The sequence below is a fragment of the Dromaius novaehollandiae genome, chromosome 1, assembly GCF_036370855.1.
Source record: "Dromaius novaehollandiae isolate bDroNov1 chromosome 1, bDroNov1.hap1, whole genome shotgun sequence".
In the NCBI taxonomy this organism is placed as follows: domain Eukaryota; kingdom Metazoa; phylum Chordata; class Aves; order Casuariiformes; family Dromaiidae; genus Dromaius; species Dromaius novaehollandiae.
This window is the reverse complement of record NC_088098.1, coordinates 42,938,065-43,010,153: the sequence shown is the minus strand read 5'-3', so window position 1 is coordinate 43,010,153 and position 72,089 is coordinate 42,938,065. Positions and strand designations below refer to the sequence as shown.

Here is a 72,089-nt window from a genome sequence, read left to right as displayed (position 1 = left end):
TATATACCAAAATATGCCAGAGGAATGTACAACTTCATTGCTTGTTTCAGACGGTTTTATTTCAGATTCATTTGGCACAGATCCTCATCCCTACAGCTTTCAGGAAGACTTTCTTCTACTCCACAGGAAAAAAAAATAATACTAACTCCAGTTAATAATAAAATAATAAGTGATGAAGTTTATATTCAGTTTAACAAGAGGCAGGAAACAAATCAGTCCTGCATACTTGCAAGTTATGACAACATTTTAAAGTTGAGTTTTGTGTAGCCAGAGGACATACCATTTGTGACTCACAACTGGGAAGCTGGCATGATATCATTGTTCCTGATTATGTACAACAGACATAATGTTTTCTAATATATGCCCTAAAAACCAACATTATCTGCTCACTCAAGCCAGGCAAATAAAAGCAAGCAAATATATCAATTAAATAGTCGAGTGACAATAAAAGCGAGGAAAATCTGTGACCTGCTTTTAAGTCATACAAGAACGCACTCACACCGACGTGGAAAGTGTATAACATTGCTACTGTACAAAATGAGCAAGGCACTATCTCATTCTGAAGCCTTTCTTAGGAGCGTGGTCTTTCCAGGCTCCATGTAGTCATGGGTAGGAAGAGGATCTTCCAGAGGAAGATTCAGCACTCCAAAGTAGACCCCACCATCTGCCTCGCTCTCACCTTTGACCACATTATTAACTTTGCCTGATCTCCTGACCATAGCATTTCACCAGGTGATTCCTGCAGCAAACCCATATTGTGCCTAGTGACAGCATGTTTCTGTTAAAACACCCAGGCTTATTCTTCACAAACCAGCAATCCCAAGAATTGTGAATGTTGGTGGACCTAACAGATGGATACGCATCTTTCTCTCCATATATCTTTATGCATGTATTTTTGTATGGAGAAGACACACATTAGCTCCAGTAAATTAGTAAATTGGTAGATTATTAGATTGTTAACCCATTTGTTTTCAGTGAGCTTTGAATTTGAGTCACAGGTATTTTATTTTATACAGAAGCATTTCACAACAATCCCTACTTATTCAATGACTTAATATCATCACAGATAGCTCATCATTTTCAAAGATATTACATTTTTAAATGCATTTGTGGAATAATAATCTTTCTTTTGTATGTACTCTCAGAATTTTTTTTTACCAGGCCCCATATTATGAGTTCAGATTTATTAAGGTTCCTTTTGTTTTTTCCCTTTACCTACTAATTTGTGCAAAAACTACAGTTAAATTTTTCACATTAGGACTTCTGCTCATAACAAGTATCATCCTTTGGCTGGTATGTTGTAGTAAGAGCTATCTATTTTTTCTTCCAAGAAAACAAACTTCTGAGTTTGGATTTCATGGTGATGCATCTATATTCATTTATACAGTTTTTCTAAGCAGTTAACAGATTCTGTTTGCAGGAATTCTGTGATTTATAATCCTATTTCTCACATCATAGAAGATGGCATAGAAAAGATTACAGTGTATATTTTCATATGAAAGATAGAATTATATATATATAAAGATAGAAAAGAAGATATCTTTATATGAAAGATAAAATTCTAAAGAAGAAACCAAACATCACATCTGCTAAACCACTGTAGAAAATAATATCTTTTTTTATCATTAACTTTCTAAATAAACAAACAAACCAAGTCTGCAACCACCTTCCCTTCCTTTTCCTCCATTTTAGTTTTTAACTGAGAAGGCCAGACCCTCAAATGCTGTATTGTAATTCTAGCAAAATTCAAACTGCACGAACTGAGAAGCTGTCCTAGTGAATTTATGAGACAGATCAATTACACTTTTAAATAAAAGGTTTAATTCTTCTTTAAGGACATAAATATTTTCTGTCAACAGGTACAGAAAGTAATTAGGCTGAAATAATGAGAGATACTCAAATAATCTAAGATTTTTAAAGTTTTGTCTTGAAATTTTTATTTTTACCAGTTGTCTTTTTTTTTGTATTAAATTTCTGTAATTGTGTTACTTAATGTAGCATTATCAGTATCTAAGTAGCTTGAGATAAGGAAAATGATTAGAGAAATTCAAATGACTGGGTGATTCACTCTATTTGTGAAAATGCCCAAATGAACACACAATTTCTATTGACTTAAAAACTGAAGCATAAGACCTTCCATTTGTACAACAGCGTGAATACACGTATGCATTGTATTTGAAGAACTAGACTTTCTGAACTAAACCACCTCTCTCAGCATAGCTCTCTCTTCACTATTCTGCTAAATGCTGAATTGAGCGCTGTAAGCCATCATTTGTACTGATGTTCCAGCAAGTGCTATACTTGTCATTCATATGTATATTCTTCCGCTGGCTGCCAAAACGACACAAAAATACATTGCCAGCATGAAGTCAGTAACAAAAAAAAAAAAAAAACCCACACATTAATGAGTATAATTTTTATAGCATAGCAAGGAGCTCTGTTCTCTATTCATTTTTTGCCAGCTTTTCACAAATTCATCAAAAGCCTTTGGAAATGCATAAATCTCTGCAAAACAGCTGGAAAAATACTCAAATTAATTTAGTAGCAGCTATCAATTCTATTTGATATGGCTGAATGTCCGTACCCCTCTGACAATGTGAATAAACAGTTTCCATAATCAAGGAAAAATATTTGGTTGTGTGCAATTTGTTTACTTTCACAGGTAAAAGAATGATGATACAGTTTGCATACTTTCTCAGTGGGATCCTTTAGGAAATAAACAATATGTTTTCATTTTTTAATAACAAAATCCATCCTTTTCATTAATTAAACAATGGTATCGGCGCTACAGAATAGATAAGGTTTGTTTTGCAGGGTTTTGTGGTCCCCATTTGTCATGTCCATGTAAGACCATTGCATTTTAAAGATAAGAGACAAGGAAAATCAGCTACGTGAACAGCTTTCTAAATGGTGCTTTCATTTGAGTCCAGCATTAATTATCTCTTTGTGAGTACATACAATAGATTCTTTACTTCGGACCTACTATTTTTTTGTGAACAAACTGTGTATTTGTGTACAAAGTTTTCTGTTTGTTAATTCATATACTTCACCTAAACAAAGATATCACACTTGCCAAACTTTTCCAGCATCTAACTGAGGTGCTAGATGCTGAAGTCTGAAATGCAGTTGGTTCCGTGTACTGATTTTCTTAGAGACTGGGGGCACTTTTAGCCCCTGGCCAGTCTGACGCGCACTCCCAGGGACCATGATGGTCTGCCCCGAGGCGTCTGTCCCTGCGGTGCACATTCCTTCCTGCTTCTCTTATGCCGGGGAGCATCTCCTGCTAGTTTATACCTGCAGCAAATTAGAGTTTTTGTTCACATAGGCACATTGCCAAGGGTGGGGAGACTCTTCATTGTGACTTACCATGGAAATTTTCTTGTTGACTTCACTAAGCACACGGTCGACCCCTACTTTTGTAGCCCAGAACCTGGTAAGATAGGCAATACCATACAGACAGGATTCAACTCTCAGTCTACTCCGTAGTGATTTCAGTTTGACCGCGTAACCCCCCACAGTGCCCTTGGGTATATGGGAGAGTCCAAGGTAAATCAACAGCTCTACGAAAAAAGCCATCAAACCCAGAACCGCAAACCCTCGTCTCGCATACCAACGCCTACGAATTGCACCAACACCTGCGCAAACTGCATTTAAGATTTGCTTTTGAGTCACAAGCTCTGTGTAGCTGAGTATCTATTACTTTAAAGTTTTATTGTTAAACTGCATTGTTAGAATGATTCTTCAAAGCCTGGGTATAATTTCATAAAAAAGTTTCACTGAAGTAATATAAAACTCTTGAGATATAATTTGTCTAGAAGTAAAGGGAAACCAAATCAGAGTGCTCTGTAAAAAAAAAAATCCTTCAAGAATTTTAGTGTAAACATTAAATATCTTAATTTCTGTACATAGAAAAGTTTTTATTGTATTTTCAAGTAAATACTAGTTACTGTTTTTTCACATTTATAAACATATATTCAGAAAAATTTATTTTAAGCAAGGTTTCTGACTAACTTGAATAATTTCCTTTATATAATATAAGTAGCCTTTATATAATATAAGTTGCCTTTTATAAAATATTCAGACTAACTACATACAGAATTCAAAAGAATTACCAGCCAATTTTTCCATGACCTATTTGCTGATATTTTTAAATCAGCATTCGTACATAGTCTTGTAGTAAAAGATGTCACTCTAATCTCATCTTTTTTTTAACCGTTGCTCTCACATATATATTCTTATAAAATGGATTTAGTCAGAGCATACTTAGCCTGAATCCCAAGGTGATGTCAAAATGTTTCTATGGTAGTGAGACTATGAGACTAGTTTAGGGACTTGGTATCTGAAAGCCATGCCTTAAGGTGCATGGGTGGGAATGGAATTTTTTCAGCTACCTAGAAGTTAAGTGTCTGCACTAAGCTAGACTTCTGTCTCTTTTTTAGCTGATGGACAAAACAGGTATCCACGGGGCAATTTATCCCATCCCACAAGAGGTATGCAAGTTGCAATAATGTTAGGCTGGTTGACTCTATGGTAGATAAATCCTGCCTTTAAAGTAACTGTGACACACCCATGCCTTAGACAATTTCTATATAAAAAGACTGAAAAAAGCATCCAATTTTCAAGTGTGAGCCAGTGTTTGATGTTTGGAGTAATTTTTAATGCTGTTAGTCCAAACTAGATCTTAAAGACATCATTGTAAAATAGAATTTGGTTTAAAAATTTAAAAATGCTAATTAATATTAAGCAAGAGATATAATTTTAAAAGATTAACTATTGGATGTGGTTTATTGTAACTCACAAAACGGAATACAAACTCCTAAAAGCAGCAGATTTTTAAAATAAATACTACATACTTTCCAGTGTTTATAACTTCTACTCATGTGTCTGTAGTTGAAATGAACGCATCAAACATTTTCTAGTGTGTTATTGATTATATATTTTCCCTTGAGATGACATGATGCTAACCCGTGTGTTAAAGGAATAACGTACTGTCTCTCAGAATAAAATAAATAAATAAATAAACACAAGCATAAAATAGGCTTTTAAAACTATGTGCTATAAGCCTTAGCTTGCGTGTAACTTCACCATCAACCTTTCTTAATGGAAAAATGAGTAATTAAGTAGAGTTATGGTGTGCTTCGTGAGTAAATACTTCTAAATTAATCAGCATTATTACTTAATAATATTTACAGAATAACTCTTTGACAACAAAATAGTTAAAATAGATAAGTATAGTAAAATAGTAAAAATAGATAAAATACAACATATAGAACCTATATGTGTGCATCAAACTTATTTCAAGCTTTCTAGGAATTTAGAGAAGAGTTGCCTGAAAACAAACTTCATTTACAATATTGTTCTTGCAAGACAATGAAAATAATGAGATAAATATAAAACAATCAAAATCCAACCTTTGGATAAATATACTGGTTTTGATTTTATTTATCCATGATTTGTCCACTGGATTTGATTTAATTTTTGATTAATTACTATAAATGCAAAGCAGTATTTTATGAGTTGTGGTTTTACAATGGCCATTGTGAATAACCTTATCTGAAGCACAGATAAACTGAAAGACAAAAAGACTAAAATACTTGTTCATCGGCTGCATAGAAAAGTGATAAAGCCAACGGTAGTACAAAAGGGTTAGAACATACTTTTTAAAATTTTTAATAGTGCCTTAGAAGAACCGGGAATTTGCTGGAAACTGCTAAATAGCTTTTTAGATCCATAGCAGTAACATATCCCCATTTCTACTGAAGAAAGAGGAGATGGCAAAGAAAAGGAAGCTTGTCTCACTAGTAAAAATTAAGAAAGAGGAGAGACAATCAAAAAGCAGATGTGAAGCAAAGACAGGATGATATATTAGGAAATACGAGAAAGACAACAAGACAGAATGATCTGTAGATGGGGACAGAACAGATGGGAAAGAGTCTGATATTCTCTATAACCTCAAAAGAATCAGGTCTTTGTGGTTAGAAATTCCAAGTTAAAATGAATAAAGGGGCATGCCCATCAAGCAGACTCAGGCCTAATAGAGATCTAAGATATTGACTGTAGGCTGAAACAGATTCAAGCAGAGAAAAATCACTGACTGTTCTTCATGCCTGGCTAAATGACCCCCCCAATTTCCACTGGAAAACACGAATAACTAGCAGGCGGCAGTAACGTTCACTGAAATGGAAAGTCAATGAACACAAGAGCTCTGCTAGTCTAGCAGCTCCCATAGTAGGAGTCTGACCACGAATGGATTTGGGGCGGTTTTGAGTGAGATAGCAAGCCTCACTTTGGTTATTTAGATTAGTATTTGGTGTTACAAATCCTGCAGAAGTGGAGCCCACAAGTAGTGTTTTTTGGAAATCCAGATCTAAATAATGAGGCTCAACAGAAGATTTAAGGGAGATGTCCAACTGTTGGGAGGCATTTACAGAAAAAGGGCCCTTCTGAACAGATGAAGTCTGTTCTACCTAAGCATGCAAGTAAGGCCAGGTATTCAAGATCAAAGCAAAGAATAGTATTCTAGGAAAAAGAAAATATGAGCAGTGATGACAACAGAACAGAGACAAGACCAGAAGTCAGGAATATGAAGCAGTTAGAGGAAAACTGCCTAATTCAGCTAGGAAATTGGATCAATTCAGAGAAAATAAATAATATATCTTTTCATTAATGCAAAAGCCTCTGACAGTAAAATGAAAGAATTAAAACGACTGGTGTAAGGTGTATGGAACAAAAACAAAGTTAAAGATGATGTGTAGTATTCTGGAACCTGCAGCTGAAAGCTTTAATTAAATAAGAACTGAGCATGAATAAGGGACTTCGGAGGGACTTTTTGTTTTGTGATAGTGTCATGGTTCCACTATAAGCCCTCAGGATAAGATGTTGATAAGAACGAAAAAAAAAATAGTGTTACTGGTAAGATAAATACTACTAAAGCCTGTGTCTTACAGATAGGAGCTACAGAGAGTTTGGAGAAGAAACAATATAGCAGTTATTCCTGAGCATGACATATGATAGATTTATTTTACAACTAATCAGTGAAGCAAAAATAGATGATGCTATATTAACTTGTTTTAGGAAGCAGTTGAAGTCATTACAGGAAAAAAAACAGCTAAAGAAGGAGTTACGGAAAATCACGTTAGGTGGTCACTAGTTAGTTCAACTGAATAAGCAGGATGGTTAAGAAAGTCTGTGACTAATGTTTTTTAAATTTAGAGGAACCAAAGAAATTAGGGAAACTTATTAGATAATCTTGTGGACTTACATAATGAAGAAGCATAGACTTTATTTAAGTAAAATATGCAAGAACTATGAGATTTTGCTTAAGTCTTCAACAAAATTGATAGTATAACTCTCGGTGGCAAAGGCAGTTTGGCTAATGAGAATGATTAAAATGGAGGAAAACTCAAAATTAAAACTAAAATTTCTGCATAGTTGGAGGCAGTTCAGGGAGAAAAAAACCCACATTATTTCCATCCCAGAATACTGAAAGTACTCTCCATGAAATTAAACATGTTTTAGTTTTTATTAATCTATTGATTAATTTAAAAAAAAATGTATCAAGTCAAGGATTGCAGATATGACTGGCAATATATTTATTTAGGTAAGGACAAACAGTGACCTATTAATTTGACTTAAATCATATACAGATTTTTCAACCACATTTGAAAGAAAAAATAGTTGAGGGAAATAAAAATCAGGGAAGTTCAATATACGTTTAATACAGATAATTCATGCATATTAGCTTCATTTTATCTTGGAGAAACTAGTTTTTTTTCTTTTTACTATAGTAAATTTTGTCTGAAATGTATTAAGCATTTGATATAAAAGAGAAAATCACTGCTGACACTGAAACAGGAAATTTGTATGACTTGTGACGTAAAGAATAGCTATAAAAAAGATGAAAGAGAAGTTGTAATGAAACGACAACTTTTGTCATTACAAGTTATGAAGGAATTTCTTCAAAGATCAGTCTAGGTACTTTTACATTATTTACTAGTTTCATTAATGTCCTATGCTGCTGATGAAGATTGCCGTTAACACAAAACTAGTTTGCTTTGAAGTAAGAGCAACAGATTCAAATGTCACCCAAAAGGAGATAAGCAATCTTAAGGACAAAATAATGTAACAGAATAAAATTTAAAAATTCAAAATGCAAAAGTCATGCATTTGGGGACTAGTAAGAATTTTTTTTTGCTCCATTTGGATGCTTATTTTGAAAATGTGATCACAAGAGTTCAGAATACCTGGAGTACAGATAGGAAGTCTATAGCTACTGTTTGGATCTCATCCAGAACTGGTGAACGACACTGCTTGTGCAAATAAGGATGCACAAGAAAGGATGGTTTAAACTGGAACAGTGGCACAAAAGGGCTACTGCAATGATCAAGGGACAAAAAAATCATTTAAAAGATTAAATAAAGGGTATGCCAAGACTGTGTAATGAACTTGTCACAGTGATGACATGCGCTAGCTCCCGTGCCAAACACACTAGGACTGTTCAGTCTGGCTAAGAGATAGATATGTTAAATGCCTATACAGTTATGAGTTGAATAAAGAGGTTCATTATCTCTTCTGGTTCAAGAAATACAGAATATTATACGAGACTAACCAGAAGCAAGTTCATAAACAAAAGTAGGTGGCTCTTCACACAATATAGTAATACTGCAAAACCATTGTTGCAAGATATTGTAGATGCTTTGTCTTTCACAGGGACATAATTTATTACCTCAGGTGCACCACTTCACTACTACAATATTGTAGTAAACTGTCTTAAGTCTGCTGCTTTTAAGATTCAAGCTAACATCCCTTCAGGATATGGATGACTAAAATTCATGTATGTAGCCTTATACTATCTTTAATTTCTCTACAAGACCTCAGTTTATACACCCTGCCAAAACAAAGAGAGAGAGAGAGGGATAGCATTGTTCTGCATAAATACATAATGATACATAAAATACAGAGACAGAAAACTGTTTAAGAACTTTTTGGCACAAGCACAATTACAATGAATAGGCTGTGATTGGATGTTTGAAGAAGGTCTCTAACTATCACAGGAGAGAAGGTCTGGACCAGTTTTCCAATAATATGTGGTGGTAAAATCTAAGGAGTTCTAAGACTGAACATGACAAATTTACAGATAAGTTTATCCAAGTAAATTGATTGTGATATTATGGAACTCAATTTGCTAATGCAAGTTGTCTCATCCAGTTCCTTACTCCTATGAATGAAACACATATTTTGGTCCTCATTCTCTGACCTTAATTGACTGAGCCAATAACTAAATTTTAATTCCATGAATATCCTGTAAGATTACTTTTCCTCAGATTTGTTTTAGATTATCGGCTTTTAAGTAATCAATCAAAATGCACTTGCATTTCAACTGATTGCTTGTGTCTTTTGACAGGAGGGTCAAGTGGTAGCTGATGCTTAATGCATACTGCTTAAGGGATACAGAGTTCGCAGAAATAGCCTCTTACATGGCATACTTTTCAGTAAATAACATTCAGGAATAAAAAAGTAATTTGCATCTTTGCCTATTTGTAACTGAATATGAATTAACAAGTGTAAGACATAGGAAAAATCTACCACAGACACCATACTCATGCCCTGTTATTATGCTGTGAGTAGAGAATTGTGATTGTTTCTGAGGCCAGTTATCACTGATAGGATTACAGAGACGCCGAAGCTTTGTGTTTGCTCATGCCAGTCCTGAAATTAAGAAATATGTTTGGATTTTCTCAGCCCAGAAGCCTGTGCTCTGATGTCCTAAGTTGAAATATATTTTCAAATTCTGCAATAGCACTGGTTTGCTTTGAAATCACACTCAGACACCCAACACAACCCACAGACATTTTAATTTTTTTCCTTAAATCAGTTTTCCTCATGAATCGTAAAGATAAACATGAGCTTGGCCCATGCTATTGATAATCCTAGAATTTTAGAGTACATTCTGGTGGGATTTGGATTTCATTCTGGCTTACCCCATAATGAAAACCATTATCTAAAACCAATGCACAGTAAAAATGTATGTTTAAAATAGTCTACCTAGTCCAAACATAAGGAACAATTCTGGGTATTTTGTCCCATTTCAGGCAGGAATTAAACAAAAAGACTATTCAGAACTGAGTCCTCAGTACAATATCCAAACGTGGTACATAGTGTGGTTCCACAAAAAATTATAATTTTCTTTATGGGGGGTTTCTACATTCTTTTAAAAAATCTTTCTGCCATTTATTGCTTTAGCAGTTTATTGTTTTCAAGACAATTCATGAGCATCATTATGCTCAGCTGCATATTGGCTTAAAATGTGATACTTATGTACCTACAGCCTAACACTTAATAATAATGCTTTATATTAACTGCATTTTGACTGTACTAAAACTGAGTATATGACAAGGTGAAAGCATTAGACTTTTATCTGAACATTTAATTTTGTAAATACTGTGTTACAACACAGATCTGCACAAGCTTCTGGTGCAAAGGAAGTATTTCAATAAACTGTCTCTTTTCTTTCAAAATAATTATTGTCTTGCTTTAATAAAGCCCAGCCCTAATAATGACACCCAAGACTATGACAGAAGCTGCCATCTTTCTTCTTTCATTTTCTTGAGCAGAGGACTTATTCTTTTTCCATGTCCTTGATTGCCATGTTAGAACACTCTGCACAAATGTGCATTTACTTGCCTAAATACATTTAAAATCTCTTGTGGATGGCTTGAAATCGAACATATTATGCTATTTATTCATTGCTGTCCCCCAAATTAATTTATCATTGATTCCATCTATGAATCCGTCTTTTGGGGATTTCTGCAGCTAAATCCTCTTCTTTTGTCTGAATATTACGTTCAGTTATTCACATGGTATTCTGAATGACTGCAATTGAAATAATAGTCCCTAGCTGTTGCATTCTATCATCAAAGTATTAATTTATTTAAAATATATGTATTCCCAACAATTTTCTGCAAAATGTGTCATCTCAGATACAACACATCATGAGAGGAAACTATTTTTAACTTATGCATAGTTTTGATTTGCTAGTCTTTTTCTTCTAGTCTCAGTGAGTTTTGGGAATCAGAAAGTATTTCCCCTTGGTATGATTTTATTGCAATCTAGCAAATGCATTGGTCCTGGATTTAAATGGAGCATATAATTCCTAAGATTTTCATAATGTCATTCACAGATATAAATAGCACATGAAATCAGTCCTTAGGAAGCAATACTTCCTGTATTATTTTCAAAAACAAAATTCATATGTTTATGGCTCAGCTTACACTTTACATGATACTTTGTATCTAGCTGAACAATGTTTTTGATGCTATTCCCTCTGTGAATGAAATACAATACTTATTTAATTTACTCAGCTGAAGAAATGATTGTCAATATACAGTTCCATTAATTATTCTTACACCTTCACGTTATGTCAGTGAAAACTAAATTTTAAGTACATACTTAAAAAAATAACTAACCTAACTCTTAACTTCTTGTGTTCCTGGAACTGAATAGTTTAATTTATTTATATACACCCAAGCCTAGTAATGCATTTGGATTTGCCAGAACAGCATGCCTTCTGAAATGTCTCCTGTACACGAAAAGAACAAGTTGATCCTGTATGAATTCATGTCCAAAGGTGCAAGGAAAAACCTGCTTCAGAATCCTGACCAGAGGCCACCTACTAGAAAGCTAAGAACAGCTAGCATGATTCCGCAATAAGAAGTTATGATTGATGGATGACTTGTCAGTGGTTCTGTATTGTTCAACTTCAGTTCTTACACCATCTTTATCACAAAACTTTACACACAACTTTATCACAAAAACAGTGGCAATAGATGATTTACACAAAACGTTTGCATCATGTCATTTTTGTTATCCTTCTGCTACTGTTAGAGACAATGTATTTTGACTTCCACGAATAGATCACAAAAGTCTTTAACCAAGCAGGCTTATATTTAAAATAAAAAATGTAATTTCTGAAATGGTAATCATAAGTGATTTAGAATCACTGGATCACAAGGCTTTATGAAAAATATGTAAAAAACAGGAGTGATACCTCCTTGAAAACTGCACTTAACTCTCCAATATGTAATATGACAAAGAATTCATGTTTTATCTTTGCCTAAGAATCTATTTCAGTGTTTTGCAACTGTGGCCAATATTTAGCATGTCTATTTTATTTTTCTAGTTGCTGTATAATTGCTGGAGGATTTCTTTGTTCCTAGCCTTATTTTCAACCCACTAGACCACACTATTTTTAAAACCTTTTTAAAATTTGATTTGTATAGTATGACAGAAATTGTAGTTATTATATCTGTTGTTATATCTTCAAGAAAAGAATGTGACTTCCATTTTTCTAAGTAGCTGCTAGCTTTCTACATTGCTGTCATCAAAGAGTTTGGGTGGTATCTTTCTACATTGTCTACGTGCAGGAGAATGGCTCCATTGTCAGAAATATCTCTTCATTTTCCACATTTTCACAAGTAGCGTAATCATCTGTGTCAGATATAACTGCTAAAACAGAACTTAAAGTTGCATATATTATTTTAAAGACTTTATAGGAGTCTTCTGCTTGGTTTGGATGCTAACCTAAGATAATGACGTGTTTTATCTGTAATGGATCATGTGGTGCTCTGAGCATCTGTGATTTGCACTCTCATCCAATATTCTCTTCTATCAGTCAATATGATGCCATCGTTTCAGATTTGAAATATTCATGATAGGTTTTTGTTTGTTTGTTTGCTCTTCCAATAGGTGAAAGAAGGGCACATTTAGTCTGGCCAGATTTCTGAGAAAGTGCACAGTTTCTAGGAAAACATTTCTAATGTTATTCTCTACTAGAAGGTGGTAGGCAGTGAGTTTCTAAGTTAGTTTGCTCAGGCACTGAAGTTACCATCAAATCCAGCTGCCTCTGAGACCAGCACCAAGGAGCTAATAGCCTGAGTTGCCTGAATACTTGTGAGGCAGAGCCTGCAGGCAGAACTTAACCTTTATGATGTTCCTTTACCAGCCTGATACGGATAGCAATGACGGCAGATATCACATCATCCACCCTCTCTATCTCGCTTTCTTATAGTCATGTGGCAAATATATACACCACAAAAGACAAGGGCTGAGAGATAATTAGCATTATAATTCTAAGCAACAGATAACTGCCATGACCACTTCCTCTTGCAGTGTTGTTGTAGCATTACAAAAATCCTATGTACAGAAATCCTATGAACCTTCTGTCCAAAAGCAGGGAAACTGAGGTTGAAATATGAGTTTGTTTGCTAATCCTATATACCCTCTGGCCTTGCCACTATGGTTGAATGTGCCAATGATATGTCAGAGGATTTTTCAGTTGCTTTTTTCCTTTAGATCCCCTGAATACAAATTAGTAGCTAGAATCTCTGGGTACAATTATAAAAACATTTCAGTCATCTTCTCAATGCACCCTTAAATATTGCAATGAAGTTATACAGAGTAACAGACAATCGACCACCTGACAACATGGACGTGTCCTTTGATGAAGCCAGCAAAGAGTAGCAAAACTCTTACATCTTTTGATGTCTTTCTTTGAAAATATTTAGAGATGAAAATGTGAAGAGCTGAAGTATAGCAACACTTTAAGGATTCCAGCATCACTGCAACACATAGGAGCAACTGCTGTAGCTTATGACTGCTCACAGCAGTTAGCAAAAACTTGACAGAACATCTGCTAGGTGACTATTGCCTGAACACTGCTTAGAATTGCAGTGGCTTCTCACCTGACCTAGATCTGTTGACGTGTTGTTTGTAGCTCATCATTTGTAAAAGAACCACACCAAAGTCTACAACCATCTTTGCAGATCCCGTAAAAATGCTTAGCAATGCAATTATTGTGCTTGTTTGCTCGTCCAAGGAAATTTGCTCATCTCATCAGATCCTTCCCTGGTGAGAAGCATTATAGGATCAGAATGAGTATCATCCTGTCTGATATATTTTCATCTTTAGAAGTATAAGTCAAGTTAGATGACAAACCAAAGATTATTCGCTCCCTTCTAGGCAGCAGTACCTATTGATGCAGTAATGTGATCACCATAATTCGGACATGTTTTAATGATCTGCAAAGCTATTTAATTGTCCAAAACTAGAGTTTCACAAGCAGTTGAGGCTTACTGTAGGAATATAATTGCAATCTTGAAGCACACACACAGACAAGTTATGAGCAGATTTGAAGAGCGAGCAGAGGGGAGCTAAAAAATTAGTTTGGAGGTCAAGTTGCACTGGGCAAATTAAATGCTGAACCCAAAACTGTAAATGACAAAGCAAGGTGGAAAATCCAGCAATTTGCTATTTTGACAGTGTGCTATCAAATGATGCTGTCTAGAATAAGGCATTGACAAGTTATATTAACAAAGTTAAGCATATTTTTTGTTCAGCTTCTAACAGTTTGGAAGTAACACAGCATCAGATTTCAGGCTGAATATGATCCTTAGGATAATCAACTTGCTGTGTAAGTACAAAACTCTAGACTTGCTATTGATAACATACTTCACTTCCTGATGGGTTTTGCATGTAGCATCTGCATGTGTACCGGATCACAGTTTAAAACACATAACGATAAAGTATTAGTGTAAACTAGTCTAACAGAGATTTAAGTCATCATGGTACAGCTGTAGCTGTCTACTTCACTCTAGTGACAAGAATGCATTCCTAACTTTCACCTATTGCTGACTAGCATACCATCAAACTAATGAATACAAATAGTTTAGGGCAGAGGAGGTTTTTAAAGAGCACGACAGAGTATTAAATATAATTGTAGTTATTCAATAGTTAGAAAATGTATGAAAGTACTTTTGAATGAATGAGTGACTTTTTTCGTAAGTGCTTACTTCCAACAAAACTATAGAAAAGTGTATTTAAAATAGAAATGCCACAGAGGTGACTGTATACACAGAAGTGTAAGGTATTAAAAGAAAAATAAAGCCTAAAATTGACATAAAATGCCAATTTTATAAAATTGGCATAAGTACCTAAAAAAATCTTCCAAATAATGCACACTTATTTTCTCTACTTGTGAATTTTTCATCTAAAGTCTTCATAAAGTAGAGATTTTGTACAGGAGTTTCTCAGCTTTGCTGCAAGATAGTGTTACTCATGTTGGCATTTCTTGCTTTCCACTCTGTTTGCTTCTAACTGAACTGTCCTCAAATCTCCTGAGTCACACAGCCAGATACATTAACAGGCTGACCAGCAAATGAGGCACTCTCTCTGTATGTAGAGGCTCATAACTCAGATTAAAGAATGATAATAAGCTTTCCTGCAACACAGCTCAAGCTTAAAAAGGCTAATTGCAACCTTTTTTCCAGCAAATACATTGGTTTCTTGTGTAAAAAAAAAAAAAAAAAAAAAACCCAAAGAATTAGTAAGCTGGTTTTGTATCATATTTTTGTCATTTCCACCCAGAAGCACAGAATAAAAATCCTTTTGCTTCTAAAGTTCTGAAGATGGAAATATTTGCCCTTTGAAGAGTAAACCAAAGTGGAATTTAAGGATGGTTGTTTATAGTTCCAATAAACCTATTAAAAAAGATTACACAGATCATTTACAAGAACTGGAGTAAAAATACACCATTTACAAGAGCTGCAGTAAAAAATTCCATCTATTCAGAATGGAGATTGCTAGTTTGTAGAAAGTCTGAAGGAGAGTAAAATAACGCTACTGAATGCTTACCAAGGTGATTTTTTGAACTGCTTCTTTTACAATATTGGTATTTGAGGAACTGTAATTGCTGCAGAAAAGCGTAAATATCCGATCATATGCTGGTGGACATTAAAAACTGAATTATAATTTTCTCATGGTAAAATTAGCAGCATAATATTATTGGGGACATGATTACAGATCTAAGCTCATCATTAACTGTACAAAAGGATGTAGAAATGACCTCTTTCTCTCTCAGTTAACTACACAGTCACGTAATAACATTATCTTTATTAGTTAATTTAGTAATAAAAATATAACTCATGATATGGCAATAGAATAAAGTAAATTCTACTTTTCCTTTGTACTTAGTACATAAAAGCTTAGTTCACAGAAACAAACTAAAATGCAAGACATGAGGCAAACTCCATATTTTTAGATGTCTTGTTCATTTTTACTGATTTTCAAATAACATTCGAGAACTAGACGTAAAATCTATTGTTTACATAACTTTTTAGAAATAACACTTAACATATAGTGGAAATCATTACTCAAGAATACTAGCAACAATAATGAGAAATACACAATACTATGACAAATTATTTTTGATAATGAAGTAAAAATATGAACGTAGGTTTGCACCCCAGCTTTCTCAGTAAAACATTGCTCTCTGAAATATGAAGGAAATGCAAATCAGCTAGGGAGATTAATTTTATCAATCTTTGAAGAAAAATCTCTCATTGATTCATGCAGTGCAAGAAAGTCATATGTTTTTATTTCACCTGTGTTAAGACTGAAGCTGTCGCAGTAATCCTTCACAGACTGAACTTCAAAAAAAGTTCATTCTCCATTTTATCCTACCTATCTTCAACAGAGTAAATATGCTTTTCTGGTCAGACTACCATGCCTTCGAATGGCTTTTCAGTCTTTACGATGACCTTTCCTTTCCAGCCAGAATCTACCTGCTTCTTAAAGGACACAAGCAAACAAAAAAGCTAGCAGAAGACCACAGGTCAGATTTTATGACAGCAAGTTTAAGGGGGGACAGAAGGAGATATGCCCATTTCATGTCTGCGCTGTTTGCGGCGGCAGCCTGAGAGTGGGCAGCAAGGCTTGCGCAGCATCACCAGGGCCTTGGCGGGAGCCTCCTCGCGGCCCCTCCAGGTCTCCCAGCATCTCCGCTTAATCCCTGCGGCCTCGCAGCGTCACCGGCCGCTCTCCCCGCCTCCCATCCCGGTGGCCTGGTGGCCCTGGCCATGCGGGTGTACCCCCACCCGCGCCCGGCCCCCCCATCGCCCCCTCGGGCCCACACTCCTTGCTTCCACTCTTTTTTGGGGGGAAAAAGCCTCATGCTGCTGGCGGCACGCCCGCCGGGGACTGCCTTCCCCTCCGCCCCACACGGCCAGGCCGCGGCGGGGCGGGCGGCGGGGCCCGCGGGCGGGTGGGCAGCGGCCTCCGCCCGCCTTCGCGCTCCGCCAAGCGCCGGCGCCCGCGCTGCGGCGGCGGCAGGCGGCGACGGGGAGGGGGCGGGGGGCGCGCTCCTCCCTGCGTCAGGAGGTGCGGCTGCCCCGGCCCGGCGCTGCCCTGCCCCCGCCGCTCTTATGTCTGTCTTTAAACAGCCGCCGCAGAGAGGGTGGGCACATGTGCCGCCTGCCGACGCCGCCTCGCCCTCTGTGAGCGCCGCGCAGCCCCGAGCCTGGTGCCCGCGCAGAGGTGAGGCGGCGGCGGCGGCGGGGCCGCCGGGCGGGAAGGGGCTGGGGGCGGCTCTCGGCGCGGTGCGGGGTAGTGCGGGGGCGGGGGCGGGGGGGCTGCAGACCCCTCGCCGGCGGGGGCAGAGCTACCGCCGCCGGAGACAATAGCGTGGCCGGCGGGCAGGGCCGCCCATGCGCTTTCCTTCAGCGGTGCTGTGGGGCTGTCTGCGTGCGCCTTTATTTTTTATCTTTTGGCGGGGAATTTGCTTCCTTTTTCCTCGCATGAATGACAGAGAGCTCCGTGAGCCCCCGCGTGTCGCGTGAAACGCCTCAGCCCTGCGTGCGGGGCCGCGGAGGGACGCGGTGAGCCTCGAGGTACGTCTGTGTCCGTGGCGGTGCCCCGGCTTGGGCGGTCGTCGCCGCGGGGGCAGGAGGGTGCAGCCGCCGCCTGCCTCGCCCGCGGCAGCCGGGCGCGATGCTGAGGACGGGCAGGAGCAGCCGCGGCTCTGGGGGAGCCCTGGGGGCAGGGGAGGATGGAGGCAGGCGGTGGGCAGAGCCCTGAGGCGGCGGGAGGCGCCGGCGTCGCCCGCCGCTGGTCCTCCGGCATCCCGCGCCGGCGGGCCCGGGGCCGGGGCACCCCCGCGTCAGCCATGTTTGGGTGGGATGTTAATGAGGACCTTGCCTCAACCTGGGTTTGTTTTCTGCCCCAAATTTTAGTGATCGCAGCCCTCCACGTACTGCAGCGTATCCACAGAGCGACAGCATAGGTTCCTGTCTACAGGCTTCTTCCAGTGACCGATCTTCAATTTCCTTAATAATTCTCTTTTCCTATGTCCACTTTTGGTATTTTTTGTTCATATTTTGCTAGTGCTAGAATGAACCAGAAGTCCTGCAGTGAAATTTAGAATTTCTTTGCAATGCTTTGTTTTTGCTGTGCAGGTAGACGAGATTGTAGAAATATGCCCGTGCTGTCTCACTGACCTGCTAAATGAGAGGCTGAAAAATGATTTCTTCCTTTCCAATAAATCTCACTTTATTTGTAAAAGATGCTGTACTCAAGATCTCGTCCTTATCAGCCATTTTATTTTGTCTGAGTGGTATTGCTATGTAGCAAGCCCACTGTCATAGTATTGATTTCTAAGAGAAGCCTAATTATTTTTAAATAGCATGTCACTGTGAATATATCACTGTATTTACTATAGGATATGGATGTAGATTTCTTCAAATCTCTGCTTCCCCCTCCAAGGAAATTAAAGATTTCTTTGATCTTTTTGATAGCACATACATGTGTGCTGGATGTATTATCCAGACAGTTTTCTCCATTTAATAAAAAATGGTGACAACACCCTAAAATTTTTTTTTATTTAGTAGTGTATTTTCCAGATATACATTATCAATACCCCATTAAAAGGGAACTTTTAAAAAATGCTCAAGTAATGATTGCTTAATTTTGTACTTGACTAGTAGACAAGATTATGATTTACACTTAGAACCCATTAAGATAACATTTTTCTTTTTAGGGCCCAATTTTGAATTTCATCTGCATACAACACTCTCTTGGGCTCAGTTCTGCACTTCAGGTTCAAGAACAAAAAATCCCATTGATTATGATCTATGGATGGAAAAACAAGCTATTTCATAGCTGTTCAGATGTGACACCAATATTGAAATTAAATAAGTGAAACTGCTAAGGCATCCTGAAGCAACTTTTGCAGTATAAGCTGATTCATGTTGACCTTTAGTGCCTTGTCATTCTTACAGTTTTTTTTTTTTCTTACAGGCCAGCAAGTGAAAAAGTAGTAGTGCAGATGAGGACCGTATAGTTTGAACAACTCTGTCAGCTCTTTTTTCTTTGCTGTATATTGCATCAGCCTGTGTGCATGAAATTTTTAAAGTGCTGGATTTATTGGAAAAGAAAAAAGTAGGTTATTCAGAGATATGCACCCACTTCCCTAGCTACTAGCCATGGCACTGACTTTCTCTCATACCAAGGAATAATATTCTTGCTCCAGAAGACAACCAATCTCTTGACTTTGGAAGAACGATTTTGGGTCGTTAGCTCACAAACTGCATGAGTCAACATGGCAATGAATCATAAAAAATGGTAAACACAAACTAAGATACTGGGATTTAGTGTCATCAATCTTATCTATAAGAGATGACAAAGATAATTGAATTGGAGCTTAGCTTCTGAGTATGTATTTTCATGTAAATAACATCACTAGGAAAAGTGAGATTTAAATTTCAATAATCTGTATCTTAAATTTCAGTATTTAAATATATTTCTTACAGTTCTTTCCTTTCTCTTTTTTTCTGGCTTTGATCTTTTAATAATTATGCCACAATCCCATGAATTTTTTACCAGTAGTAGCTTTTCCTTGTGGCTTCTTAAAGATCTCTGAATTCTTAATTGTTTGCAGAAGAACTTTTACATTTCAGCAGGTGGCATCCTGGAACTTCAGCAAGTCCCTTCTTCCCTGAAATTTAATTAAAAGTGAGCTTGCCATTACTCAGGAAACGTTCTCAAAGAATTTAGGAAAAAATGTCACAGATAGTAATGGAACACTAGTATTCTAGTGGGCTGGATGCGCAAAACCTAACACACATGGCATTGCCAAAGAAATATGGTAACTGTCAAGCAATTGCTTAAGGAAATGGCAATAATTGGGCTGAACTTCCCAGAAGCCTGCATTGAAATATGGGTCTTATTTTTCACTCTGAGATTAGGGATTTATTTTTTTTCTGTCATGGGAAAAAGAAAAGAGCAAGGTTGTGTAAGGATGTCTACAACAAGGCTTTGAATCTACTTTGTGGTGCCAATAGTCCATTTCCCACTTTGGAAAAATGGACTTTTGTAGCTGGCAAGTGGAATTATTTTTGTATTTCAAGTGTCAGAAATGTATACTGCAGTGCTAATGATTCATGAAGCTTTTCTTATGACAAAATGGAGATAGAGTGGGAAATTAGAATGGATTATGTCATGAATTTAAATAATCAGAGTTGAGGATATGCAAAATTTCTGCTAGCCTATCTGTGATTAATTCAGGTTTTTTAGTTACATATAAAGACAGATACAGATGTAATCACCTGAATTTTTCCCAAGGACACCTTGATTTTTTTTTTTTTTTTTTTTTTTCCTTTGACCTGTTCAGATGCACAGAGGGCAGAGAGTTAAGGTCTCAGGGCAACTATATGTCTGGTAATATTTGGCTTTCAATGCTTAATTTTGTGACTTAAATAACTTTTCAGTATTTCCTCTGAAGTACTTAAATATACTTTTATATCCTCTCCCAATCCAGAAGATGATAAGCTCTTATGGTAAAATCCTAGTTGTGGTGTGGCTTATCTGGTTAATAAGAAAATGGAGATTCTGTCTCGAGCTGCCAGCAGCTATGCCTCTTGAGCTAGACCAATCCACAGTCAAGTGTATTCTGAACTGCTAGTATTACTTCACTCAGCCTGAGCTAGAAGAGTGATAACTACTGAAGTTAATCCTTCACTAAACTATCTATAAGAAAAGACTGCAGAGCAAGTGATAAGTTTGCGATGTCTGAATAGGAAATTTCAGTAAGCACACCATGTAAATCTGTAAAGTATTTTAGTAAAGTTGACCTGTGAGAAGAAAATACTGAGAAATCCATAGAAGTTGGTGAGAAGATATTCCATGACCAGTAAAGTCTGTAGATACTACATACAATGAAAAAAAAATAACTTTCAAGAACTCTAGGTTGTAACACTCTTTCTATTTCTGTTCAGCCAGTGATTTTAAATCACAGTTAAATTCAATTTTAGTTACATTGTATGATTCTGAGAAAGGAATGTTATTTTTCTTGCCAAACTATATTATTCATCTTATAATTGTAGAAAGTATTCACCAGTAACTAGAATTTAGGGGGACTAATATGACAGAGAAATTGTCTGCATTTGAGACTGTGAAGGTTCTTGATGTAAGATAGAACCAGGAAGAATATTTTGTAGGAACTGGGAACAAATTTCCCAGCTGTAGTAAACAGATGCTGTGTCACCGAAGTCTGCATAACTGCCTGTACTTGCAGCTGTCTGAATTTGATCTTGTGCCTTTAAATAGTTTTGCTATAATCTAAGCACTTTATATGTGAGATGGATAGAGATGCCAGAATCAAAAATATTCACATTTTCTAATACTTTGAAGTCACCTGTAGCCCAAAGAACTGTCACTTTTTACAATTTAATGTAGTGTGTATGTGCCAATTAGCATGTCTCAGGTAACATCATTGAAGAATACAGAGAAATGTAAGTTTTGTTTGTACAGAGTATAGTTATCTTTCATCATGATCAAGTTAGGTACCTCTTGAATCTACATTTATTTCTAACAGGCTATATTAGACCATCTGGGGCAAAATGCTGGATCATGCAGTTTGTGCTGAGGAGCAGCTTAATGGCTGCTCCAACAGATAGATGCATAAAAATGGGCTTGACTAGGCAAGGAGACTATGGTGCATATTCTTATTTCTGCCAAAGAGCACATTACTGCATTGCAGCAGTAATTCAAAGTGTGTTCAACTGAGTACTGTAACGCAGTGTAACTCTTCCTGAAATAATTATCTGTACACAGATTTCACCAGCTATCGCCATTCTTCTCAATCACAATACTCCCATGAAACCCAGTTTGCTCCTGCAGTCCTCTTTCCCTTAGTCGAATGTGATGGCCATTACCTATTGCCTGCTCTCCTGTCAACACCAATGGCTTGATTCCCTTTTCCAGGCTCAAAGCAAGTCCTTTGCTCCTATAATTTTTGTTTTCTTTTTTTCATGTCTGTTGTTCCCATCATTCATTCTTCTGTCTAGCTCCTAGACCAGAATATAATTCACCTTTTGAGATGAATTTTGCAGGTTTTCTTCAAGGTGCGGAAGCTCCTCATCTTTACTCTCGTATATCATTCTCATTCAGAGGTTTCATACAGCCTGAAACCTTTGACATGAATATCAGTCAAGATCTTTTATGTTTGTCTGTAATGGTGAAAATCCTGATTCTGTTCTGTGTCCTCTGCTGAATCATACCGTTTTCTTCGTTTGGAGTCGAGGTGGAGAGTTTGTCAATAGGAGTATAAGATACTAAGCACCTTGTGGGACTGGACTATTAGACTGTGCTATCGCGATTTGCCTTCAAAGCAGAGATTATCTAATGTGAACTTCTTACAGCTTAATACTGTATTCTGCCACCCCCAGAATAACATGCTGATATGTTGAGTGCTTCCTCAGAGAAGAACACTGAGCTCTGAAGAACAGAATGTTTAGCTCCCTTTAAGGGCAGACGTTGAACTTAAAAAGGTACCCATTCTTTCCTTTTTCCTATTTTCATGATGTTATGGTAGCATATTAAGACTTCTGGAAAGTTAGAGGTTCTTTTCTGTTTGGGTTTTTTTGATATTCTTTTATGAAGCCTGCTTTTATGAAGCATATTAATTTTTTTCCGTCTTTGTTTCCCAGCTCAAATGAAGGTAGAAACCATTTTGGTCAAAGAAGATTTGAGAATTACTTGTCATTCATTAAAATCTGAATGTAATAATTTTGTGGTATTTTCTTGTTTTGATCAGGTGTAAAAATAAGATGATAAGAGGAAAAAAAAGGTGCTGTGTTAGAATACACCATGAAAAGATTGGAGGGCTTACTGGATCTATTTCTTTTCAGAGAAGTGTATTCCTTTTTAAAATCAGCAATGTAAAAATAATCTTGTTTTAATTTGTATCAAGAAAGCATTGATAAAGTTCTTCAATACTTAGTTGTATCAGTTGTTACTGTAGCATTGTAGGATGTTTTAAATGTAAAAAGTGGCTACTAATGCTTAGTGGTTATTAATGGCTTTTTATGTACACTATTGCTGTAATTGCAAGAACACGGCAGTTATTCTACTTTCAAATTTGTAAGCAAGTGAGATGTTTTTGTTCATATTTTTCTGTACAGTACCATCACTTTTAATTGTTTATTGATACTGCACAGTTGAAAGTATTTGAAATATGGTGTTGGTCTAGTAAGTGTCTGTATATGGGCAGGTAGATCTGATGGTCTCTAATAGATATGCCTCAAAAGGGAGTCCGATTCATTACCAATGTAAAGGTGAACAGGAGTAGACACTACTGGACAGAACCGTTAAAACTCTTACTAGAGAAAAGGTATGAGAAAGGTTAGAAGTAAAGGATATGCAAAAAAATCTTTCTGAACCTTTTTTTTTTTTTGGTGCTTTAACTAATGAAATTCCTTTGAGTTCTACTACAAATGCACATGGTTTGGTCAAGGGAGACTTTACAATTTCTATCTCCCTGTGCCAGCATTTCTGAATTTGTGCCTGAACCTGAAAAAAAAGTTCTATAGTGAGGCTAGATCTCCTATGGAGCTAATTCAGGTCTGAATTCCCTATTTCAAGAGATTATTATTGCTTAAGCTGCTAATAATGTGGCAGTCCAAGCAAAGTTGCTTTCTTTCTGAATGCTGACACATTAAGACTTGGTTGTTCTTGCATAGGAGAAAACAACAAAATTCCCACTGTCTTCCAAGAAAGAAAGTTTGGGTCGACAGTTTGCTAGACATGTCAGCAAAGACTCACTCTTTTAGGTTTCCAGAAAGAAATACCAGAAAGAACCAGAAAGAAATAAAGATTTTAACATAGCAGGAAAAATGCTAGTAAGACATCACAAAACTCTGGCTAGTCTGTTTAAATTAGTAACTTGTTTCCGAAAAGTTTACGTATGCCAACTCAGATTATTGATTACTACTGTTAATGCAGACATTGTTTTTTTTTTTTTCTAAATATTCTTCTAACTGAACCATTTACTGTTCAGCAATTTCTGTTCTGTTAAATTCTCTCAAACAATAAAAAGAAATTGTCGGGTCAGTTTAAGTTTAGATTTTTTTTAAAGGTGAATTTACATAAGGAAAGGGAAACTATCTTTTTTGCTTTTGGTTGTGGAAAAGTCCAGAGAAAAATTATATTCCTTGTAAACATGATAATTAAAATGTCCTGTCAGTGTTTTCATCTGACACATTACCTCAGTTAAGTTGTGAAAAGGATGAGTGAACCTGCCTAGAGACCAGAATTAAATCAGTTGCTCTAGTACTGTGATCAGATCAAATATAGCAAACTCCTCCCCCCCAATGGCTTTAATAAGACCAAGTTATATTTTAGACATTTTACTGTTAATCCAAGGTGCTGGTAATAGTATAGGATACTTATATTTTCGCATACATGACAAGCTTTAGGACTTGAAGTTTGAAATGATCATAGCAATGGTTGAGTCTACTATGATATCTTATTCTGCAATTCATTAGTAACCCTGGTTGTTTGTCAGCAGATTTGGTGATAATTGTTAGGAGAGACAATCTTATCACTTAATGCTATATTGCTGTACTGGTCTGTAGGAGGTAGCTAGCCATGGACCTGAAATAGTACCTTAACAGAATTTGGTATGGTATTTCCTGCTTATTATTTGATGATAATGAAAAACTAGTCAAGTTCTTTGCTTGACTAGATCCAAATTATTTGGGAACCTAAAATTGCATCTGATTGATGGAAGTGCTAAAGTTCAATATTGTGATACCAAAAAACCTTGTTCAGTGATTCCTGTTTAGCCTAGCTCTGCTTGTTGAGTAACCTTACTAGGTATCTCCCTGTTCATGCTGCATTCCAGAGCGTTCATATCCAGAACTAGCACAGTCTGAATAGTTTGCTTGCCTTCTGTTCCGGTTTGATTTGGTCAAAGAATGGGGCCTTTTCCTGCACAAGTCTCTTAAAGCGCCTTCTAGGAATGCCTAAAACAAAACATCAGATTCCTTGCATAAGTCAGTTGTGACTGCGTTTTTAAATTTGCACCTGACAGTGGTGTCTGATGAGGTAGGACTTTTTGTCTCTTTTAGTTTGTACAGAGAACAATTTGTTAAACCTGGCAGTCAGAGACTACCTGTGGATTTGTGATGTATCCTGAAAGACTTAAGATACATAATCTTTGATGCAATATGGGCAATGATTCATACTCAATTAGAAAACCAGTACTGATAGAACCAAATATTACCACTTCAATCTGCTGAGTATGCCTCCCACATTTTCTCAAGCCCTGCAAGTATTGCAAGCATATACAGCGATGTCCCTATTGATAACATACTGCTGAATGAAAAGGTAATGAAAAGGAAATTAATATGGTACTGTGCTAGAAATAAAAGTATCAAACCCAGTTTAGTCCAAAGTATAGAAATGAAGTGTTTACTGCATGAGAATACAGATAGTATGATGCAATTTCTGTTGGCATTGACTCATCTGTGACAGCTTCAGATTTGCTGTCTTGCAGGTTATTATATCTAAAATACCTCATTAATATGGATATGCCCCTTTAAAACATTATCATAGATACAGATACATGGCATGTACCATTTAGACTGAAAATACTTTTTTTGTTTATTACAGTCAGAAAAGGATTTCAGACTTACAGGCAAAAACTGGTGTGAATTCATTTCTGCCACTGTTCTATCAAATATGTAGAGAAAATTGCATCATTCCAACCTTATACTCCCTGTACTTATTACTAATTACTGAAACTGAGAAGCTGCTCTAATTTACATCACTGGAACAGGAGAAAAAGAAAAGTTTGAAATGTGGCTAAAAGTAGTAGTTGAACTACCAGATGCTGTGGCTGTGGCTGATAGTCCCATAGCTCCCTTAGAACTTCTTAAATGCTTTAATGTATTATTGCTGTTTGTATCCTGATATAACCTAAATATCTTAGTCACAATTAAAAACTACTGAACTATACACTGAGTAGAATAGGACATAGTCCTTTGAAGGGTTTGCAGTCTAAAGGACAAAACAGAGGGGTTAGCAAAACCATTTATTTAGCCCAGAAATACAGGATAAAGTATTACCATTTCTCTCTGTCCAGCTGTTCATTCGGCATATGCTTTTTTTTTTTTTTTTTTAAGAATTGGTGTCAGTCAGTACAAAGCCTGATTCGAGTTCCACCACGTTAAAAGGAAGGTGTGTAGTACCCTGAAACCTTCCAGCATCCACAGTGAGCCATGAAGCAGATCAGAAGCCAGCAAGCTCTACTGTGCTTAAAAAATTGGGCAGCATGCCAGCGCTGGAACTGCTGAGAGGAGACAGTAACAGGAGGGAGGTTGTAACACTAGGGGGAGGGAAAGGGAGAAGGCAGCTGCAGGAGTTGAGGGAAGGAATGAAAAGAGGTAAGAAAGGAGTTGAGTAGGCAACTGGAGTGAAGTTCAACTGCAGAATTCTTGGACATTATTGAACAAGGTAATTGCCTCCTCAAACACAAGCCTGGTGATAGTACTTATGCTGACAGAGGTTTTAGTTCTGTGTCTGCAAATTCTCTTCTTGATAAGCTGTGGACTGTATTCCAGTGGCGTAACTTCTTTCCTTGTGATCTGTCACTGGGCCCTGAGAAACAGCCTTGAGAGGCTTGATCTCTCAGATACTGTGCTAGCATTCCAGTAATGCCTTGCAGTTCTCTGCTATGTGAGAGTTTGCCAGAATAGGATATTCATCCTATGTTTGAGATGTTGCATCAAGTCTATAATCAAAAGCTGAAAATGTTCATGTATCATCTAGTAATTTCTGATTCTCATCAGTTAGGAGTTCTTGATTAAACTCCTTGTGTAAATGTATTCTCTTTGTAGGGTTTTCATGAAGCTTAGCACATAATCTAAATCCCTTTTAAGACTCTTAATTGTGCAGATGGCTTTGCACATTTCAGTTTTGTCCCGTGTGAATAGTGGAGAATTCCTTGAAAAATATTCTTCCTAAAATCTTTCAGTTACCTTCAATATAGCAGCTGCAGGCAAGCCCAACTGTCCTTTTGAATGACTCATTGTGTTAAATAAAAGCATATATTTAAATGTAGGCATTTTTGTGTCTGTACATACATGTTTGAAACAAAAAGCTTTTTAAGTGGATTTGGTTGCAGCTTCTCAGATGTTTTAGATGTGTTTAATTATTCCCCTATTTCCAAGAAACCATTGAAAGCACTAAAGCTCATAAGAAATGAGCATCTCGCCTTTGAAAATATGATTGTGATTGTATATTCCTTGATGAATACAGTACACTAAGTCTGCCTTGCTTTTGGAGTACTAATATGCATCCTACACATCAAAACCTTAATTGCTTTATGAATTTCAGGAAGTGGCCTAAAAAAACTTAAGCTACTCTGTTTAAAGTATTTTAACACAAGCACAGATGTTAAATCAGAAAAAGAATGGAATTGGTCTTCTAAATTTTATGTAAAATACTTGTCCTGTTATGCCTGCTATGAAGAGTCTTGTTTTGCTGCCAAATTAAAATATGAACAATTAGCCTGTCGGTCTGCAGGAAAAGTGAATGAAATGCATTTTACATGTATATTTAAGACCACAAAAGTGGACTTAATTCCTGTGATTTGAAAGTAGTTTAAAATGATAACCTACCTAGATTGCTGGCATCCCTTTCTTTTTTTCCTCCTGTCAAAGCTTAGGGAGAAATGGGTAAACCAAGGCATATGATTTCTAAATTATGTTTCTTATGTATAGTATAACATCTTTTTTTTCCCCCCCCCCACAGGTATTTTCAGTAGAACAAACGTTTAGAAACAGAAGTCCTTACTCTTGATTCCCTGATATCAAGGACTCATCAAGCACCATCTTCAGCCTAGTTCCTCAGTGTTTTGGTTAAGGAGAGGGAGAGTTTTCTTTAACGCTGAATTAAACTTGACCTCCTTACCGTTTTTCACATACTACAAATGCCTAAGAACAGCAAGGCAGTAAAAAGAGACCTAGACGATGAGGTCATTGAATCAGTTAAAGACCTTCTTTCTAATGAAGACTCTACAGATGATGCATTTAAGAAGAGTGAACTTATGGTAGATGATCAGGAAGAAAAAGATGCAGACGTTGAAGAAGGCTCAGATGTAGAAGATGAAAGACCAGCTTGGAACAGCAAACTCCAGTATATTCTGGCACAAGTTGGATTTTCTGTGGGATTGGGGAATGTGTGGCGATTCCCTTATCTGTGTCAGAAAAATGGTGGAGGTAAGTTTTATGATAGTTAATAAGCTTTCTCATTTCAGGGGTAGCACAGATATTCCAGAGTAAAACATGCTCCAGCATGTCAGATTTTTCTTTTAATTTCTGCCAGAGCCTCTGAGGGAAAAAAAAAAACAAAAACAAAAACATATCCTCTTTATTTTAAGAGACAAATCTGATAAAGGAAGTAGCGGATTCTTCCACTAAGCTTTCTTTTCCACATATTTCAGGGTAGAAAATTACAGTTCTTGATATGAACCTATCTGGTCAAGCAAAACTCTGTTAGTTCTTTATTGAGGGTTTGCATTATTTAGAACCTGATTATTGTTGCACAAAAGTGTTCTTGGACAAAAAACCAAGGCATTGAAATAAGCATAAAATAAATGTACATCCATTTTAAAGGCCAAAATAGTTTAACTGATGTTAAGCTTCAAACTTTTGAGTTTTATTGGCCTTCAAGCTTCTAGAATGTTTGAACGTGATTTGTTAATGAATAATTTAAATGATAAAGTTTTATATAAAGGGAATACATCTGTATGGTAACGATATTGTGCTGTCATACAGTTACTTTATTTTTCCTGAATAACAAGTTATCTTTCACTTAAAATAATGACATAAAGGTATTTATTTGTTATCTGTCTATCTATGGTCTTGAATGCAGAATGAAGTATGAGACTGAAGGCCTTCCTTCTTCTATCAATGCAGACTTAGTGTATTATTCTATACTCTACTGTGCTGTAATACAGTACATTATGGTACATCCTAATGTAGCTAATTACTTAGCTTAATTCAAAACAAATCTGTCACCATACAAAAATTAGATCTGTACTACAGAAGAGAAAGTTAAAAATGACATTTTATTTGCACTGGATTTTAAAGGTTGAATGGCAAAACTGATGTAACTGAGGAGTGTAGAAACTGGCCTACAGTATAGTTAGAGTATAATGCTGTAATTTATGTATTTTATGTCATTCAATTCAAGCAATAAAAATGGAGTTCATACTTTCAAGTCTCTCCATCTCCAGAATGAAGTCTACATTTTTTTATTTTTAATTAGTGTAAACATTTTTCATTCTCAGTTAACTTCCTTTTTTTTTTTTCTATTTTTACTCTGGAGAGAAAGTTGTTAACTGATTTGTTTAATGATTCCTGTGGAATCTGAGTTTTTCTTTATCAGTAACAAGGATGTTACTGAGAAATCAAAGGTTGAATGTAGGTTTTCAAAAGCCGTAGCTTTTCACTGAATGACAATCCAGTCTAATCTACTAAAAACATAGGGTATAGGGTTGATCATGTATCACTACTAGCTGAAAAAATTAACAAATCTAATTTTAAAGCAAACTGATTTGTATTTAGTTACAGGTATTACTATTACAGTATTTATTTTTATTTATTTATTTTATATATTTATTTTATATATTTATTTATTTTATTTATTTTATATATTTATTTATTTTATTTATTTTATATATTTATTTATTTTATTTAAAATTATTATTACAGGTATTTACAGCTATTAAATTGTTTCTATTGTCTATCATTTTGTCCTGCATATGGTGTGAAGATGTAGTCTCAAGAACTATACAACAATTACAGCAGTTTGTTTTGTGTAGTTGTGATCCCTTTGGGAAGTCTGATAGTGTAGTTAATTATGAATTTTGGAAGACCATTGGATTCTCTTTTGAACCAAAAGAAAAAATCTGTTCATGTGTCCTTAGACTGTTGGATTCATATTATCAGTCATTTTTATAAATATGCTAGTGATTGCAAGTTTAATTCAGATGAAATAAAAATATATTTAAAATAATTCATAGTTTGTATTTCATATTTTAGCAAGAAAACTTGGAGATTCTGCAATGTCATTAACCAAAGTTGAAAAAATAAAAATGCAGTCATTTCAGGTTGAAATTAAATATTTGCCCCTGTGCCACGATTGCAGGAACTCCCGTATGTAGAATAGGCCAGGAAGCTGTAATGTTTTCTGCCCATGGCTGAGACAAGAGTGTATTTGGCTTTTAACAACAATTTTGAGTTTTTAGGGATTTGAAATTTTAGGGATTTGCAAACTTCTGACCAACAGAGAAAAGCAAGTGATTATCACAGCTAAAGATTTGTTGGTTTTCAACTTAACCATAGTGCAAGATGGATGAAGTGATACAAAACATTCAAACATATGTACTGCTTCGGTGCCTATATGTGTGTGTGGATGGACATATAATCTTCACAAACATGTAAGAGAGCTGAGGGAGGGAGAAGTTCAGGCACATGGTTAAAAAAAAAAAGTATCTTTTTTCAGACAAGTTTTAGGTTAAATTAGAGTGCTTTTATGCAATCCATTCAAAATACTTGTCCAAACATTTCTCATTTTCTTCTCTACCTTTTAAACAACTTATATCTGGCAAATAACTTCAGGCAAGGCAAGTTTACTGAATACTGGTAAGCCAGTAAATATATTCCAGGTGAAAAAAAAAGAAGGAAAAAATATAGTTATTCATTAAGAAGTTTCCTTCACAGATGTCCTCCAACATTAAGTGATCCAAAGCCATCAGTAAAAGAGAAGGTAAATCTTAACCATGTAGTAATGTTTTTTGGTTTTTTTTTTTTGTTTGTTTGTTTTTTGAATTTGACCTTTGATCTTTCCCTTTTCTAACTCTAGATCTGGCCTGTACCACCAAAACAACTTCCTCTGCTTTGTTTCTTGAGTTCCTTTAACTGTTTGCCCTATTGCTTTCATTCATATGAATTTATAAGTGTTTAGAGTAATATCTAGTAGTTTATATGCTGATTCTATCTAGACTGGTCAATTCCTTGCTGGATTTCAAACTTGGCTCCTTCCCACAAAAAGTTTATTGTGATAGGCGAGAGGAGAGGAAGATGCACTTCTGGAGCTAACTTCAATCTGCAACTGGGAAATAGCTGTAGCTTCTGTAGCAGAGGCTAGCTCTAGCTGGCTGCAACAGCAAGTATCAGGGGAAAGAAAAGGGCTGGGAAGAGTGTGTGTGTGCACTCCAGGGTACTTATTTGTTTGGTTTGGGAAGAGGGAGAGCCCAGTGGAGTTTTAGGGTCTGTGAATGAGGGACTGAAATTGTTCAATAAAGTTTTGAAGAACTGCCTTTGGACCCTTCTCTCTGCCTCCTTCACTGCTATCCTTCCCAATGGTTCCTCTTCTTCCTGGTAGGGAATACCCAATCCCCATCTGGAACTTAAAACACCTTTTACATTCCTTTCAGACTTACAGATATAAAAGCTATTTCTTCCTTGAGTCTCACAAAGGTGATCTGCATTGGAATTGATTATACTCTAACTTATCCTTAAAAGTTTTTGACATTTAACATTTTTAACTATACAGTTTATTTATTACTCCTTTGCTATATGATGGGAAATACATATGATTGTGCAGGCAGGCACAGTTCTTGTAACAATTTCATAACAGAATTTTAAGAACAAATCTCATGTCAGAAAGTAAAACTGAAAAATACAGCAATTTTGTGGATTGCTATGTTTTAGTTCATGTTGTTCTTTAAGCAAAAGATTATTAGTAATAAAATACAATGAATGTTTTAATAATTTCTGATAGAAAATTGACTACTCAAAGTGGATCATATCCAGTGCTGGCGTGAACCAGCAATGTTTCAGTGAATTCACACAAACCACAGTGCTTAAATGATCTGGGGATGTAGCCAGAGTGAATAGAAGGGCAATAATTAACACAGCATCATACCAACTGATTAATAGGAGTCTTAGTCTTGAAGATGTTGTATGAGGTAGCAGAACTGATAAAACAACTGCTGGGCATGAGAGTTCTCAACTCTCCATCTCGCTTAACCTCACTCTGTCTGCCCTTGCTCCTGGTCTCCTGGTCCTGTTGCCTTCTTTCCTTGGTTTGGTGGTTGTCAGACTCTTTTGATTCAGCTGATGATCCCGTTCTGCTGATTAATCCAACAGAAAACTATCTTTTTTTTTTTTTTTTTTTTTTTTTACACTGGATAGTGTTTTGCCAGCCTCATGCTTTGAACTGGTGAATGATGGGGTCTCATCAGCACTAGAAAGAGCACGAAAGTAAGCAAAAGTGGGAGTGTTGCATTTTTTGTTTGGTAAGTCAGTCAGTCATCTTAGGCTGTCTCATGTAACGTAACATTGGATTAAGAGAGAATAAGCTGAGTAGAGGAAGTAATATGAAAGCCAGAAGGATAAATTCGTGTAAGAAGCATCTAAGGACGCTTCTTCTCATACTCTAGCTGCATGAATGAAATGTAACTGCTATGTTTACTGCTGAATGATAGACAGACTTTATAAGGTTGACTCATAATTACATATTTCAGAGCAAAACAAATTATAGCTGGAAAATTCTTACATATTTCTAACAATATTTTTCTGTCTGAAGCTAGTTTGAAATTATTTCTATGCATATTATGGTATGTCATATTTTATATCGTGCATAATTTATATATAATAGCCTGCTGCTATTAAAGGACTCAGTCATGTGTATCTTTACTGCAAACATTCCCAAATTTCTACTCTGCATATTGCCTCAGAAGAAAATAGAGTAATATTATTACAAACTTTTTTTTTTTTTGAGTAAAAATAAATCTTGTATGCTGTGGAAGCCAAATACTAGGAGCTAACTGTAAAGGACCTATTTTTTTAATGTGACACTATTATCAGTAAGAAAACAGCCTCAGATTAATGGACAAGGATAATCTGGGCATTACCTTGTATGATTTTTGTTCCAGAAACTTTTTGCGTACACCTATTCTGAATTATATAGAAATAAGAACTAATTCCATAAGCGAACATGGGTATTTCAGAGCTCAGCACAACAGAGTTTAGCTTTTAAACACCTGGCTCCTGGAATGGAGTCCATGTGTTAAGTTAGGCAGGTAGTATCAATGCAAGAGTTCAAAAGTCATCATCCTTAGACTGGAATCATAGCAGACCGCATGTTGTGTGGGGACCAACCTTAGCCAGCCAGCAGGGAATGCTGAAGGGAGAGGTATGGTTCTCATCAGGATATAGCATATAATTTTGGGCTGCAATGAGGTGTTGCGGCATTTGAAACTCTTGTTTCAGTACTGAAAGTCATTCCTTTTCAGAACAAAGCAGAGTTACTTCATGAACACAGGATGAGGAGGAGGAAGTGTCGTCTTTTTATCCAGTTGCTCAGTGCTTTGAGGTGGCTTTGCTGGTGACTGAATTTATTTGCCTTCCTTAGCCTGAGGTTGTTCAGTTCACATCTTCCTCTCTGAATGCGTCCTGATAACAAAGTGTAGGCTGTTGTGGGTGAAGGAGGTAATTACTGAAGACTAGAATTCAGGGAGTCCACTGAACAGCAAACCATTCACGAAAGACTGGAACAAATTAGTGATTAGAGCATTCACTTGCTTTGTGATCCCTGTTCTGCTGTAACAGAGTTAACATTTTATTTGATGACTTTTTAATACATCAATAGCTCTCAAAACTGGGATTCCTCCCATATTCCTAATTGTTAGCCTATGAGGCCATGCCACCTCTTGTGCCTTCTTGTGGTCCTATGGGCCTGCACTTTATATGCATAAAGTGGGAAAGGTTCAAAGCTGCCACAGTTCCATATGATTGATAGTGAGCCTTAAAAATGGATAGCTTTAGTCTAGCCAATTTTGCAGTGAGGCCTACAAATAGTGACAAGCTAGACCTCTATTTTCCTGCAGCTCATTGCAATCATCTGGTGAGTAGCTTGCACATCTTTCAGCTTTTTCAAACAAAGGAAATATTTAAAGTTCATTCTGTTTGGTTGTTGTTGTTTTACCCCAGAATAAACAGAAGTAAAATGGTATATTCACCTATTAAAACTAACAAAAACTAACAATATTGGCTGTTCTGTTAGAATAGCTAATACTTAAGTGAGCTTTATTATGAAGCCAAGTGAACACAGTTATCTAAGAGGTGCTTTGAGTATTATAGATGTTGTTGAGAGTCTGCAAGGTATTGTGCACACAGAAATTTTTTTGTTGAACTTTCATGAGCATTAGCTTAATTTTCCTGATCTTCTTATGTCAATTCTTTTAATAGTATTGTGACCTAAAAAGCTAAAATAACTAGAAAACAATGATAAACAGACAATAACTGTGAGCAGCATGAAGAAATCTGTAGAAGATTACTTTGCCATTGCATTTTGAGAAGACTGACATGAGTAGAAACACATCAGGAGTTTTTACAGTTAAATTGTCTGGATTTTTAACTGCAATACCACCACATGAAACAGTTACTGTTCTGTGAGTTTATAAAAAACAAAGCTGCTATTCCTGAGAGCTGTTAAGGAAATAACATTTAGATGATTAAAGGTTTGGACCACACAGTGATTAAAAGCTATAGTCTGATTGTCTAATTTAAGTGGAATGGGAGCAAAGTGAGTATTCACTTATGGTCCAACCCTGATTATGGATTCAATAGCTTCATTCTGTAGTTCTAGATCAATAACTTAAAATCAGTGGCTTGAATTCATTGATGTCTTCAGTATTATTTAGGAAGTTCTAATTTAAACTATATTGTCAAATTCATGACCTTCAGTGTACTAAAAATATCTTATTTTTCTTCTGCAAGATTAATTATTTCATTATAGCTGATTGGCTAAGGGAAGTTACATCGTGTAAGTGCGGTTTTGAAATAGGTGTACTTGATCATATTAAAACTGTGGAAAACTAATTTCATGAAATGTGTAGGGTGTTTCTGATAAAATCAGTTTGTGTTTAGTAATTGTAAATAAATTCACTTAAAATAGTTTAGTTGACTGTAAATCTGTAGTGTTTTGCTGCCCACTAGTCATAACTTTGAAAATTTTAATGCCTTGATCTTCATCTGAATATCAGCTTCTTTCTAGCTTTCTATGAGTAAGTGTGCAGTAAGATACAAAAACTGGGCCACATGCTTTCTCAAAACAGTGGTAAAACTCTCCTTCATTGAAGGACAACTTGAATCAGACACTAGACAATTAAAAATTATGAGCAGCAGCAGTTGAAACAAATTTGGACATTTTTTTTTTAAGATTTTTTTGAGTTATGTCGAGAATGGCTAGGAGAAGGAAGGTTCTTCTTGTAATATCTAGATGGTAATAGTTATCCTACATTATTGCTTCTGTAATTATTTTCTAATTCTTTAATCATTATGAATCATGTCATTCTATGTGTTTTCTTGAACATTTATAAGAACTTCATTAAAAAATGGTGTTAATATTCCCCTTCTAACAATAATCCTGCTGAATTTACTATGTATGATGATCTCAAGTGAGACAGTCTACCAATTATCCCATTATGATGCTAGGTTAAATACAAAATCTAAGAAATAAAAGTTGTGCAGTGATTCACCAGCCCCTGAAATCACTTGCATTTTTACCAATAGTTGTAGTGAAGAAGGGCCAGGCATATATTTTAGACATTTTGTTTTCCTTGTGAAGTTGAGATGAAAAATATATGGTAGTTTCTTTATATGAAAGACCATTTTAAAGGCCAAAATGTTTAAAAAAAAAAAAAAAAAAAAAGCCTGTACTAGTGATTTTACAGTAGAATTGTTTTTAAACTGCAGAAGAGAGACATGGGGATCCTGAACCACACAAGACTGTAATACTCAGAAGGCTGCTTAGCTGGCAGGTATAGCAGAGTGTGTATGTAAGTAATTGTAGGATGCTGTTCAAAGCCAGCATGTATACTTTGTTCTTCTAACTCAAATAAGAATGAGCCTTGCTCAACACTGTAACTCCAAGGGCCATGTTTTCATGCACTGGCAAATAACAGATGTGCAGAGCTATTTGCAAAGTGATTCTGTTTTGTGATGAAGTGAAGATGTCTTCTAGGTTATTGAAATATGTCTAACTTCAAGGGAAGGCTGAAACAAGGTACTTGTCCAGAGGTGCTGTAATTTCATATGGAGTATAGGGCACAGGAGTGCTTTGCAGCTTTGATACATGGTTATACAATCCAGCTATATCCAAACTCTATCACACTGAAACCTAGACATGCCCCATTCTCCATTATATCCTTCTTCCTGTGGTGGGGTCGGTGGGAGGGCAGGATTGAAAAGGGAGCTCAGCAGATTTGAATGATCAGAGGTCCTGCATTTCATGTCCTCTGCACAAGCCCTGCACTGTAGAGATGATCTCTGCTGGCCAACCATATAGAGTTATAAGATTGCACAATGTATAATGAAATGTGGATTTAACACCACATTTATCTAACTCATTTAACTGGATCTAACTGATAAATCTTGCAACTTATATTGATATTGCACCAGAAAACACCCACATCAGCCCAGTCTTTAAACATGTGCTTAACTTTGCAGCCTTGTGGTTAAGGTTGTGGACTGGGACCTGAAGAGCTGGGTTCAGTTCCTGCTCTAGTACAGTCATCCAGTGGGATACAGGGTAAGTCACTTAGGCCCCAATTTTTTTGAGATATTTAGGCTTTTCTCTGCTCAGCTATGTGACGCCTGTCTAACTAAGGTATCTCAGTATCATTTACAGTAGTGACATAGTGCTTAAAAAACTATGTACTGTTGGTTTTCAGTGAATTGTAGGACCAAGTTTTTGAAAATTCTGATGCCTATGCTTCTGTGACTCATTTGCAGTGTGAGTTAATAATATGGTTCTATCGCAGAAATTTTGAGAGAATGATGACAATAAATCAAGGGCACTTAACAGTATTATTTATTTAAGACTTCTATATTCCTAAGACAGATAGTCCCACTCATTTTGGAATGTTATTGTTACTCTATTTATCAAAGTAAGTTTTCCCCACATTTGTTTCTCTGCTACCTCCCTTCTCATAGTAGAAAGTAAGACCTTTGCAGTCTTTTCATTATGTGCATATATAAGATCAGCCACAAGAGAGCCCAAAGCACTGATGAGGGATGTAGTTGTTAGCACAAAATAAAACATAATTGTAGTCATGTACTTAAATAGAGAGTAAGTGCTGTGCTGAAGTGGGTAGACAGAACATGATGTTTGGCTCTATCAGGTAGCATTTTAACCTCAAAAACAGTAGGTTGTTCAGAACTTGGCATAGTTCTTGAAGAAGTGCTGCTCAGGCATAGTCATTGCATATCATATTACCATGTCATGAAAATAAAATACAAGCAGCTGTTTCATTGCTAACAATAGCTTATGGACTGTGGAGTAAATAAGATCAATAGGTTCTTCCTCTAGCTCATCAACAGTTTTTTGCAGATTTTCTTACCTCTGTCTCTTTTCTTACTTTTCTTAGAGACCTATGACTTTAGTTACTCCATGCTTAGGATCTCTGTAAGATCTTTGTAACAGAGGATGATGTTGAGCTTATCTGTGCTTCATGAAGAGCAGAAGAGCAAATGGACCAGCATAGGAGCTGATGGTGCTAGAAAATCTGAGGCTTCCTGCACAGCTCTAGAAAAGTCTATCTTTTGTAAAATAAAGCCTAATACATGAGATACACTACTTACTAAAGCTATGCAAATTACAGTGTATTTTGAGAGACTGCTGAAAAAGCACTAGAAAGTTGGTGCTGGATGAAGAAACTTAAAGTAGGACTTAGACATTGAGGCTGTCAGTCCCAAACTGGTTTCTGAACTTTGCTCAGCTTCTTTAATCACAGAGGTGAATAAACTCATAACTCAGTAGTTGTATCTCTGAATCTAGGGTTCTGAGATCTTTGCTTTGCAGCCTGCTCAGTCATGCTCCAGTCTGACTCTCAAGTGCTTTTTCTTTAGCCTGACAATGGTTGTGAACAGGAGTTCCAAGCTGTTTGAGTTAGGTGGTCAGGACAGTCAGGATTCTATATTGTAGTGTAAGAGCCAGACGGTTGAAAATTCGTGCCACACTGCTAATTACTGATGCTTAAATATTTTGTTAGTTCTAGTCTTAAATACTCTCCAACAGCAAAGATGAAGCTTGTCTCTGAATTGTCCATGCACTTAGCATATGGATATGTTTGCTTGCAATTAATTTTACTGAAATTAATGGAGATACTCGCATCCTGAAGTTAGAAATGCTTGTAATTACTTCCCTGGATTAATACCTTGGAAAGAAGAATTGCTTTATATATATACATCTAAAAATGAAAGAACAGCTCAGTTTTCAAACATGTATTTAATTGGAGTTTGTAGTGCCTCAAGTAGACTATCTGGATCTATGATACTCCATTTCATTTCCACTTCATGTCTGTCTGTCTGGAGCCTTGTAGAGATGGGCTGATACAAGTTTCTTATTTAGCTGAATAGAATCACTATTCTGTACATTGTGAAATCACATTACTGAACATCTGAGGTGTAACTGGAGAAATAAACAGTATGGTCTTCAGAAAATGTGCTTAAGATTGGATGAAATTCAAGATGTTGTAGCAAGCACACAGTGCTATTTCCTTTACATATTCACTCTTACTGTTCTATTAGAATTTAAGGTGTAGAGTTTTTTAAGAAATGTTGATTCAGCTCCTGATAAAATCAGTGTATCTCTAGAAAGTTTGATCATATGCCCAAAATTTCACATAAACAGCTGGATTAGATAGTGATTCACTTTATGTAAGGTTTGTCTCTAAGTGTTACAGTGCTTTAGAAATATGTCATCTCTGAGTTTTCCAGATTTTAAAAGCTACACAGCCATCATTCAGATAAAATTGCACATTGCACATGGTCAAAAGTAAATGACGCTATTTCTAACTGGAAGATACTAGATGGTTTCCCCTTTGTTGTGTCTGACTGACTCTTCTTACACTTGCTCTGATTTATATTCTCTTCCTTTTGTAGGTGCATATCTTGTGCCATACTTAATCTTGCTACTGATAATAGGGATTCCACTCTTTTTCTTGGAGCTTTCTGTGGGGCAGAGAATCCGGCGAGGTAGTATTGGTGTATGGAATTATATCAGCCCCAGGCTTGGAGGAATTGGATTTGCAAGCTGCGTAGTAAGTTTTTAACCTAAGTTGTGTGATTTATCTTCCAATCAGCATGATTTCAACTTTCTGTTTTGCTGTAAGAAAAGGCGACTGATTTGTAGCTGGGATCCAAGGTCAATTACAATTTTTAGGAAGATCTTAAAACTGAAGCTAGTATATAAAAATGTTAATTTGGATATGTATATAAAACCTTATCTTGTATTCTGTGATTCTTTTGAAGGTAGGGACTAGGAAATAGATTAGTCTTCTGGGAGAAAAGAAGCATGTAAAAAAAAATATTACAGGTGTTACGTGATAAATACAGAGGAAAGTGAGAATTTAGAAAATGTGAAGTATTAACAGGGGCAAGCCACTGGGTTCTTATTCTGTCTTTTTTTTTAGTTAAAATTGAGTGAGCAGAAATATGCAAAATGAAATGCATTAGAGATTTGGGTGGTTTTTTGAATTTACAAATATAGTTAACGTGTAACTTTTTGATATGTCTTTTTTTTTAGGTGTGTTTCTTTGTGGCCCTGTACTACAATGTCATTATTGGATGGAGTCTGTTTTACTTTTCTCAGTCTTTTCAGCATCCATTACCATGGGACCAGTGTCCTTTGGTTAAAAATACATCTCACACCTGTAAGTTTGTAATATATAAATGTTCTTAAAAGTCATCCAGAGACAAACATGATGTCATTAAGGAAAGGCTAGTATTTCTGTTGAATTTCACTGGCTTTGCATGAAGATTTATTCAGGAAAATGTCAATTAAAACCTGCTTTTACATTTGTCTCTTTTTACAGCTCATCCATATAATTAACATAACTGAAGAGAATTGAAAAAAGATATTTTCTCTTTATTCTTCCAATTGCTTTATTTTGCAGAATTGACTAACCTGGTATAGTGAGTTACCCTTTTAATTCTCTATTGTCATTTAGTCATTCATCTGGACTTTAGGATTTTCAAACAAAAAGGAGACAAAACACAAATTAAACAGATATTTGTGGGGAAAAGTGTTGTACTGAAAGCTTCCTTTCATTTTGAGAAAAAGTTTTACATCTTAAGAAAAAGAAGGAATAGTTAGTTTTTACACTTACAGTAGATGTCACATTATGATACTCAGAAAAAATACAATAAATAAACCTAATCTGAAACAAATACACTGAATTTGGAAAGGAACATTACTGTCAAAATTATTTTGGAGAGTAACTAAACTAGGTGAGTGTTCTTTACTTTAGTGTGTTGTGGGAAAAATTTAAAAGAATTTCTGGTTACATTTTTCTGATTTTGATACTGCTTTTTATGTTTACTTGGTGAAAAACAAAGGTGAAAGAGGCTGTTTCTATATTTTGTTTAGTATGACACACTTCCTGCCAACAAAGCTAAGAGGTATTGTTCTCCTGACAAAGCAGAAAATGGAAAACTGTAAACCTCAATGAAATACACATGATAAAGGCTTTGCTTGCTTTTAAACAAATAGAAATTAGAGAATTAGTAATTTGATTGTAGCTATAATGAGATGGTCTCATATGGGCATATTGTGTGACAGTATTAAATTATTTTTCCCCTCAGTTTTGGTTATTTCATAATAATTGCACACTTTGCATTTGCCTTGCTCTTGAAATATGGAGCATTTCTTTTGATTTCTTTTTATTTCAGATCTTAAATTTTCATTACCTTTTGTGGGTTTTTTTTTCCTCTTTAATGAAGATCAGGGACATGTGAAGAGTTGTACAGTGTTTATATAGTCTTTGCCAGAGTTACTTGCTTCAGTTGTAAATTTTTGAAAGAAGTAATCAGTATTTGTGAGTGTTGGTACATGGTCAGATTGACTCTATTTGATAAGTTATTGTCCATTGATCGAGGTACAGTGTTTACATACTCTTATCCTGCCTCCATGGTAGGATACACTGTGTTAGCCTGACTTTGGCAAAGGTCTTTTAAGCTAAGCTAAGCCACAGAGATCTGTTATATTTGATGACATCACTTTTGACAGGTTATTTCAGTGAAGGTCTTACAATTACGCTATATTTCTTAAAATTAGTATGTTTTTTTCTCTTCTTTTCATTAATTACCTTGATTCAGGACCTAGATTAGAGATATCTTTGTCAAATATAAATAAGGTATAAAAAACCTAAGTAAGTAAATCTCTTCTTCAAGAATTATATATTTAAAATTACATACTATATATATGTGTTAGATATCTACATACACATAAATTCTGAGGCTGGTAACACAAGTAAGACAGAATTGCAGTATAATCAAAAAGCACTTCTAGAATACATGTAGCAACTTTCATTTGAACATACCTATGTAGGAGCCCTTTTTTCCCTTTGTCTTAACACTTTGGTATTTTTATGTTATTATTTTAACATTTGTAAAAGACATTTAAGTGCCTGTTGATCTGCGTCATATCAAAGCAGACAAAATTGAGATTTTTTTAATATTTATTTCAAATTAATATAATTCAACTTTCAATTTCAGAGTGATAGTTTTCAGGCTATACAAGTCACATTTTCATATGTAGGAAATTTAACCGCATGTTTGATGAATGAAATGTATCTCTCTTACATAGGCTTGCCTGCTAATTAGTACTGAAATAAGAACTAAGTTCTGCATAGGACTTGGATTGACCATCTGCAGAAGAATATATTATCCCAGAAGAGTGTTGTAAAAAAGATATATAAAGAAATTCCCACTGCTAGCAGTCACCATTTCATTTAAAGAATATCTTTAGATTCTTTGTGAATTTATTTGCTCAGTAAATGATGATGCCATAGTTGCAAACTGTGGGGAATGGCAGAACATTGTTGTGGAATGTTGGAAGAATACTTCTGTCCTGAACCCGTTCTTGATTTATTAACATCTCTTGACAGTTGTGGAGCCAGAGTGTGAAAAAAGTTCTGCAACCACTTACTACTGGTACAGAGAAGCACTGAATATTTCCAGCTCTCTCTCAGAGAGTGGAGGTTTAAATTGGAAGATGACTATCTGCTTGCTGGCTGCCTGGGTCATGGTATGTCTAGCTATGATCAAAGGCATTCAGTCTTCAGGCAAAGTGAGTATACTGTTTACCTAAATGACAGTGTTCTACTTCAAAACATTTAAGATCTACTTCACTGCATTTTTGTTCACCACACCCTCTGCCTACCCTCTCTTGAAATCTGCAGGAGCAGGCTAGAAGCTCTGACTCACCCCAGTATTTGTATAATCTTAAGTAGGAGAACATTAGCAGTTAAGTGTTAGAATTGTAGTAGTTTAAACCCGGGAGCTGGCATCTGAAAAAAAAAAAAAATCACTTCTGCTCTCATTCAACATGACTGTTTCAAATAACTGCACCTCGGCTTTGTTGTACTTGTTAATCCAGCATGTGTCTATGTGCTTCTGAATGTCGAACTAAGGAATTAAGTCTCCAGATATATCCATACTCTCAGTATGGTTGTAATGCACCCATTAGAATTCCTTAATTAGTCCTCAAAATGTCTTAGCATTTAGCTTTTTATTGTTACAATCATTGGTCTCTATGCTTCTGTAATACTCTCTGTAATAATCGTAGCTTCTTTTCAGGATTCTGGATTGTTTCTTTTGACTAACCATCCCTTTGGATCTGAGCGCATCACCTTGTTTTCATTCCTTTCCATACAGTCAGTTAGATTTGCTACTGATTTGCTAGTGCTCTTGATTTAATTGGGATTTGCAAATGAAAAATAATCTAATTTTGGCCATCTACAAAATTCTTTGCTATCAGGAAGTTTTTTGATGAGGAGGAGATGATAGGAAATTTCTGCAACCTCTTCAGTGTATTTCAGTTAGAGAAATAACTGTAGCAAATTGAGTGAGAGAACCATTTTACTGAACTTTTAAAGCACAGAATAAATTTGCTGTTCAAGAAATGGTGGAGAATGAAAGATTGTATTTCATTATTAATTTTTTGTTTTCTCTGTGTATTAGATAAAATCAGTCACTGTGCCAGAAAGATGTTCAAATGTATGCAAATGTTAAAGTGATACAGAAGCCCCAAAGTGTTGGGTTTCACAATACAATAGCAAAAATATATTCTTCAGCATGGAAAGCTGGGCAGTATTGCATTTTAGGACTCTGAAGACATGACTCTGCATTTTGTTTGCCTGACAGTCAAAGCAATATTACTTTCCAGTTTTTATAACTCAAGCCTACTGGATCTTGAGTCACTTCTGTCAACCAGAGAATATTCCCAGTTCTTTGTCTTTCTTGGCAGTAGGCATCATTTGAATCCATTGGTTAAATACTTTCCATTGATTGCATATTCACACCTTCCAAAGAAAGAATGAGTTCCTGTTCATGCTGCATAGAGCAGCAGGTATTTTTACCATATTGTCTGCTTGAATCAAAATGCATTTGTACAGTGAAGCATTTCTAAAAGAGGCTACTTCTGTCTTCTCCTCGTCTTTTCATTGAAATCGCATTGAATTTCCCTGGAAGCCCAAAAGTTTGTTGCTGAGTTAGTCAACACACTGGCAACCATATTGTTTTAATACAATTTGGATTTTCTTTGAGTACTGTCGCATTGATTTTGCTTTCCTCTGCACAGTGAAAGCAAATGGAAAGAAAAGTGTTTTGTATATCTTTTTTTTGAGAGCACGTGATTATCAGTTCAGTCATATAACCAAAAGATACTGACTAGAAAATAAAACTACTGAAAATAAAGGCCATGAATGTCATGTGAAATTTCTTTTTAATGTTTTTCAGATCATGTATTTTAGTTCCCTTTTTCCTTATGTGGTGCTTTTATGCTTTCTGATCAGAGGACTGCTCCTCAATGGGTCAGTGGATGGAATTCGTCACATGTTCACACCTAAGGTACATGTTTAATTTCTGTCTGCAATATATTTAAAGTTTCAGTGGCAATTTGACCATTTATGAATGCTCTCAGTTGAGCTTACTGCCTTCATAGAAGATCCTGCTTGGCAATTTTCAAAATCACTGTAGACTTCAGTGGCACAATATCAAGTCCTAAGGTCCAAAGGCTGTAAGTGTTCAAGGCCTCCTTTAGGTGGCAAGTTCCCAGAGTTAAATGTCTTTATGAAGTTAAGCAACTGGAAGTGGCATTTACAGTATTTAGGATGTGTAGAAAGCTCCATGAGTTGGCCAAATACTGAAGAGAGAAGTAAATTTTAAATCTTGCCATTCTCTAGAATTTAAATGCCTAGCTCTGGGATATCATAGTGAAATGCCTTACATTGAATACTTTCCTGGATTTACATGGTGAATTTGTCCCTTTTGAAAGGGTTGTTCATTCTTTTAGAAATAAATAAGTGCTGTTTGCATAGTAGTCCAGAAACATAGGAGACCTAACACTCTGCTCATCTTGTGAAAGTGGTGTAAGTACTCACCAGTCAGCTTTCCTTACTGTGCTCCATATGGCTGTCACACCAAGATAGCACCAGTTCTAAGCATATGTTTTTACCATCTACATTTTTGCCGGTAATGTCTTATTTAACAGCAGATTTTATTGCTATGGGGTGAGAAGGGATGCTAAGAATCACTGGTTAGCCTGAATGCCTGAATAAAATACCAGTAGATACTGAGGAAAAGTAAATATTGAAGTTCCCCTTTAATACTAAGACCTCAGCACCCCTCACTATTTAATCTTTTATGAGATAGACCTAAAGTAAGTTGCAGTTGATGCTTACTTTATGATTACTTCATAACTTAATAATACAGATGTTTAAACTGTTCAGATAATCTTGAACGAAAACAGTTTTTAGTTTCTTCTACTGGTTTCCAGGTATGAATCCTACAACTTGAGTTGTGGTTTAAATTTGAGCTTAGGAGACCTGTATATCACATACAGTGTATGTGAATATAAACCTTCATTCTTTTCAGTCTCAATCACTTCAGCAAATCAGATCACAACACACTCCCACAGAATAGTTGTGTTAGCACAGCAGAGGAGTGGCACACATTGGTGCAGGTGTGATAGAATAATGCTAATGAAGAAGGGGTGATTTTCTCAGTTCGGCATGGTTGATGAAGAAAACAGAAATGCAAAATGATAGACTCAATGGAATACTGAAAGAAAGGTATATCAAAAGCCCACTGAAGTCAACAACTATGAGGAAAATACAGGAATATATGAAGCTTAAATATCTAGCCCTCAAAATCTTGCAGTAAATGTCTTAGAATGGCAAAATCACTTATGAGTGTATTTTGAAAAGCTAGGCAAAATGTATCTGGAAATGTAATATTTTTTTATTAGGCCAAATGATATGTTGGAGAAAGAGAAGCTTTTGGATATTTAGAGCAGCTAAAGTTTTGGTAAAATTAAAAATAGGCCTCTATCTCCCTCTAGTGGAAAAGATCAAGCATAACTGTGTGATACTGCTACTGTAACAATAGGAAATGTTTTTTTCTCAGAGTAAGGCAGTCAGTCATCTGATGGGTAGTGTATCTAGGTTGCTGCTTTTTAGTTTACTGTTTTTGATAAGGCTAGGGTTTTTAAAAAAATAAAAATCATATTGTGAGAAGTTAGGTCTTTTAGTGTTATCTGAGTGAAGGCCCTGAATCAGCTTGGGAAAATCTAATGTTTAAATTTCACATACACTTCTTTTTTGGGATCAACTACCTAGAAAGATCTGAGATAAACAAATGATGACTTATAACTTTAACAAAGATTTTTCTTGAAATGTGGTCATCTGAAGAAGCACTGCATATAGAGCTAACAGTTCAATTTTTGATACAAGATTTTGTTGTCCCTCAAGTACACGATCCATTTAGTTCAGGGTAAATTCAAAGCATCTGACTTGAGAGACATTTGAGTCATGGACTACAATACAGATCTCAGGGGCCAGCATTTATTTTATATGTTGCATTTTGCTTTACATATTTGCATATAACAGAATTCTGTATAAGCATGTGTGTTTGATGTTTGCTTAAAACAAAAAGAACAACAAAACAACTTACCATAAACTTCCTGCATTTATAAAAGAGTTGATCATCCCAAAATAAATATTAATTCTTACATCGTTCAATCCATGTATTGTTAAAAAAAAAAAAAAAAAAGTGACATATTGTCCTCAGCTTCATGGTATGACTAGCTGTTAGTTCAATTATCATATCAGTCCAGTAATGTCTCATTGTTGGAGACATATTGTGTAGCAGATTTCTCTTTAAGGATCATATTGCCTAAAGTCAATGAAAATCCTGGCCCATAAGTTCACCCAACTTTAGGTGTCACATTCAGCTTCTGTTTTATCATAATGAAAATGCTTTTATAGTGAAGTATTAGCATTTTGTGATGTAGGTTGTCTTCCTGTTTTTTTCTGTTGTCTTTTCATATAATAGAAATGCATTTAAAGCTGACATATATTGTATCTAATTTCAAACAGCTTGAAATAATGCTGGAGCCCAAGGTCTGGAGAGAAGCTGCTACTCAGGTGTTCTTTGCCTTAGGGCTTGGATTCGGTGGAGTCATTGCCTTTTCAAGCTACAACAAGAGAGACAACAACTGCCATTTTGATGCTGTACTGGTGTCCTTCATCAATTTTTTCACTTCTGTGCTGGCAACTTTGGTGGTGTTTGCTGTTCTGGGCTTCAAAGCCAATATCATAAATGAGAAATGTGTTATCCAGTATGAATATCCATTTCTTTTTTCATTTTTATGGTATATTCCATTTAGGAATTCACACAGATCATCCACTTTGATTTCTCTGTTTTATTGTGTTTTACAGAAATTCAGAGAAGATTTTAAAACTTTTAAAAATGGGCAATCTTAGCCAGGATATGATCCCACATCATATCAATTTCTCAAGCATTACAGCAGAAGATTACAATTTAGTTTATGACATTATTCAGAAAGTTAAAGAAGAAGAGTTTGATTCTCTTGGTCTGAAATCTTGTCAAATTGAAGATGAACTTGACAAGGTGAGAGTAATAACTAAGTCTTGAATACAAATTTTATGAATGGAGGAATTTTTGTAAGCCTGAGACATACTATGAAGTATACACGAAGTATCAGTACTGTGTGCTTAGCAGTGGTGCATCTGTAGAAATCCATGTGAAAACATGATTCTGTGCAGGGTCTCATTCCAACCCCCATTTTGGGTCTGATATCTAATCTTCATTGAATTATAGTAGATTTTGATCATAACATTGCTGCTCCAAAGATGATAAATTTTTACAGTCTTGTTTTTAGAAGAGTTCAGTACAGGCATTTTCCAAAGACTAAAATGGAGGTGTACTTCAAACTATGATGTCTTTTAATTTTAGGGTACAGTTGTTAATTATAAATGCTACTTCATCAGAAAGTAAAGATAGATAATTCTTTAATTATCATTGTCCTGTTCTGAAATCATCACAATAAGCCTGATTACTTCAGTGGGATTTTCAGTTCTATACAATGACCTCTATTTATTTGCACCAGCATCTGAAACTAAAGCACCAACCAGTGACTTAGACATTAAAAAGTTCTATACTATTCCTACTGTTTTAATCTGAAACAAATAGGTGTGGAAATCAAGTCCTTCCTATATTCATTGGAGAGAACAAAGTGTATTTTGTAACAGTCCTATATAGTGTCTCTCATGAAAAATTATCAGTGAAAGAGATAAAAGTATGTTGTTAATCACTTACAGATTCTAAGCCAAATCCAGCATTTCAGTAAATAATATTAATTAAGTTTGGAAATGTGGGAAATTCACATCTTAGCAGGTTCCCATTCTACCTTCAAGAACGAATCAAGAATGTCATTACATTATATGAACGTGAAATCAGACTTTTGCACCCAAACCTACCACAAACAAACAAACAAACAAACTGTCCATTAATTATAGTATGTGGATTTTTTTTCTCACTGACAGGCTGTCCAAGGGACTGGTTTAGCTTTTATTGCCTTTACAGAAGCAATGACCCACTTCCCTGCTTCTCCCTTCTGGTCAGTGATGTTCTTCCTCATGTTGGTAAATTTGGGACTTGGAAGTATGTTTGGAACTATTGAAGGCATCATCACACCTATTGTTGATACCTTCAAAGTGAGGAAAGAAATTCTTACTGGTGAGTTTCACAAATTTTCTTTTCTTGCTAGTGCAGTAAAGGAAGAAGGCTGTACATTACAGCTAAAAATGTCTTAGAGAGTATGAAGTTTTTCTGGTTTTTTGATATGAAAATTTTCAGTGCTGACACACAACATAGCCATAAACCAATGTATCCCAGACTGTACTCATTACTTCCATGCACATGGATATTGGTATGTCCAGGTAAAACTATTTCCTGAATGCTACAAGAGACGGAGGAGCATCCTAAGACTTTAATTTTAATACAGCATTTCTGTTGCAAGTTTCTGTACAGTCAGTCCTTCTGAGCTCTTCCAAAATATTCTCTGTTCCAACCTGTGTCACAGATCAAGGAGATAAAGATCTGAAAGCAAAAGGAAAGAATGAAAATATATTGTCCATTACTACAAATTATTCTCAGACAGGTCAAATGAAATCTTAATTTATGCTAGAATGTTTATTGTGCCTAAAATCAGTACACTTACTGTCTAGAGAAATAGACTTTTTCCCATTGAACGTGGAAAGGGGCTTGAACAAGATGTCTGCTTTTTTAAACACCTAAAGCTATGTAAGGTGTAGCCTTTTAATTTAGCTCAGATGACCTTGTAGCAGTTTCTGTTTTTTAAAATAGAAAAACAGGTTAAAATGTGAAAGTTAGAGTTCTGAAAATCTTTAGGACAGCCACAAGGGACTTGATGTATGATGGGCTGATTCAGATATCAGTATCTGTGACAGAAGGGTTGAAAATTAGAATAAACTGTTTCAACATTATCTAACTCTATGAAGAAAATAATATCTCTGTCATTTATAAAAATGTTTACCAAGAGTTAGCTCCTGATACTGCAGAGCACTGCACTTCCTGACCGCTGAATACTTATGCAATAAGTAATATTTAACAGAAAGCATATATTTGTGTGTTTTGCTAGATCTAAGAATTAAATTCTTCATAAAGATTAATTTGATGTTTTTTCAGGGTCCTAAGCTATTGAGCAGGATTAGATCACTGCCTTTTTTAAATCAAGTCTTAAATTCCTATTGAATGGACAACATGACATTTTAGAAATCAGGTATTTGCCCTAAATGTATATGCAAATACCATTGTCTTGGAGATACAGTTTTGGATATGGAGATAAGCTTTTGTATTTTACAGTAATTCATTGTTACAGAGTTTGACAAAAGCTGTTAAAATAAAGGAATGTTTGAGAACTACTCTTCTCTGGTAATTTTTGTAAGTGTTATGCATGCAGGATTTTTTCTACTTAAGTCAATTGCACTCAAAGGATTACAACATAATGTAATGTTTTTATAATTAATTTATAAAACTGGAATGCCTGGGTTATACCTCATACAGTACCAGTGGGATTTAACAAGGGTTATACCTGCACTAGAGTTTGTACTGAGGAGCTACAAATCTTCAATTTTTACAGAAGTGTGAATACATTTGTAATTGGTACTGTTATGGTTCCAGTTCAGTCCCTATTGAATTCGGAGGAGCCAATTCACATGCTTAATGTCATTTTGTGCTCGAGTATTTCCAAATTGGAGTCTGCATGCGTATGTGCTGTTATGAATAGTATACCTACCAGAGCCTTAGTTTACAGCAAGATGCACATTTTTTTTGGACACGATGATAAGACATGATGGGAGAACACAAGAATACAAGACAATTTATATTGCATATACACAACTTTTGTCTTACTCTTTTCTCAGAGGAAATAATAAAAAATTATATGTGGTTAATCAGACTCAGGTTGTGAAGATTCTGTTTGTGTTCTTTTGTTTTTTGTCAGCTTGTGTTAGGAACTCATATCTATTTATACTGATCTCTCTCTTTAATTTTAAGCTTCTATTCTCTGAAAGTCATTAAATAATAGTTACTACAAGGTTGAAAAAAGCGGTGATTTGGTACCACAGAATTTATAAAAGTATTGTTCTCTTCCTTTCAGTGCTTAAGTCAACAGTAAATAGGCTGGAACTTACACAGTGGGTATACTGCGTAAGGATATTCTGTACTTTGGCCTAAATTCATCTCACCCAGTTTAAGACAGCTTGGTTAGGCGTAATGCTTATTCTAAGTTTGCAGTGGGGGGGAAAAAAGAGCACTTCAAGAGGGAGAATCAGTCTTACTGGTGTTGTTTGCTTAGCCTGTAACTGATTGGACATTTTATCAAAATTTGACTTTTTCTGTACCTACCTAAGCTTTCAATCCCGTTTCTAGTGAAATTAGGAGGAAAAAAGAAAGATTCCGTTGAGATTCATTATGTGGGATCAAGTATTTAAGAAGTCTATTTTCAGTTGTCTCTAAACAAAAGAAGAGACAGAAATGTTGCTTAGCAAACAAATACACTTAGATCCTAATGGAAGTTTGTGCCAACTGAATTGTGCAGTGAATGATCTTTTAGGGGGAGCCTATTTAGCGTATATATATTTTTAGAATTGTAGACTTAAACTTTTCTTTTCACTTCTAAATTCTAAAAAGAGATCTAGTGACCAAATAACATCATGTATGGTGCTTATTTTACCAGCTTTCCTTATCGTAGCCTTGCATTCATATTAAGTGAAATGTTCAATGAGAAATAGTCCTGTGATTAATCTCTGCTTAATCAGGGCTGCCTTAATATGGCAATTCCAGTAATTACTTCTATTTGCATGACTTTTCTGATAGGTAGGGAATATGTAGGATTCCTAATAGCCTCAAAATTGAGACCAAAAAAAGGAACCAACTTTGTTATCAACTTTGATATCAACTTTGTTTATATGAAATGATGTATTAAAATGTGTTTGATAACTCTCTCTTTATTTCCTGGTTCTCTGTTGAACATCTTTATTATTACAGTTCACATTTGTGTCCTTTATTCCAGTCATCTGCTGCTTGGTAGCATTTCTTCTTGGCCTGATCTTTGTACAGCGCTCTGGAAATTATTTTGTCACAATGTTTGATGATTACTCAGCTACATTGCCTCTGCTTATTGTGGTCATTCTGGAGAATATTGCAATTACCCGAATATATGGAATAGACAAGTAAGTGAAGGAAATTAATTTCCCTGTCCATATCAACAGTATTCATTACAGTAGTTATTACTATTTCAATTATATAGCATCAACTGTTTGCTATGTGCACATAAAGACAGGAAAGAGATTTCTAACCCAAAGAGAAGTTTCAGTTTTATAAAAAGACAGAGAAGGAAGAAAAAGAAAAACAAGATGAAACAGTGGGAATTAAGGATGAAAACAGGAATTTATATTGGCAGTTGTTTCCTGCTGGTGTGTGTGAATATAAAGATCTTATTGTTGGTATGGTAAAGGAGTCGAAATGGGTCAGCCTTGACTTGAATTAAGTCTGTTTTAGGAACAGATTTGGAGTAAGGTATAATGCATCAGGACAGTGTAGTGAAACCCAAAGAACAGTGACAACAGATCCACAGAGAGCAGAATGCAGTAAAAGAGGCAAGATTAGAGAGGCAGGAAGGAGGGTGGATGGGTGAGTATGAGGAACGTATGTATAAGCAAGGCAGCATAGGGGAAGGATTTCAAGAAGCAATAACTGTGGTCTAAGCAGCAAGTGAGGATGAGTGCTTATTTTGAACATCTTTGCAGTATTTTGGGCAGGAACAAAGCAAATTTAGTGACACTAACAAGAAGAATGTTTCAGTTCATTAGATTTATTTTGGGGGGAGTTGTAGCAATTGTTCTTTGCATTAGTTGTGAAAGAGAAAACGATAGCAAAGAAAAGGATCAAGACTGAAATGGAAGTAACACATCTGATGATGAAGTTAAGTAACCTTCAACTAATGATGATCGAAGGAAAGAGTGAAGAATCCTAAAATTGAGCACACAGACATGAAAGTACCATGTACACGTTTTTACTCTTAAGAAAACAGATTAAACAAATCGCCTGAATATTGACTTGGTATTGTCCAAATAGGGAGAGTTCCACTGTGAAAGAAGGTAGACGTGCCAAAAGTCAGCAACTGCCTTTTAGTAAAGTTCGTGTTTAGGAGTACCTAAAATACAGTAATACTTCAATTCTGAATTAGAGTTCATTTTATTCATGTTTTCAAAAGAGATTCTGACAATGTAATGACACTTAGCAGCCGTATTTCTCATTCATAGTGGCCATCTCAATCTTCCTCTGCAGTAGTCCTTAGGAGTAGTCCTTATCTCCTAGATTTCTCCAGAATATCCTTCTTCAGGCACCCAGCATTCTTGTTTGCAAGAACTACCAGAATCAAGAACCTAAGGCTGTCATTAATTGTGGTAGCACCAAAGGGTCATACTTGTAGATTAAGGTCCAGGTATATTATGTCTTCTTAGATATAATATCTGTGAACATATAGAAAAAACATTGTGTCCAAAGGGATTACAGTCCAAGGGTAGGGGCAACACATGGAGGCAGACAACTATGAAGGCAACAAACAGAAGATATTGGTTAGCTTGATGAACACAGGCCTTGCAAAGCAGCTGCTATCAAGATTTGTGTAGCCTTCGCAGCAAACAAAAAGTTTACTGAAATACAATTGGAGATATGTATGGGTGAGGGACAGTACTTCTGAAGACACCTTTTTGAAAATATAGAAAGAGGGAGATAAAAACTGGAATCAGCAAAGCTAAAGGAGATCCGTAGCTTATAAAACATGGTAAGTAGGACAGAGAAGATGATGAAGGACCTTGAAAGTGAACATAACAAATTTATATTTAATTGGATGAAGCACTGGAGGTCCCAGAAAGAAAAGGCCATCTACAAGAGGGCACAAGCCATTGTAAATTCACCTTTCAACAATGCTTATCATTGTATTGTAAACAAAGGACAGGATACTCCAAACTATTCAGTTCAAAATTCTTTTGAGATTTTTATGTGACAATAGCTTCACACGTGTGACTGCTTTCAAGGCATGTTTATTGCTATAGGAACTTTTTTATAGTCATATTTCAGAAGGGAATGGAACCACAAGGAAGTTGAAACAGAACCAGTGCTTTGTGTGGACAGTCTCAAAGTTAGCTCTAAAAATATTCTCTCTTTTTCTACTGGTTCTGGAACCCATGTACATTGCTGTCAAGAACTACAAAAATAGGGGTTTTGTTCAGAACATAAATTGCAGTTTTGAGACACAAGGAGGCAGTTTCACAAAGTTTTATTTCATCAGCTTACATAATGCAAACCATAGCTTATGTGTAATGTTACTTTTTGCAGATCAGCACACAGAGTTCAGAATTAATTCTGCAGGATCTGTAAGATGTGCTGTTTTTATATGCATTCAAAAGTGATGACACATGTCTCGGTAAATAGCCCAGTAGACAATATAAGAAGATGTAAAAAATAATCTATAAAAAGAAAGATGAGTTTAAATGTCTTTCCAGGATGGCACAACAAGCAGCCCACCCACTAAATTTGGTCCAAGCATGCTCCCGTCAGGCCTGCTTCTGAGAAAGTGAGGGGAACTGGTATCCGTAACAGCTGGATATCTCCTCTGGCCCCCTTAACAGAGCAGTCTTGCACCTTTATAATACTCATGTTGCCAGTAGGGACAAGGAAGTGCAGGAGAGTTGTTGCTACTGCTAGGTTTGGCCTATCTCAGAAGCAAGCAATGTCTCCTTTTGCTTATATTTGCACAAGAATGAAAAGGATCATAGACTATATCCATCATTTCTGCCTTATTCTAGATGAGTAGGCAGTCTGGTCTGCCTCCTTAATCTCCTCACCTCTTCCTCCACTGTCTGGAGCGCCTAAACTAGTCCTGTCTTCTCATTGCAGCGGCTTTCCATATGAGGTGGCACAAGAAATTAATTTCATGCCATCTACCATAAGGGTAGGTGAGGGGTGAAGTAGAAGGAGAGGAAGGCTTCTTGTGCAGGGGGTAATGTGAGGAGAGGGGTAGACTGCTTTCTCAGCTCTTGTTTGCAGGCAGTTGTTTGCATGGGAGGGATGGCTAGATATACTTGGGAGAAAGGGAGTGTCTCCTTCTGCATTGAGAAGGAGTGCCATGGGTCCCACAGTGTGGAAGAGGAATGCAGCCATATGATATAAATCAGAAGGTGCAGCTTCCAAGACCATCCTTTTCTAGGTCATCTTCGATCTTACATATGATGAGTTTTTCAGGACTAATTTTGTTGTATCTTCAAATAATGTTGATATCCATACTGCATAAAAAGTTAGATATATGCAATTTTCTGAATTGAAATCACACTTTAGCACAGCCTTTAGGTAGCTACTGTGTTCTAGACTCATATTCATTGTTCAAATATAGGGGAGAAGGCTCAAGTGCCAAGCATATCTGCAATACAGGGTTTCAGAAAACTTGAGCTGTATTTACATACCTCCTGTCCCAATTAACCTTGTTTATGGAAGCAAATAGAGTGTAGGTTCATCTTCCTCTTCTGCTATGGTGTTTGCTTCTAAATGAAAGATTATTCTTTGAAAAATTTATGGAAATGCACTGTGTCATTTGAATTCACAAATTAAGTGAGCCTGTGTTTCAAGGGTATGACTGCCTAGCTCACAGACCTGTGTTAGAGGAGAGAATTTTTGTAATTAGAACCTATTTTAAAAGACTTTAAAAAAGTGTTGCTTGGAATAATTTTTTATACTATAGTAATTACTCACATCTGTAAGATCTTTATTAAAAGATAATTGTGAATGTTAATTTGGTTGGAGCCCTGAAAATGTGATCTCATTGCTGAGGAAGGTTAAAGGTATTTCACAGTTTCTCACCCAGGAAGATTCAGAGCAAAAGCTGTGTTTAATGCACTTCAAGATATCTCTTGCTCTAGTCTCTATTTTCTCTTCAGCAACCTGGCACTGTGACAGATCAGGCCTTAAAACTTGGAGTGAAAACTTTTATGGACTAGAAGGGGATCATGACTCTCCTTTTTACTTCTGATTATATTAGGAGTTGAGTCTCAATCTTCAGAAGTGAAAAGCCAGTTTACTAACTCACTGCACTGTGTAGTTGTTATTACTCCTTCTGTTCATCTCTTTGGAACTGATAATATAAGTTCTATTTGTCAGCCAGTCCAGTAAACCCAAGTGCAACTGTATCTGTATTTTGTTAGTTTGTCTGTTCCCTCAGATTAGGTGCCATTTATCAACTGTGGAATCTCAGTGTACACAATAACAATAACCTTTTCTTCCCTTCACAGATTTATGGAGGACTTAAAGGATATGCTTGGGTTTTCTCCAAGTCAGTACTATTACTACATGTGGAAGTATGTTTCCCCTTTAGTATTGTTATTGTTGCTGGTAGCTAGCATTGTCCAAATGGGATTAAGTCCTCCTGGTTACAATGCTTGGATTGAAGATATGGTATGTATATAACAGATACCATCATTGTCATAATGATCATATTTGCAGTGTTTCAGAAGTATATGAAAAGGCAAAAATTTGCAAGTGCAAATACAAAATTATTACAAATAATGGCATGGCCACTTTTATCTCAAGTTATATTAATGTAAGAACTATCATTTTTAATTATACAGTAGTTGTTTTCCTTTAAAATCATAACTGCTTGACACCAACTCTTTATACTTTGTGTGACTATCAGTTTGTTGATGTATGTTGCAGATGTTCTTAAGGGCGGGAGTGGTTGTTCTCTTTCATTAAATTTTACTTTACTGCAGAGAAAAGTGGGTGACAACACTGAATCATTCCAGATGCTTCATCATTTTTGTGTGTGCAACTAAATATTGAGATTAGCTGTTTCAGAGATTTCCCCTTTGGGAACACATATCACATTGTAGGTAACAGCTGCATTAAAAACTGTCTCTGATAAGAATTCTTAAGAAACTTGTCTGTGTGAAATGCAGAATCAGTGATGAGGGTTAGCTCCAAAAAGAGATTAAGCCAAGATAACTCCTTTAAGTGTTCTGCCAGCCTGTAGGCTCATCAGTCCTGAGCTGTTTGTACAGGCTTGTCACACAAAATATGGGAGGCTAAAATGTCAGAGAAAGGTATCTCAGGGGCCCTTCTGAATGGAGAACAGTCCAAATTAGCCAGGAGGAAAAAAAACAGCAAAGACAGGTAAAGTGTAAGTAAGAGAGAGTGGCTTTACTGGTGGTGCCTGCATCTGACCAGACAACCACTATTGTTTTCTTGAGATTCTCACATGAACGCTCTTGTTATGTTGTTGTCCTCAAAAATCAGAAAGGGCAATACCTTAGCATACCCAATAGACTTGGGATCAGAGCGCTTACTTGGATTGTGGGAGACCTGGGTGCTGGTAATGCCTGCCATGCCTCATTTGGGGTCTGGATTGGAATCTGTGTCACAAGCGTCTTAAGTGAGTAGCCTAGCAGTCAAACTTTTCAGTATGATAGTAGAGGTCTTCCATCTCCCAGGCCTGAGCTGGTCCTTTCTGTGTGTAAAATTAAATGTTAACTCAGCTGAGCAAACTGAGTCAATTGTCCAGTGATTCATGTACTCACTGGAGGTGTGGGGTCCAGCCATCGCCCAGTAAATGCATTATGGTTTACCTGAAGTTTATACAAAGTAGAACAATTCCATGTGGCTATTAGCCTCCAGAGCAGGGACCTACCTTTTAGGCAAGGTATAGAGAGATACTGCTGCGCACTGCTCCCCTGTTGTCCTGTGTCCAAAATATGTTCTGTACATGCTTTAAAGGATCAGGAACAACTGCAGACAAAGGCAGCAGAATGCCTAATTTGAAAATCCTGATTTGGACTCCACTTCAGTACTCTGAGCATCTCAAACTGTGGGACATGTGCACTCTGGCACTTTTGAGTGTGCTCACTGGCAGAAAAATAGCAATCTTACATGTCCTTGGTTGTTCAACTTAGAGATGTGGTTTTAATAGTAGTTAGGCACTCTGTAGTTGTGCCTAACTTGTGGGTGCAAGGTGACAAAAAGGTGGGTATGTATTTGAAAATCGCAAGCCTTGGTAGGGACTGCAGATTGGTTCATTTTTAAATAAAGATGTATTAATATTTTTTTTCTCTTGGACTGCTCAGGCTATAGAAGAGTTCCACAGCTATCCAACATGGGGAATGATTATCTGTATATCTCTGATGGTGTTGGCCATACTGCCTGTCCCAATAGTCTTCATGGTGCGCCGCTGCAACCTTATTGATGACAGCTCTGGTAGTTTGGCAGCTGTGTCCTACAAAAGAGGCCGGATAATAAAGGAGCCTATTAATCTGGAGGGAGATAATACAAGTCTGATTCATGGGAAGAGTCCAAGTGAAGTACCATCTCCAAATTTCGGCAAAAACATATATCGAAAACAGACTGGATCACCAACTCTGGATACTGCTCCAAATGGACGCTATGGTATTGGATATCTAATGGCAGATATGCCTGATATGCCAGAGTCTGACTTGTAACTGCAGAAAAAAAATGCTTTCATTTTGTTTCTCCTTTCTCACTGATCAGGGCTCTTCTAAGAGAAGTGGTCAGCTTCACTTACTAGAGTGAGATCTCAGGTGCTCCATAGTGACAGTCTTTAAAATGTCGTAACAGTACATACAGGTTGAGAAAATTCCCTTTGGATTAATTCTCATTTTTTCATTTGCACTGAAGGGCATACATACAAAATCAATGACAGCCCACATCTGCCAGCATAGCCAAGAATTTGGGTTTTTACTTTCTAAATTTAAAGCTTTGTATCGCTGAAGTCCAGGTGTCACTCACTCAAATGATGTAATATTTCCGAGGTAATATCACTGAAAATCCTTGTTTTCTGCTTTCAGGTTAATTCCCCAGTATTAAAAGTGAGCTCTGAAGTAGTTCACCAAACCCGTGTTTCTGCACACATTTGTATATACCATATGTAGATATGCTGTACTTATTTTGTTAGCACTGATAATTACTTAGGCTACTAGCTGAGTAAAAAACAAACCTGCAAACTATTTTCTTATGTAATAGCTGTATAGAGCAATAGTACTAGAAAATCAAGGAGTAGACTTATGGGAAGGCAAGGAAAGACTGACTCCCTGCTCACTGGGGACTGCATAAGCTGTGGCTGTATATTTTGTGTAAAATATTTGCTTTTTCAGTGTGAAAACAATGTAAGAGTGAGTCACTCCAAGAATCTTAAGGATTGTGCAGATTCTGCATTTTTTCTATGCTGTGTGCCTAAAAAAGACCTTCTTGATATTTATTGTGGTTAGAAGATTACATATATATTATATTTATATAATATACTTGTAATGTAAATATGTATATTATTCTGTATGTAATCATTTCAAAAGTTGAAGCAAGATGGCTTTTTTAATTAATCTCCTTCTGTTTGCTTCTGTTTTATGCAGATAATTTTTTTCAGTCCGTAATTGTTAAGAACTGTATGTCATTACATTTTAACCTATGAATAAAGATATTGACAAGGTGTTTCTCTGTAATTTCATACCACTCTTATTACAACATAGTTTGCTTTTCCAACACCTGGACTGTCTGAAAGAATAGCATTTACTTGCTGAATGGAGATGATTAAAAAACCTGAAAAATGCTAAATCAGTTAATCATGTTCTTATTAAACTATTGGATAAGGACTTTTACTGTGAATACAGTAGCTGATGTAGCACTGTAACCTGACATGACACACTGAAAGCTAGAACATGATTACTGCTTACCTTGAAGAGCTTTAAAGTTCTGACCTCACTGACTTTAATGAGCAAAGGGCAGAACCTAGTTCCATTGCCCCAGCATCAGCCTTATAACGAGATTACTTTGTTTGAGGAAAATACAAGTCTCAGAATCATAGTCAGCTATGGATTTCTCATTATCCTATTCTCCATCCCTCCAGTTTAACTCTGTTTAAGAGGCCAAAAACTGAAACAGATTCTTTGCATAGGTGTGACTAGTTCCTATCTCTATGGCCCATCTCTTGCCCCTTGACATGGGAAGAAAAGTTGTGAATGCTGATATGGGATGCTGTCTTCACTGCTGGTGGCCAACAAGTAAGTGCCTTCTGCTTGCCCACATGTGGAGCATGTGTTTCAACACATACTGTAGCTGTGTGATTCAAGGTTACAGTTTTGAGGGTGACAGTGTGGAAAAGCTATGCCAGACAAATCAAAAGGAACAAAATCCTAAACAAAGCAAAAAATCCCAGCAACCTGATAAAATTCCTTAGGGATAAATCTTCTGTCTCTGGGAACATAATTCCAGATAATTTTATCCTTCTAGTCTGGGATCTTTTGAAGTCATTTCTAATCCTTACAACAGTTGGGCTAATAGTAATGGTTGAGCGAAAGCTATATTGAATTATGCCAGGCTTATCTAACACAGTTAAGATTGTGTAAAAATGGGGGTTGAAGTAATCCACTAAAACGCTTGTATTGGAACATGTGACAGAGAGCTGGCACAATTTAAGTAAACTGCTCATTCATAACTGATCAGTTGGCTAGTAATGTGTCAGAACATTAGAAAACACAGAGGAAGCACATGTAAAATATTCCTGCTGTGACAGAGCAGCAGCAGATTTCCACTGTCATATTCCATCCCTGAAGTAAGTGAATGCTCAGGGTACTTGTTCTGGATCCCCTCTGTGCCTGATCCACAGAGGACTTGGCTCTAGTGACACATGCTTTTGGTTATGTAGACTCTAGGTTTAAACGCAAAGGGAAGGCCAAATGGCTGCTACTGCACAAACACCTATTAAAAAAAGTGTGAGCAAGATCTTACTATCAAAGTACAATATTGCTGTTTGAAGGATCACAAAGGGGGATAGTGCTGCTTAAATAGATCGTTGAAGATTATTCTGCTGGGAAATACATGTCTTGTTTCTGCCCTTTTGCCTGCCTGCTTGAACACTTCTAACCGCTATTTAATTTTTCCACTCATTTAAACCACTACTTCTCTATCATTTGCCTCTTAATAGCTCCCATTAGCGATTCTCACCCCAGCTTCATGAAAGTTTGCAGGCGCGAGAAATCTCTGAATGCATATCCTCCTGTCTACTGCCAGATGACAGAGGCACATTTTGATTTCAACCATGACCGAACACCCTGAAGTGCAGAAGTTCATTGTCATCTAAAGAACTTACCTGGTTTAGTCTGATGGGCTAATCATGAAGGCAACATCTCTTCTCCCTAAAGAAGGAGGAATAGTCAAAAAATGGCTAGATATGGAGCTTTTAAAACATAAAAATAATTATTGTGCAAGTATAATATCCAAATCCGTTGATATTAATGAAAAAAGCACTGAAAAATGAAGTATGAAAGTGTATGTACAACTGCTGCTTAAATCAAAAGAGCTCACACTTTTGGGAATTTGATTGTGACCATATTCTTTTCTTCATTAATTTTATATGTTGACTTATTTGCAGGGCTACAAAAGGAATGCTTTTGCTGTGAGTTGTAATAAAATTACAGAGCAGGTAAAACAAAAGCAAAGAATTCTTATCAGATAGATTTTGAACAATCATGATGTACTTTGAGGCATCAGTCCAATGACACATGAGATTGCAGTGTCTGTGTCTATAGTGTTTGGCGATGTCACATGTTATAAAATTGTTTTAGCACTGTTGAATATTCTTCTTACTTCCACTTGGGAGCAAGTTGCTACTTGCTGCCTTTAAGGATAAAAAGAAGTAAAAGAAGAGTAGAAGACAGGAAGAGTAGAAAACAGGAAAGGAAGCTTTCAAATATTTATCCACTTAAAAGCCAGAATGTGTGTGTTTCATGTCAGGTATAATCACAACTAATTTGTCTTTTGTTAAGGAAAAAGATTATTGCAAAAGGCAGTCATGCTTAAAATTAAAGAAAAGCCTATTTGTATCTTATACAATAAGAAGTAGCCAAAGAACAAAATCATCCATGTGGAAAGTGAAAATATACCAATATAATTTATTGCAGAATGTCTAAGGTTTCTGAAACCATTATGCGTTGTGATGTCTGATTTCCCCAAAGGAAGGTAACAGAATTAGTCTGCATCGGTATAGCATAAATGAAAGCCATGCCTTTACCTCCATTTTCTTCAATAGAGGTTCTCAGATTCAGTGAATTGCAGGCCAGAGATCCTGCAGTCTCATTGCCTGTTTTTAGTCTTTCCTGATGTATCAAAATTGTATCATGTTATCCTACAGAGTGCAGAGAAGAAAAAAGAGACTGGACAATTATAACCTTCTTATCAGGGAGCAGCAGGTACCAGTTAACTGATGTTGATTTTGCATCCTCAGGCTGGCTTAAGGGAAAGAGTGAGTGATCCTGTCACAGAGGTGAGGAGTCAAAAAATGCAGGAAATTTAATATAAACATTTAAATGCCTAGTTAGATTTTGTGGCTTCAGAAAAAAAGAGGAGGGAATCAAACACGTAAGATGTGATTTACTTCCATTGCCACTGGATGGTGCTCGTAGTTCATGTGTGCTGGTAAAATGACATGTTCAGGAGTCTTTATAAGGTGAGAATGCTGTACTTTTTTCACTCTACTGAAGCAGAGAATTCTTCAAAATGAGCATAGTCTCTCTTTCTCTCAATGTCTGATAGTCAGAACTTAGTACTAAGTTAATCTTCTGTAGCTTCAACTGCTTTAGTTAATATTTGATTTTTTCTATTGAAGCTAGAAAGACACAGCTTATCTTTAATGCTAATAAAATCAGCAATATTCTGTCAATATCTCAGTGCCAAAGTAGTACACTTTTGAGTTTCAAGGGCAAGCAACTTCTTGATTCATATTTTGAAGTCAGTAATTTTCTAACATGTCTCACACAAACATTCTGTTATCAACCACTTTCTTGTTGATAGGTCATTTCTGAAATAACTTCAGTTAGCAAACTAATTAGTGGAATAAGAGAATCTCAGCCCATGATAATATTACTAACAACAATAATAATATTAAAGACTTCAATGCTTCTCACTGCCACCACTGGTAAATACTGAAAGGTGCAATAAGGTAGACAAGAGCTGAGGGGCAGCAGGGAGCTGTGGGAAGAGTCAGCAGCTGATGTGATTCAAGTCTCTACCTTTGCCCCTGAAGAAAGCAAGTACCATGACATCTAGCAATATTTTAAAAGCAGTATAGCTAACTAAGACATGTCTTGGGCAGCGGCTTTACCCTTTTGGTAAAGATGGTGTGAAGCACTGCTTACTCACACTGACAGAACTACTATGTCTTTCATCTATGTTGTATTCTCACTACTTAGTACTGAGAAAGAATCTTAGAATAGGACACTCCTGTCTCAAATCAGCATTAATGGATGTCCTTGTTGCTGTTTTCCTCCCAAGAAAGTAAATAGACCGGCCATGAGAGCTCCCATGACATAGTCTTTAAATTATGGTGTTAAAATAAGGAGGTTCTTCAGTGAGAAAACAGGTGTAGACACTCTCCCTTTTTATTCAATCCTATACCTTTTTCTGTGTTTGAGATGTCATCTGGATGTTTCATATTCAATCTGAGTTCAAGATGTGGAAAAATAGGTATTCCATCAACACTGGGAAAGAGATATATCTGAAGGTTGATATCCTAGATGTTCTAGGATATAAGATAATCTCTTTCTAACTGAAAGAAGTGGAGCTGATTAGCAAAGAAAATAATGCAATAGAAAGAAGAAAGAAATTTGCTTTAAAGCAAACCTAGCTGATTTCCACATTTTCCAGAAAAGGAAATACATGCAAAGGGAGAGTCAGGTTTGGAGCTGAAAGAACAAGGAACTAACAAGGTATATATATTAAAAAAAAAACAAAAAAAACCAAAAAAAACCCAGAGTGGTAACAGGAGGTGGAACTGAAAATGGAGCTCATTAAACGAAGGAAGAGCAAGAGAAGAAGGAAAAAGATATTGCTGAAATAAGAATGACTCAGTGAATGACAAAGTGCAAACTGAACAGGTATTAAGTGGCCAGAAAGATAAAGAAGTATGGAAAAAGGATCTTTGGGAAGAAAACAGAATTTGGTGGCCATGTGAAGTACATTGCAATCAAGCCTTTAGAAGAAACAGTCTGCAGTTATAGCTATTAAAGAAAGGTGTGAATCAGAGGTGACTGAAGTTTAGGTAGCATACGAGGAGAGAAAGAGAGGAGGGAAATTTTGAAAAGAACAAATCAGGACAAGAGAATGTTGGACTAGGAGGAAAGACTTGGGCTGCTTCCGAATCAGTTTGTCCTTAAGTACACAAATGCCTTTGACATACTGAAAAGCTTGGTTATTTTTCATAAAGTATTTTAAGATGCTGTGGGGAAAGATGATTGAGAAATGCAGCCTTCCAAAATGGATCTATTTTAGCTGTCTGAGTTGAAGATAAAACTGTTAGGGTAAAATAGCAGAGAAATTCTGCTATGAATTTAAGGTTTAAGAAGAAAAATAACTACTTAAAAGCACTGAAACTTCAATGTATGAGGATATGAGGTGAAGCAAAATGAGAATTGGTAAGCTAAACTCTCTGACTTGTAGACCACTGCATTGCTGTGATTTAACACTGGAGTAAATCTCCTGAGCACTTGCCTAGCGTCAAGGATATGAACAGTCCCAGTCATTAGTCACAGACTTGAAATTAGCCAAAAACTGAGCGCACCTAAATGATATGCATTTTATTGCCTGGTCTCTGGAATGGAAACCAGATACCCAGCCTCCCATATGCAATGCATCTGGACAGTTAAGTGTTCCAAAATGTTATATCTGTAAATGGGCAATGTTATGTCTGGGGACTTAACTATGGCAGAATCCCTTAATCTGAAAAAAGGAGAAACTGAGGCACTCTGGAAAACTGCCAAACCAGATAGATGGGACATTAACATGCTTGTGGGTCTCTATTGTTCAACTATCAAATATTTTGAATAAAAAATAGTCTTTAATAACATGGATGTTGGATTTAAGGAAGATGTTAGGAATGCTTTCCTCTCCCTTAGGCAGTAAAAACATAGAAGAAAAACTGTTTGCAAGACACCAAAAAAAAGGAGCTATTTGCAAAAATGTTGTAAGCAACACACACACACATATATATACACATATGAGAGAAGAGCAATAGAGGGATGGAACTAGCAACCCTGTAGGGTCTCTCTTTATTCATCAAGATTTATTTTCAAATCAGGTTAAGACTATTCTGTAAGGAGTATTGCAAGTGGTAAATGGCTAAAAGTAAGGCCATTAGATAAAAAATGTCTTTTGAATTAGAGAAATAAGAGGTTTCTTGAGACATGTTTTGAAACTGCATGAGAAACTGTAAAATCTTCCCCAGACCTCAGATCCTCTGGGTCAACTTAAAAGACCTCCATTTACACTGTAAATGTCCCAGTACAAGGTTAGTGTCTCATATATCTTAATTCTCACATTGTTAGAAGCTTCCTTTTGATTTTCTAGATTCCTTTCTGTTGCACCAGGATTTCTCAGATGGTTCCCATTTTCACAAACAGCTGTGCTGGCAAAATGGATTTGGTGGTGCAGAGATAGGAAAGAATGGCTGAGAGTGGAGATTGCTTAAACCTGCAAGGCCCCTGGAGAAAGTAACACAGAATTTCAATTTCAATCTTAGAAATATTCATTTCTCCTTATGAAAACTGTGGAATGAACAAAAAAGCAACAGTAAAAATATCCAAAGGCTCTTAAGAGTTTTACAAAATTTAGTGTTAACGGATAGTTGAAAATTAGCATACACAGGGACTACAGATTGCTAGAGAGAGCTGGTGACACTAATTCAGGAGTTACTGGTAATCATTACAAAAACGCAGAATACAAAAAACAGCAGAATTGCAATTCTCACACTTCTTTCCCCAACCTCTTCCTTCTGTAATCTTGCATAATTTTTTCTAGTTGTCCATTTTTGTCTTTTCCTCATTGCATCATCAGCAACCTTAAGAACTCACTTAACAATTAGGCGAAGAACCTGGAACTTGCAGAAACAGCCTAACAGAATTTATCACATTCATGTAAATTATAAGTATCTGCACTGGACTTGCTAATTGCCTTCTCAGTCTGAATGCAGAGAAGCTGAGCCTATATTTCTATGCTGGGCAGAAAATGCTTATGCCCTGTCACACAGATGAGAATGAATCTGACCCAGATCACACACAGACTGCACACACGTGCTACTCCTCTCTGTACTGGCTGTGCAAAGGACCTAGGGATCGAACCCTGGTTCTCTGAAACACCTTCAACGATTCTTAGGCCAAGCACCTGCTCTTGGCTGTTCCGATATATATATATATATATAAAAAGATGTGATACAGAACAAATCTAGCAATTTGGTGATGAGCAGGAGGAGGAGGATGTTTTCATCTTCCTACTCTCACCTCTGACCATTTGGGCATTAATCAGACCTTCACAGAGCAGATCCAACTCATTAACCCAGCAGAAGCCTTCAATATTCTTTTCTCTTCTTTCCCCCGCCTTTTTTTTTTTGGTTAGATGGGTAAATTGAATTGATTCAGAACAAGAAGAAATGTGTGCAAGCACTGATGCAGGAGGGAGGAGGCAACTGCAGTCAGGAAAGGAATAGGCATTTGGGAATGGAGCAGGAGTGGAATGGGGAGTGGACCTCTCTCTTTTGGTAGTAATTAAGTCATTATATCCACTCTCAATCTGTTTCATGTAACATCAGCCCAAGTTGGAGATGTACGAGTTGATACTCTGGGTTTTGCCCAAGCAGAAACAATTCCCAGATCCATTGTATCATAAAAAAACCTATGTTATGTGCATGCAAACTTTCATGATATGCATTACTAATTGGATTCATATTGCACAACAACTCCTATTAAAGCAGGTTAATAATCTTCTAGAAAAAATGAGGGAAATGTTAGAGTCTTAACATACTCTGCCTTTAATGTGAATAGAATCATTCATCACTCATTTACTTTTTAACCCTGTTTGCTTTTTCCTGCTGCTGAATTGACTTGTTAGGTTTCCCCGTCGCGATGTAATGGGTGTGCTGCTGCCCTCTCATCACTATAAATGACTAATTTTACTTAACTATGGGAACCATTCTTTTTGAAGGTGAACTAAATGTATCTAAGTAAGATCTTACATTTGACTCCTAGCATATTTACAGAGATATATGAAGTCTTGAGTGCTGCTCAGGCAAAATACTTGAGCAACTCAGCATGTGGTATAAAAAATTTTCACATTGTGTGTCTAGAAATGAACAGAGATCTGTAATGAAAATGCAACACTTCAGTGGCCTTAATGACTCTATGCATAATCATTTATGTGCTATACAACATATAGAAGCTATTGCAGGAGGAAAGACAAAAGGAGTAGCAGCTATGCTAAACAGTTTCTTCAGATAGAAGATTTGAAGAAAAAGGGCAACAAGTATCACATTGTTGTCACAGGCATAAATACAGCCTGTCTCAGCAACCTCAGGAGCAGTTATTGGCCAGAAGGTTATACTTTTTGCATCCTGCTGTGATCACCTTCTCAGTAATACATTATCAGTAGAAAATATGTAAATAGACTGAAACTCACTGAAATCATGATATTGTGATCACTTCAGGCAACAAGACATCATACACTAGTGAAGTTAGTAAGTATTTTGGTAAATATTAATCTGCAATAGTATAGACCCATACCATTTTATGAAACATAATGCAATTTTTTGGCTGGTGCTCAAAATACATTTGCATTCCCTGCTGAACAATAAAAGGGGAACTATGAGATGAAGTTGTGGAAAAATGCAAAGGCAGAGGAAAATGGTGATCAAAAATTAATCATCTCAATGATACAGACCTATAGATATAGAGTTTGCTTTAATATAATCAAAAGAAACAAAAATTTCCAATGTTTTTAACTTTCATGAGTATCAGGAATGAAGACTGTATCATAAGTATTGTTTGCCTAGAATAATAAAGCAGCAATAAAGAGGGCAAAAATTGTCTTTGTACTCTCTCTTTGTATACACTCCCATACACTATGTGCATGGCACAGAGCGCATTCTTCTGGATCATCCTTTTTTCAAAATCCACCTTCTCAGGGAACAAACAGATCCCCACAGCTATTTAGCCATACTGCTGGCATGTCTCAGGACCCCCAGCCAAGGTATAGGACTCCATCATGGAAAGCTGTATAAAACCAGAAATATCTCCACAACACACACACAAAAAGAGACAATCAGTCCCTTCTCTCAGTCTGCCTACTCTGTTAATAAAGGACTGTGGCTTACAATTCACTATCTGGCCTGGTGCACAGTGGTATAAATATAGATAAAGATACAGATACCTACTATTCCAGCAGGATTGCATTTTACTGAGCAAGGAGAAATGAGCACTCTGCTCAGCTGTAGTGAGACCTTGATGTAATTTGTTAATGCCGAACAGAGCAAAAGCCAAGGAAACCATCAGGTTTCGGAGAATTTGACCATTCTTACATTGCCTTTTATGACAGAAGAAACCCATGGGGTAGCATGACTCTGGCCCCTTCCAGCCTGCACTTGCCTACTCCTATAAGATTTATGGCAAAATAATTTTTGAGAAGAGGAGAGAAATGCAACAGCAACAAAATGAGATACTGAATGGGACACTCAGTTGTATTCCTTTTCTCCTTCCCATTTTAACAAAATACAAGAGGACACCCCTGCAAAATTGAGAAATTAAGCCATCTATTAATTCACTATTTTTGCTTGTGTGATGTTAAGAAGCTAGTTGCAGGTGGTACTTTATAAACCAACCAAATTAACCCCTCATTTATTAACTGCTGGTCTCAGGAGGAAGATGTCTGCTCTTCTGCATTTCATGCTCTGTCTATGCTACCACGAGGAAAGATTGAAAGTGGGACAGGAGATTTAAACTTTAAACTTCTGTTTACTTTAATGTGTGTCACGCAGCTTAAGACCCAGTGAAAATGTGCCCCTGTGCAACCATTCAGGATGAAGAGTTTCCTTTTTGAATCTTTCATGTACTATGCATCCTGGCTCCCATGCCACATACGTGAGCCAAATTGTACTGTATGCACCAGTATCTTTCTCATTTTCAGTGCTCTGGCCCCTAATTTAGGTTGACATTCTAGTCTTGAACTAATATAACTGCACCATCAACAGTATTAGAAAGAATTCATCTGTGTGTTTGCAAGCATTTCCTTTCTGTATGAAAGAGTCAGTCCTACCCATTGGTAGGTGCTGTTAAGACTAAATTACTCTATTTGTAAAAACCTTTGGCCAAAACTATGTGCTATCAGGCAGGGAAGAAGCAGCATGATTTGTAGGTGGCTGTATACATCATATTTACCTGCTTTCAACTTCTCATTTCTATCCCTCTTAAAAAGGTAGGAATAAAAATAGAGGTTTGGGCACTGATTCCTATGAGGCCAGATTTGTCACCAAAGCTGTGAATTTTTAATCTTTCTTATGATTCCTTCATGCAATGGTGTAAAAGCCTCCAAACCAACATGGAAGAGGATTCTCTTGGTGTAGATACTGCTGATGAGGAGATGAGCTCCCCCATCCTTCCCATCAAATACACTAGCCCTGGAAAGGGCTACTTACTGGCGTACAGGAGGGAGCAACATAGAATGAAGTAAAAAGGATTGTGAGCACTGCTGGAAGCTAGATGCGGTGCAAAGAGCCATGCACAAGCCACATAGGACTTCCCAGGTTGCCTGCGTTATGACTGGAGACCCTGCAGCATTTTAAGCCTGGGAATACTTGAGAATAGTTTAGCTCCATTCCTCCCCACCCCCAACTCCCCAGAACTGTGAAGCCTGTGATACACCTCTGGGGATTTTTTTTTCCCCTATCTTTTCTCTGAATCTGTATCTGTGTGTTGCTTCCATGAAATAGGACTTGGCATCTCAATTTTGCAGGGGATACAAAGTGTAGAAAGATCACAGATGAAATCTGTGGCAGATCTAGATACAAAAATATCATTGGGAAGGAAAGGAAGAACCTGAGGCTTTCATTCTTCTGAAGCCAAGGGAAAAAAAATGCATCCTTACCTTAAAATGGGTTTTGCAGGGATTTGGAAATGCTGAATACTCGTGCAGTTTCACAGGGTAGGGAGAACAGGCTAGCACTGCAGCCTTTGGACCATGTCTTTCCCTTAGGTTTTATTCTATACTTGCTTCATAGCTTTTTTGAACTAACAGCAAGAGCAGACCATTATTTAGCTTGATCGAGGATTTTAACTACTCTTTTTCCTCATTGTTTTTGCTCTTGAGGTGCAAAAATTTAAATGGGGCATTTCTCTTTAAGAGTGGGAAATTGAAATGCATGTTGGCATGTCCTAATGACATGTAATCATATATAACACCTGACTGTCCTCTGGGAGAATGAGATGGCATGGCAACAGATGCTATATGTGATGTACATGTGGAGATGTGACATAAGGTGAATGATCTTCCGTATAGCTGAGCATCAGTGATGCCACAACAAGCATAAAATGCAAGCTTGAATCCTGTTTTGCATATACAACAAGCATATACAAGCAGATAGAAACAATTGCTATAAATAACTCAGACAAGAAATTTGCTTTAACTATAGAGAATAGAATGTCTTAAGGTTAAAGTAAAGAGTTAAGCATTAGGGAATACTGATTATAAACGTAATTTTGACACAGATTTCTTGTGTGACATCATTTTATTCATCTCTCTTTGTATCTGTTATTATCTCCATCAAATAGGAATATGTTACAACCCATGTCTTAACATTGCAATATCACTAAATTTTTCACTGACCCATTGAATACAGTCAAAATAGGATGTTGAGTATCGTTACTCTAGTTAATGAAAAGTATTATGTTTTTAGTATTAAAAGTTTCTTCTCAAGAAGGGAAAAGGGGGGAGGGGGAAAACCTACAACTGCACTCAAGTGGAGGAAAGTTAAATTGGATCATCAGCAGTAAAGTGCTAGATCTCTTACAGCTAGTACTAGACTCATGGTGATCCCCAAGGGATTCCTTTGACTTTTTCTCTCCACCACTAACTTAGCCTTAACATACACTCTCATGGCCTGGGATCTCAGGTAACGTTCAGGTTGCTTCTCTCTTAAGCCAGCTACACTGGGGGCCACCTGGACAGATGCATATATGCTCTCTCTGTCTCTGAAGTAAACAAATTTTGTACTTGTGTAATTGTGAGCATATTTTATTTCACTTTGCTTTTTATTTAGGCTGTGGCTGGTTGTGGCAGAAATTCTCTTGGTAAGGGCAGGAGTCACTGATGTACTTTTCCAGTTTTATACTGATACTACTACATCAGAAGCAGAATAGTACAACGATGAAACTAGTCATTGCATTAACAATAATAACAATCTGATCTGCAGAATAATAAAATTTAAGCTTCTTTATAGGCAGAAGGAAAATCAGGTAAATTTTAAGATTTCCATCAAAAGCTTGCTCATAAATTCAAAACATAAAATAAAAGCAGAGTAACACATTTTTTAAGAGAAGTACCTTTTCATTTCTTTCAGGTGGGTGCATTAAAAGGCAAAATGTTTTGGTCTTTCTCCTTCACTGTATCCTGCTAAGATGTTCCTGGTCTGAAGATCTGCTGGTAGGAGCACTGATTCCAGTCTGTACAACACATCTGGCAAAACCTCACACTCTTCTTGGGAGACAGATCAATGGACACAGAAATATAGACAGCTACAAAGACAGATGTCAGTCAAGCCTCATGAAAACTTTCTCTTTCAATGAGAGAAAGGCCTCAGAGCTGTGCATCTCACTGACCTTTTTCTTCCATTACAGCAGCGCTAGATTCTGGACAGACTCTCTACCCAATTTATTCTCTCAAGCACGGTCATAAGTGCGCACCCAGCCCATTCGATACAATGTGGTGCATGATATGGCAGTTTTACAAAAAGAGGCCTGAGGTAATCAGGTATAGAGTGGATTAAATAATGCTGCCCTGTACAGAACGGGAACTTGAAAAAGCAAACATCAGAGAGATGACTTGAAATAAAAGTATCAGTTGGAGTTTTCTCAAGCAGTTTACCACCATAATTTGGCAGTCCTACTCTGGGTTTAACTCAAAGTCTGCATCACATAAACAGCAGAGTGATGGGAATGCAGGGAAGGATGCTTTTATTCAGGGGACTGCAGAACAAAAAGAAAGCTTTATGGGCAGGTTTCAAGGAGTGCTTGGGATTTTGTAATCATTTTTCAAAGTTGACAGGCTGAAGTTGGTAGTAGGTTGGGAATTCTTTGTGGAGGAAAGATGCTCATTTGGTACTGAAGTTTTCATGAAAATATCCTTTTTTTTCGCTGGGTATCTCTGGTAAAATAAGCATTCCAGGAGACAGGGTGAGAACACCAGATTTTGTAACCTTGTATTAAGGTCTGATTATATGCCTAATGGGAGGATATATTTCTCTTTCTTAGAAAAACTCTGCCACATGAAGACTGATGCCCATAGTTTTGGTGGCTTTTGTATCCAGTGAAATAGTACCCTATAGTTAATCTACATCCACGTTGTGGGACCTTGGCTAGAGTAGTTCTCCTTACACAACCATGTCCATATCAGGCCTGATTTTCTTATTAGGACTATTAAATCACCAGGAACTGTGAGTACTCAGCTCCTCACAAAATCAAATCAGTTGTTTTCTCCACAGTGTTGTGGCTAATAGTCATATTTAGACTCTGGCAGGATATATGGTCATAAAAATGAGGCTATTTTTGGCAGCTGGGGTGTTTCGAGGCTCATGGGAATGAAGTGTTTTGCTGATAGTTTTCCTCAACCAGCTACAGAAACTGTCGGTGATAGGTAGGTCAGCCAATCCTCATGAAAGCGGACTCTTTCAATGAGAGACACTTGCCAGAACTGTGCATTTCATGAGACTGAATTTCATTGGAAAGTAGGTTTTCCCTGACCTTGTAAAATGTGTTTGTTCCTTAGAATGATTTCATTCTAACTGATAGGCTTGGACTTGAAATAAAAGTATCAGTGTATTAGTAATATCCCTGCAGATAACTTGTCAAATGACCACCCACACAAAGTAAT

General features: G+C 36.6%; 1 protein-coding gene across 7 annotated transcripts; it reads left to right on the top strand.

The window, feature by feature from the left end:
- Positions 1–17,095: 17,095 nt before the first annotated feature.
- On the top strand, positions 17,096–58,622 carry SLC6A15 (solute carrier family 6 member 15). Of its 7 annotated transcripts, none has more exons than XM_064509805.1 (14): positions 17,096–17,367; positions 19,126–19,266; positions 22,554–22,655; positions 27,922–28,388; positions 39,129–39,286; positions 39,772–39,898; positions 42,134–42,315; positions 43,986–44,096; positions 46,625–46,866; positions 46,967–47,159; positions 48,095–48,287; positions 51,148–51,307; positions 55,424–55,586; positions 57,248–58,622. In XM_064509805.1, the coding sequence occupies exons 4-14, from the start codon at positions 28,100–28,102 to the stop codon at positions 57,617–57,619; spliced, it is 2,190 nt and encodes a 729-aa protein (XP_064365875.1). In that variant the 5' UTR covers positions 17,096–17,367; positions 19,126–19,266; positions 22,554–22,655; positions 27,922–28,099; the 3' UTR covers positions 57,620–58,622. The 7 variants fall into 7 exon arrangements, with proteins under 7 accessions (XP_064365875.1, XP_025952895.1, XP_064365879.1 ...); XM_064509815.1 differs by lacking the exon at positions 17,096–17,367 and adding an exon at positions 17,472–17,720; XM_026097110.2 differs by lacking the exon at positions 19,126–19,266.
- Positions 58,623–72,089: the final 13,467 nt, after the last annotated feature.

Bases quoted from the DNA above. Each gene is read 5' to 3' on its own strand.
- SLC6A15 (XM_026097114.2), top strand. From the start codon at position 28,100: ATGCCTAAGAACAGCAAGGCAGTAAAAAGAGACCTAGACGATGAGGTC. The intron at 28,389-39,128 runs GTAAGTTTTATG...TTCCTTTTGTAG, and splicing joins GTGTCAGAAAAATGGTGGAG to GTGCATATCTTGTGCCATAC. The intron at 42,316-43,985 runs GTGAGTATACTG...AATGTTTTTCAG, and splicing joins GCATTCAGTCTTCAGGCAAA to ATCATGTATTTTAGTTCCCT.